The sequence below is a fragment of the Rhinopithecus roxellana genome, chromosome 13, assembly GCF_007565055.1.
Source record: "Rhinopithecus roxellana isolate Shanxi Qingling chromosome 13, ASM756505v1, whole genome shotgun sequence".
In the NCBI taxonomy this organism is placed as follows: Eukaryota; Metazoa; Chordata; class Mammalia; order Primates; family Cercopithecidae; genus Rhinopithecus; species Rhinopithecus roxellana.
Genome location: NC_044561.1, coordinates 105,595,928 through 105,655,531, shown reverse-complemented (window position 1 = coordinate 105,655,531; position 59,604 = coordinate 105,595,928). Strand labels below are relative to the sequence as shown.

Below are 59,604 nucleotides of genomic sequence, written 5' to 3'. Positions count from 1 at the left end.
GACAAATTCCCGGCTGGGCGTGGTGGCTCAAGCCTGTAATCCCAGCACTTTGGGAGGCCGAGACGGGCGGATCACAAGGTCAGGAGATCGAGACCATCCTGGCTAACACGGTGAAACCCCGTCTCTACTAAAAAAACACAAAAAACTAGCCGGGCGAGGTGGCAGGCGCCTATAGTCCCAGCTACTCCGGAGGCTGAGGCAGGAGAATGGCGTGAACCCGAAAGGCGGAGCTTGCAGTGAGCTGAGATCCGGCCACTGCACTCCAGTTTGGGCAACAGAGCGAGACTCCGTCTCAAAAAAAACAAACAAACAACAAAAACAAAAAAACAAAAAAACAAAAAACAAAAAACAGACAAATTCCCTTAGGCTATGTGTGGGAAACTGTTCTCAGGAGACAAGGTGACTGTTAGCAGGCTACTGTGATTGTTTCTAATGAGACAATGGTGGCCTGGGTAGTTGTAGCTACCGAGTAGACAGATTTGACATTTTGTAGTTAAAGTTGACAGGGCTTGCTGACAGGTAGAATGTGGGGATCAAGGGAGGTGAAGAAAATGACCATTCAGTTCTTCCTAGTGCACCTGGAAGGATGGCTGGGCCATTTACTGAGATGGGCCAGAAAGGCAGGTACAGGTTTTTGGTGAAGGTGCGTGTGTGGAAATGAAGAGTTCTGTGTAAGTTAGAGATGGTCATCAGACACCCAAGAAGTGTCAAGTAGGCAGCTGAGCTATGGTTCTGGAACTGCAGGGAGGGTCCAGCTGGAGATGTGAATCAGGAAGTCATTAACCTACAGGGCAGCACCCTCCAATAGAAATAGAGCGTGATCCTCTTAGGTGACTTAAAATTTCCCAGTAAGGACCCGGTACGGTGGCTCACACCTACAATCCCAGCACTTTGGGAGGCCAAGGTGGGAGGATGGCTTGCGCCTAGGTAGGAGTTTGAGACCTGCCTGGGCAACACGGGTAGATCCGTCTCTCCAAAAAAAAAAAAAAAAAAAAAAAAAAAAAATTAGCTGGGCGTGGTGGCGCCTGCCTGTAGTCCCAGCCACTTGGGAGGCTGAGGTGGGAGGACTGATTTAGCATGGGAGGCGGAAGCTGCAGTGAGCCATGACCACACCAATTTCCCCCCCCGCTAGCCACATTGAAAAAGTAAAAAGAAACAACAGGTGAAGTTAATTCAAATATTTCTGTCACCATAGCTACAAATAAAAAAAAATTCAAGGAATGTACCCAATATGTCCCAACAATTATTGCAGCACATAATCAATATAAACATTATATATATGAACTATTTGACACCATTTGACATTTCTTCTTCCACATCCGATGTATCTGACATTTAGCGCACATTTCATTTGCACTCACCCACTTTGAGGCGCTCAATTGCCTCTTAAGTCCGTGGTTAGTGGCTGCCCTAAAGTTCAGCGCCGCCACGGAGCTTTGGGTCCACCCGGACTGTAAAAAGGAAGCACTTCCGTTAGAATGACCCGGCCTGAAGTACCGGCGGAACGGAAGTCGCTTGTGTATCAGCCCAGCGGCGGACCGGTGAGTGGAGTCGATTTGCCGGCAGAACTTAGGCTGCGGGACCCCGGGCACTGTTGCTGCTGCGGGAGGTGAGCAGCGCGCCCGCCGGGGTGGGCTGCGCACCTGCTCTTGAGTGGCGCCTGGGGCAGGAGGGGCCGCGGATCCCGGGAAGCGCGCGGTGGTCAAGAGGGAGGATGGCACGGTGGTTACGGCGTGGGGCCTGGCGTCAGGCTGTCGGGGTTCGTACCCTAACCCCGCAGCCTAACCCCGTGTGACCTTGGACAGGTCACCTCCACTTCTTCCAAGGCTTCGCTTCGCCACCCATGAAGTGGGGTTAACAGTACAGCCTGCCTCACAGGGTTGCTGTGAGGGTTATAGGTAATAATTCGCGGAAAATGCTTTGCACCATGCCTAACGCATTGTAACCAGCCAATAAAGTGTTTGGGATGTTGTACACTATTGTTCCAGCCTCATTGCCGACTGTCAAAATTAATTTCGAGCCTCCAGAGAGGCTTCTACACTGTGTTATGCAAAGCATTTTGCTTGTATTATTGCATTTGATCCCACAGTAAGCTTATGGAGATAGGTGCTATTATCCCCATCTAGAGGCTCCCAGAGTTTAAGACAGGTGCCTAAGGTTTAGCTGGGTTGGCAGCAGTGGGGTCAGATTCAGACTCTAGGGTCTATACTTTTTTTTTGTTTTGTTTTGTTTTGTTTTGTTTTGAGACGGAGTCTTGCTCTGTCGCCCAGGCTGGAGTGCAGTGACGCGATCTCGGCTCACTGTAGCCCCTGCCTCCCGAGTTCCAGCGATTCTCCTGTTCTCCTGCCTCAGCTTCCTGGGTAGCTGGGATTACAGGCGCATGCCACCACACCCGGCTGATTTTTGTATTTTTAGTAGAGTCCATACTCTTAACCAGGATGCTCTAATACTCTCCATGAAGGGGGTTGTGGGCTGTGAATTGCAGTTAGTGAACACTTACTGTATCTCAAGTTGGGTTTTTAATATCTTATAACACTTCTTGTGGGGAGGGGGTAAGTGCTGCTTTTATCCTTATTTTACATAAGTGGAATTGGTGACTCAGAGACAGAAATTTGTCTTGCCAAAGGTCACACAGCAATTATGGAGTAGAAATGGGCTATTTTAAAGCTCACACTTTGAGGCTGTTCTTCTCTGACACTTGAAACTGGGTTGGCATTGCTCCTAAGTGCTAGTAGCAGATGTGGCAGGTGATCTCATTGGAAAGGTAATGGGCCACATCTGCTCTTTACACATGTATAGCAGGGTTCCCCTAACCCTAGGTGGCAGAATGGTACCTGTCCGTGGCCTGTGAGGAGCCAGGCCGCACAGCAGGAGGTGAGTAGCAAGCTGGTGTTACTGCCTGAGCTCTGTCTCCTGTCAGATCGGCCAGCATTAGATTCTCATAGGAACAAACCCTATTGTGAACTGTGTGTGTGCAAGGGATCTAGGTTGTGCATTCCATTTCCTTTTTTTTTTTTTTTTTGGAGACAGGGTTTCTCTCTGTTGCCCAGGCTGGAGTGTGGTGGCACAATCTCGGCTCACTGCAACCACTGCATCCCCGGCTCAAGTGGTCCTCCTACCTCGGCTTCTCCAGTTGCAGGGGCTACAGGCACACACCACAATGCCTGGCTAAGTTTTTATTTTTTAATTTGTTGTAGAGATGGGGTCTTGCCATGTTGGCCAGGCTGGTCTCGAACTCCTGAGCTCAAGCAATCCTGCTGCCTCGGCCTCCCAAAGTACTGGGATTATAGATGTGAGCCACCGCACTGGCTCAAGATTACATGCTTCTTATGAGAATCTAAATGCCTGAGGTGGAACAGTTTCAACACACCCCTGCTTCCCTGTCTGTGGAAAAATTGTCTTCCATGAAACCGATGCCTAGTACCAAAAAGGCTGGGAACCACTGATGTTTAGCACCTGCCATGAGGCAGCTACCACAATGGGAGATGGTGAAGGTGTAGAAATGAATGATGCTTGTTCCCTGCTTGCAGGAACCTGCCAGTTTACTAGGGCTGGCAGAAGTGTCAGTAATAATAGCAAAGTGTGATGAGTCTTGTGATGGAGAGGTAGAAGAGAGCTTTGGGAACCCAGAGAAGGACCCCACCTAGACTTCGGGGGTGATGGCCAGAGCAGTCTTCCCAGAGGAAGAAAGCTGAAAGTATCATAGGTGTCATACAGCCACTAGAGGGAAGATATGCCAGCCAGAGAACAGCATGTGTAAAATCCTATAAGCTAGTGAAGATTAATACAAAGAAGTGTGGCATGGCTGGAGTGTGGTAGGCCATAGTCAGGGGGTCCATTAAAAATATATGGTGATCCTGGCCCGGCGCGGTGGCTCAAGCCTGTAATCCCAGCACTTTGGGAGGCCGAGACGGGCGGATCATGAGGTCAGGAGATCGAGACCATCCTGGCTAACCTGGTGAAACCCCGTCTCTACTAAAAAATACGAAAAATTAGCCGGGCGAGGTGGCGGGCGCCTATAGTCCCAGCTAGTCGGGAGGCTGAGGCAGGAGAATGGCGTAAACCCGGGAGGCGGAGCTTGCAGTGAGCTGAGATCCGGTCACTGCACTCCAGCCTGGGCAACAGAGCGAGACTCCGTCTCAAAAAAAAAAAAAAAAAAAAATATATATATATATATATATGGTGATCCTAGAATTCTTCCTTAGTCAGAAAATTAAAAAAGAAAAAAAAAAAAAAGTAAATAGGGCCGGGTGTGTTGGCTCACGCCTGTAATCCCAGCACTTTAGGAGGCTGAGGCGGGTGGATCACAGGGTCAGGAGATCGAGACCACAGTGAAACCCTGTCTCTACTAAAAATACAAAAAATTAGCCAGGCGAGGTGGCAGACGCCTGTAGTCCCAGCTACTGGGGAGGGTGAGGCAGGAGAATGGCGTGAACCCGGGAGGCGGAGCTTGCAGTGAGCCAAGATCGCGCCATTGCACTCCAGCCTGGGCAACAGAGCGAGACTCCGTCTCAAAAAAAAAAAAAAAAAGTAAATAGTATGGCTTCATCTCCTGTACCTTAGTTACCTAAGTCTTCCTGGGAGGCAACTATTGTTTCTTATGCACTCTAGAGATATTGTACGTACCTGCAAATAGGTACCTCAATATTCCCACCCTCTTTCCCCACAGATTCATCAATAGTATAATGTAGGTAGCATGGAGCATTTTACTTCCTTGCCTTTGTCATGTATGGGTTCATCCTCACTTTTTTTTTTTTTTTTGAGATAGGGTCTCACTCCGTCACCCAAGCTGAAGTGCAGTGGTGCGATTATGGCTCACTGCAGCATTGACCTCCCAGGCTCAAACAATCCTTCCACTTCAGCCTCCTTAGTAGCTGGGACTACAGGTGTGCATCACTGTGCCCGGCTATTTTTTGTTATTTTTATAGAGATGAGGTCTCACTATGTTGCCCAGGCTGGTTTCAAATTCCTGGCTCAAGTGATGTTTCTGTCTCAGCTTCCCAAAATGCTGGGATTACAAGCATGAGCCACTGCACCTGGCCACCAGCCTTGGTTTCTAACAGTTGTATCTTGTTCCATTGTATGGATGTACCAGAACTTACTTAACTAGTCCTTTATTGATGACATTTAGATCTTTCCCTTTCTTTTGCTATCAGAAACACTGTTGCATTGAATATCTTTTATTTTTATTTTTTGAGACAATCTCACTCTGTTGTCCAGGCTAGAGTGCAGTGGCGTGATCTTGGCTCACTGCAACCTTCTCTTCCTGGGCTCAAGAGATTCTCATGCCTCAGCCTCCTGGGTAGCTCAGAATACAGGTGTGTGCCACCACATCCAGCTAATTTTTTGAATTTTTAGTAGAGATGAGGCTTCACTGTGTTGGCCAGGCTGGTCTCGAACTCCTGGCCTCAAGTGATCCACCAGCCTCAGCGTCCCAAAGTGCTGGGATTACAGGCATGAGCTACCATGCCTAGACTGAATGTCTTTATACATAGGTCATTTTGTATGTGCATAGATTTATCTGCAGGATAAATATGAGTGGAAATGCTTTGTCAGATGGTTTGCACACTTGTAATTTTGATGGAAAGTGGCAAATTGTTCTCTATAAAGGTTGTGTTATTTGCTAAACCAAGTGTGAGAGGGTCTGGGTGGAAAGTTTGAAGGTAGTAGTTTGAAACTTGTTTTTTTTTTGAGACAGAGTTTCGCTCTGTTGTCCAGACTGTAGTGTGACCTCAGTACATAGCAACTTCTGCTTCCTGGGTTCAAGCGATTCTCCTACCTCAGCCTCTTGAGTAGTTGGGACTATAGGCATGTGCCACCACATCTGGCTAACTTTTGCATTTTTAGTAGAAACGGAGTTTTGCCATGTTGGCCAGGCTGGTCTTGAACTCCTGACCTCAAGTGATCCTCCTGCCTCGGCCTCCCAAAGTCCTGGGATTAGAGGCATGAGCGGCTGCGCCCAGCCAAGACTCTTAAAGGGTAGGAGTCACTGATCAGGCGTACAGTGCCCTCACATTAAATGCTTTCCTTCTGAAGGAACTCAAAGGAAGATGCCCTCAGACAGTGAGTGGTTTTCACAGTATTAAGAGGCAGTGTAGCAAGATGGGTATTGGCACGGGCTTTGCATCCATACGGATTTTTACCTGAGTTCTTGTTTGACTGCTTACTGGCTGTAGGAGCTTAGGTGAGTTCCTCAACCTGTGTCTTTCGAAATAGGAACAATAATAGTGTCTGTTTCCTAGGATTGCTCTAAAGATTTAATGAGTTAATACACTTAAAGCCTTGGGAACTGGTCTTGGCACAAGGTGCTATTTTGTCATTTTGTCAGGGCTTTCCATCTCATCTCTACCACCCCTTGTTTTGAAAACACTGGATTTGCATCTCATCTCTGGCATTCCTCTGTGTGGTCTTTGGCAAGTTGCCTCCATTTTTTCAACTGTAAAACAAAGGTCATATTATTAGGAGTACCTTCATCATGGGCTTTTGTGAGGGGTAAATGGATGTATACACTTGAAGTGCTCAGAGCAGTGTCCTGTGCATAGTGTTCAATAAATGCTGGTGATGTCTGTCATTCTTTTGCAGACCGTGGGCTGTTTAGTGCCATGCACCCTTTACAGTGTGTCCTCCAAGTGCAGAGGTCTCTAGGGTGGGGGCCATTGGCCTCTGTGTCTTGGCTGTCGCTGAGGATGTGCAGGGCACACAGCAGTCTCTCTAGTACCACGTGTCCCAGTCCAGAGAGGCAGGAGGATGGAGCTCGGAAGGATTTCAGCTCCAGGCTGGCCACTGGACCGACTTTTCAACATTTTTTAAAAAGTGCCTCAGCTCCTCAGGAGAAGCTGTCTTCAGAAGTGGAAGACCCACCTCCCTATCTCATGATGGATGAACTTCTTGGAAGGGAGAGAAAAGGTTGGTTTTACTTCTCTTATCCCTTTGGGCTTCCTGCCTTGCTCCTTTCTGTCATTCCTGGTGTGATTCTTTTATTACAGACCTGGCTTGGAAGGTTAAAAGTGTGGGAAGGCTGTGGGAATCATCAGACTCCACCCAATAATATTAATAGAAAGAAACTTGGCCGGGCATGGTGGCTCATGCCTGTAATCCCAGCACCTTGGGAGGCCGAGATGGGTGGATTGCTTGAGCCCAGGAGTTCAAGAACAGCCTGGGTAACATGGTGAAACACTGTCTCTACAAAAAATAAGAAATTAGCCAGGTGTGGTAACCTGCACCTGTAGTCCTAGCTACTCAGGAGGCTGAGGTGGGAGAATCATTTGAGCAAAAGCTTATTATCATTCAGCTCTTAACTTTTAGTTGGAATTTATTGGAGTCTGGGAATAAGACCTGCTGGTGGGGACAGCTGCCAGAATGTGAAATTCATATTCTTACAACTGTGTGCAAAATTTGTTTTACTTCATAATATAGCCTTGCTTTCATTTAAGATGAAGTTACTGTAAGAAGAGGCCTCATTTTAATTTTGTGACTCTATGTACCCTCTGGCCACTGCTGCTACTTCCAGAGGCTGGAAAACCTCTTTATTTTGAGGAGGAGTGTAACATGTGGATTTAAACTTATTTTCCCTTCAGGCTGATAAACACTATCAGCTAGTCCTTCCTTTTCTTTTCTTTTCATTTTTTTTTTTTTTTTTTTTGAGACTCGCTCTGTTACCTAGGCTGGAGTGCAATGGTGCGATCTCAGCTCACTGCAACCTCTGCCTCCTGAGTTCAAGTGATTCTCCTGCCTCAGCCTCCTGAGTAGCTGGGATTATAGGTGCACACCACCACACCTGGCTAATTTTTTGTGTTTTTAGTGGAGACGTGGATTTCACCATGTTGGCCAGGCTGGTCTCGAACTCCTGACCTCAAGTGATCCGCCTGCCTTGGCCTCCCAAAGTGCTGGGATTACAGGCGTGAGCCACCATGCCCGGCCTAGTCCTTCCTTTTCTAATTGGTTTTAAAACTATATTTCCTTGATTCTCAGGTACGTGTTTTCCCCATTTAAAAGATAACATGCCTTGTAATTGGTGTGGATATATAATGTGGTATATTTTTATGTTTGTTTGAGACAGGGTCTCACTCTGTTGCCCAGGCTGAGTGCATTGGTGTGATCATGGCTCACTGCTGCCTCAGACTCCTGGGCTCAAGCAGTTCTTCCTCAGCTTCATGAGTAGCTGGGACCACAGGCATGTATCACTTGGCTAATTTTTAAATTTTTTGTAGAGACAGGGTCTCCCTATGTCGCCCCGGCTGGTCTCAAACTCCTGGGCTCAAGTAATCCTCCTGTCTCAGCCTCCCAAAGTACTGGGATTATAGGCATGAACCACTGAGCCCAGCCTAATATGGTATTTCTTTTGTGCTGAAGGTCTATCATTAATTTGGGGGTACATCTGGCAATTTATGTTATCTTAGGATTGAGGCAATAGGGGACTCAGTGGATAACCAGGTGCCTCAGATATTTCTAGAGCATTTGGGAAGGAGACCTTTTGAGACGCGAGGCCCCTTCTTGTCTGTCTACCATGAATTCCCCCCAACCTCTCACTGCAGTCTACCTTGAGACCTATGGCTGCCAGATGAATGTGAATGACACAGAGATAGCCTGGTCCATCTTACAGAAGAGTGGCTACCTGCGGACCAGTAACCTCCAAGAGGTACATGCATTTCCTATTTCCTTTGTTTCCTGGACCTGGGCGAGATTCTGCATTTGTGCCCATTCTTAGGTGCAGTTTCAGGAGCAGGGTGCCCCCTGGTGAGAGAGAGTTCCCTTGGGTGAAGTGTTCACCATGGGACTGAGTTGTACTGGGTTGTTCCAGCTATTTTTGAAACTTTTATGGTGATGTGCATCTTCAGGCAAGGAGCTAAGTTAAGAATTGGCTGTGGGGAGGGAAGTTGGAGAGTTACTGTTTAATGAGTACAGAGTTTTAGTTGCAGATGATGAAAAAGTTATGGAAAATGCATAGTTATGAAATTGCAGATGTTCTTAATGCCACAGGACTGTACACTTAAAAATGGTTAAAATGTCCAGGTGTGGGTTACCATGCCTGTGATCCCAGCACTTCGGGAGGCCAAGGCAGGATTGCTTGAAGACAGGAGTTTGAGGCTGCAGTGAGCTATGGTTATGCTATTGCTCTTCAGCCTGGGCAAGTGAGTGAGACTCTCTTCTCTATTTAAAAAAAAAAAAAAAAAAAAAAAAAAGGAAAAAAATAGTTAAAGAAAAATAATAGCCTGAGTGCAGTGGCTCACACCTGTAATCCTAGCACTTTGGGAGGCCAAGGCAGGTGGATCACTTGAGGTCAGGAGTTCGAGACCAGCCTGGCCAACATGGTAAAACCCCATCTGTACTAAAAATACAAAAATCAGCTGGGTGTGGTAGTGGGCGCCTGTAATCCGAGGCTGAGGAAGGAGAATTGCTTGAACCGCTTGGGAGGTGGAGGTTGCAGTGAGCGGAGATTGCCCCACTGCATTCCAGACTCTTGTCTCAAAAAAAAAAAAAGCAAAAAAAAAAAAATAAAGAGCTGTAGGGCAGGAACTGTATAAGGCTAATATCCAAGATTCCAAGATTGTAATTTTTCTTGTTTTCCTTTCTCTCCATTCAGGCAGATGTAATTCTCCTTGTCACGTGCTCTATCAGGTGCGAATTTGTTCTTTTCCTAGGAGTGAATGTATCTTATGTAATAATGCCACAGCTAACAGTGCCTGGCCTGGCTGTCTATGGAGATGAGCCAGTGGCCCCGCGGCAGCACGACTTGCAGTTTTCCCACAGTGGAGATAGTCTTTATACAACTGGCTGACATCGGCTGAGCATGTACCGTGGTGTCAGGTTCTGAGTGAGTAACATAATGCATGAACAAATTTAATGATCACGGGCCGGGCGCGGTGGCTCACGCCTGTAATCCCAGCACTTTGGGAGGCCGAGGTGGGCGGATCACGAGGTCAGGAGATCGAGACCATCCTGGCCAACGTGGTGAAACCTCGTCTCTACTAAAAACACAAAAAATTAGCTGGACGTGGTGGCGGGCACCTGTAGTCCCAGCTATTCGGGAGGCTGAGGCAGGAGAATCGCTGGAACCTGGGAGGCGGAGTTTGCAGTGAGCCGAGATCGCGCCACTGCACTCCAGCCTGGGTGACAGAGCGAGACTCCATCTCAAAAAAAAAAAAAAAATTTAATGAACACAACAACGCTGTGTGTTTGGTGCTGTTATAGATGAGGAAACCAAGAATGTGCTGAACCACTCAGCTCTTCCTAAGCTTTGTTTTATAACTAATGGCATGTATTTATAATATAGCTGCCTGGGGTAGGATGCAGTCATAGGCTCAGGGAGAGAGTTTTGAATAGAGATGGGTGACATCCATCAGAGGTGAACATACCTTCTTTCTCACTTTGGTTCTGTGTTCAAGACATGCTAGTGTTAATGTTTCCATATCCGGCTATACCCTCAATTAATTCATCTGACATTTTTCTTCTGTAGACCTCTGCTGCTTGACACTGAGCTATGTGCTTTGGGTGATTCAGAAATGAACCCTTCTTCCATGGCCTGGCTTTGAGGAGCTTAGTCTGATGTGGGAACTAAGATAGATGAACAAATAGCTCCAACATCTAGCAGAAAATGCTAGTTCAAAAAAAATCAAACAATGAGGCTGGGTGCAGTGTGTCACACCTATAATCCCAACACTCTTAGAGGTCAAGGTGGGAAGGATCACTTGAGTCCAGGAGTTCAAAGCTGCAGGGAACTATTCAAGACCAGCCTAGGCAACAAAGTAAGACCCTGTATCTACAAAGAAAAATAAAAGATAAATTGCTGGCCAGGTGCGGTGGATCACATCTGTAATCCCAGCACTTTGGGAGGCCAAGGTGGGCAAATAATGAGGTCAGGAGTTTGAGACCAGTCTGGCCAACATAGTGAAACCCCGTCTTTACTAAAAACACAAAAATTAGCCAGGCCTGGTGGTGCATGCCTGTCATCCCAGCTACTCAGGAGACTGAGGCAGGATAATTGCTTGAACCAGGGAGTTGGAGGTTGCAGTGAGCCGAGATTACACCATTGCATTCCAGCCTGGTGACAAAGTGAGACTCCATCTCCAAAAAAAAAAAAAGGGACATTGCTAAGTACAAGGAAAAATCTAGTTAAAGTAGAAGGGCATTAGGATCTGGAATCATAAAAAAAAAGTTGAAGGGCAGTTAAAGGAAGGACAAACTCCAACAGAGGAGAATTGGGGAAGGCCTTGTGAAGTAGATTGTTTCTGAGTTTGGCTTAAAGGCTTGTCAGGATTTGAAGATGTGTAGGAAGGGTGTCATTCTAGGAAAGGTAAATCATAGCAAGTGTTACTTCTTCAGGTGGCCCCCTGTCTACCTTCCCCAAGTGTAAATGGTAGATACGCATTTAAGGCAGGGCTGTCCAATCTTTTGGCTTCCCTGGGCCACATTGGAAGAAGAAGAATTGTCTTGGGCCACACATAAGATACACTAACACAAATAATAGCTGATGAGCTAAAAAAAAAAAAAAAAAAAAAAAAATCGCAAAAAAAAATCTCATAATGATTTACGAAAGTTTATGAATTTGTGTTGGACTGCATTCAAAGCCATCCTGGCTGTAAGCGACCCGTGGACTGTAGGTTGGAAAAGCTTGGTTTAAAGGGTTGAAGGTGGTTTTTATTTTCTTCCCACTGTCCTACTCTCTTAGATTCCTCTGTGGTTTATTTTTGGTTCAGTTTTGCCTCCTTTGATCTCTGTAGGGAGAAGGCTGAGCAGACCATCTGGAACCGTTTACATCAGCTTAAAGCCTTGAAGACAAGGCGGCCCCGCTCCCGGGTTCCTCTGAGGATTGGGATTCTAGGTAACTGGTAGTTTACGCATTTTGTCAGTTTTGAAACTTGGACTCTATGTGACTTTATTTGCTAGTGTTTCCTTTAGAGGCTGGTTTCCCAGTGTCTGAAGAAATCTTATATACCCCATGCAATTCTTGTACTTACTGACAGAGGCTACAGGATTAAATGAGATAAAGTTTATGAAAGGGCTTTCCATAGTTCCTTGAGGTAATAGGTGCTCAGAAAGTGGTATATCCTGCCTAGAGTCTAATGCGGCTCATGGTAGCACAGAGTTATGGATAGAATTGGAGTCTGAAGGGACAACATGAATTTCCTTTTTTTCCTTTGAGGTGGAGTTTTGCTCTTGTTGCCCAGGCTGGAGTGCAATGGCGAGATCTTGGCTCACCACAACTTCTGCCTCCTGGGTTCAAGCGATTCTCCTGCCTCAGCTTCCTGAGTAGTTGGGATTACAGGCATGTGCCACCACACCCGGGTAATTTTGTATTTTTAGTAGAGACGGGGTTTCTCTATGTTGGTCAGGCTGGTCTTGAACTCTCCATTTCAGGTGATTCATCTGCCTCGGCCTCCCAAAGTGCGGGAATTATAGGTGTGAGCCACTGCACCTGGCCGGTGGTTTAATTTTTTTTTTCTGGGCATTTAATTGAATTGCTCTGGAACCCTTTTGTGTGATTTTCTTATATAGGAAGCTACAGGCTCCAGTGGTATGGGAGTGTTGGTTAAATTTGAAGGATGATACTCAATTCTTAGACAATCACCTAATTTTAACAATTGTTTTTTGTGCCGTGGTCTCTAATCCCAGCTAGAGATAAAGTGGAATAAGAAGCCATTGAACACCCGGTGAATTTGGGGAAAGGTGTTTGTTTCTTTTTCCCTTCCAGGCTGCATGGCTGAGAGGTTGAAGGAGGAGATCCTCAACAGGGAGAAAATGGTAGATGTTTTGGCTGGTCCTGATGCCTACCGGGACCTTCCCCGGCTGCTGGCTGTTGCTGAGTCAGGCCAGCAAGCTGCCAATGTGCTGCTCTCTCTGGACGAGACCTATGCTGATGTCATGCCAGTCCAGACAAGCCCCAGTGCCACGTCTGCCTTTGTGTGAGTCACTGCCTAAGAGACGGGGAATAAGCCTCTTCTTTCTTTCACACTTTTTTTTTTTTTTTTTTGAGACACAGTCTCACTCTTGTCACCCAGGCTGGAGTGCAGTGGCATGATCAGGGCTCACTGCAGCCTTGACCTCCTGGGCTCTTGCTTTAGTCCCCTGAGTTGCTGGGACTAAAGGTGTGCACCACCACACCCGGCTAATTTTTTAAAAATTTTTACAGAGATAGGGTCTCACTATATTGCCCAGGCTGGTCTCAAACTCCTGAGCTCTGGTGATCCTCCCACCTCAGCCTTCCAAAATCCTGGGATTATAAGGGTGAACCACTGTGCCTGGCCATGGCATTAAATTTTCTTTTTCTTTTCTTTTTTTTTTTTTTTGAGACTGAGTCTCGCTCTGTTGCCCAAGCTGGAGTGCAGTGGTGCGATCTCGGCTCACTGCAACCTCTGCTTCCTGGGTTCAAGTGATTCTCCTGTCTCGCCCTCCCAAGTAGCTGGGACTACAGGTGCGTGCCACCACACCTGGCTGACTTTTTTTGTATTTTTGGTAGAGACGGGGTTTCACCGTGTTAGCCAGAATGGTCTCGATCTCCTGACCTCATGATCTGCCCGCCTCACCCTCCCAAAGTGCTGGGATTACAGGTGTGAGCCACCGTGCCCGGCAAGGCATTAAATTTTCTATAACAGAGGTTGCCAAATAGCTTACCACCTCTTTTTGTAAATAAGGTTTTATTGGAATACAAGCTTGCCCATTTATTCACATATTGTCTCTGGCTGCTTTTGCCACTAAAGCAAGGTTAAATAGTTGGGACAGAGACAAAACAAAACAAAACAGAAAAACAGTAGAAAGTCCAGGTGTGGTAAGTGTGTACTCGAGCCTCTCACCACTGTGCTTCCTCAAGGCTAGCCACTGTCCCACTGGTTATAGTTTGGTTTGTATTCTGTGATTAGATACCAATTTTTAAAGATAAAAAAGGTCTACTTTAGTGCTTAGATCTCAGATTGGTCCAGTGTGAGCACTGTGGCAAGAGGATTCAGAGCCAAAGAATAATGCCATTAGAGCTGAGACCTGCTCTTTGGGTCACACCAGCACACCCTGCTACTGTTACTAAGTTCTGGTACTTTCTTCTCCAGGTCAATCATGCGAGGCTGTGACAACATGTGTAGCTACTGCATTGTTCCTTTCACCCGGGGAAGGGAGAGGAGTCGGCCTGTTGCCTCTATTCTAGAGGAAGTGAAGAAGCTTTCTGAGCAGGTGAAGAGTTCTCCAGGCTTTCTTGCTGTGAGCATGTTTGGGGGAGGATGAGGATAACCTTTGTAGTTTTGGAGCCTATGCCGTCTCTGACTTATTAAAGTTTAGGACCATGCTTGGCCAGAAAGAACTACTTGGGTGTACATCATTGGTTTATTGCCCACAAATTACAGAGCTCCACTGTGGAGGCAGCACGGTGGATGGAGAGGGCATGGGTTTACAGTCAGGTGATGGAGTGTGAATTCTGGCTTGGTTTCTAGGCATGTCAGTTTAACTGTTGTTGTAATGCATTTATCTCATCTATGAAAAGAAAATAAAAGAATACCTTGCTTGCAGGGTTATTAGAAGGATTGGAGGAAAAGTTTTTAATTACCTGGCACATAGCTAAGTTTTTGAGGAATTAGGTATTTGTCTCTTCCAGGAAAAACTCCCAGATTTATTGTTCATTTTATCATTGAGCCAGCTTAGAATAAACGAGGGGACTAAGGCGGATCAGAAGCCACAGGGGGGCCGGGCGCGGTGGCTCAAGCCTGTAATCCCAGCACTTTGGGAGGCCGAGACGGGCGGATCACGAGGTCAGGAGATCGAGACCATCCTGGCTAACACGGTGAAACCCCGTCTCTACTAAAAAATACAAAAAACTAGCCGGGCGAGGTGGCGGGCGCCTGTAGTCTCAGCTACTCGGGAGGCTGAGCCAGGAGAATGGCGTAAACCTGGGAGGCGGAGCTTGCAGTGAGCTGAGATCCGGCCACTGCACTCCAGCCTGGGCGACAGAGCGAGACTCTGTCTCAAAAAAAAAAAAAAAAAAAAAGAAGCCACAGGGGATATCTGTTCCTTTTCCTCCCACTGGGAACTGGTCCTCAACTTCTGAGGAGGTCTTTTCCTTAGCCCCAGGCCTGAATCTGCTACCCCTGCAGAAGAGGGCAATAGGTGGGAATATGGTGACTTTTCCTTCCAGTGGTGTCTCCCTGCTTCCTAACTTGTTTGGCGCAGGAATCATGGGAGAGGGCCAGGGTAGCCCCTGCTCCAGTTCTTTTCTTATTTTTTATTTTTGAGACGGGCTATCACTCTGTCACCTAAGCTGGAGTACAGTGGTGTGGTCAGAGCTCACTGCAGCATCAACTGCCTGGACTCAAGTGATTCTCCCACCTCAGCTTCCCAAGTAGGTGTGACCACAGGTAGGTGCCACTATGCCCAGCCAATTTTTAAATTATTTGTAGAGATTGGTCTCATTATGTTGCTCAGGCTGGTCTAGAACTCCTGGGATCAAGCAATCATCCTGTCTTGGCCTCCCAAAGTGCTGGGATTACAGTCATGAGCCACTGCGCCTGGCCTCCCTGCTTCAGTTCTAAGTCACCAGTTGGCTTTCATCCTCACATTCTGGCAGTGCTGTCTTCTCTTGCCCCACCCCCAGATTATCAGTTCCCTGATTTGGCCCCTAGCTGCTCCCCTGCTCTGTGAGGCATTCTCCATACCTCACGTCTCCAAGTGCTTCCTGGTCTAAAGTTGTCTCCTTCCTCTCCCCTTCCAGCTCTCCCTCGGTACCAAAACTCACTCCTTCAGGATAGAGACATTCTGTTGAAATAGACTGAGATGGTGACAAAACTAACCAGCCTTCCTAGGCCGTTTGCCTGTAAAAGAAGGAACTTAATAACATTAAAGTGAGTCTTAGTGAATTCAAGGCCATAGACTTATGGAAAATTAAGATTTTACTTGTATTTTGAAGTATCTGTTAGTCACTTAATAATTTTTTGTATAGTAAGTTTTAAGATTTTTTTTCTTTCATTTAGATTTTTAGACTACAGTTGCAAAGAGTGTAGAATATTGTACCTTTACCAGAATGTCCATTTATTCATTCAAACAATGGTTATCCATTGGAAGTCTTCTAAGTAAGCAGCTTTTATAAAAAGTATTTTTAATCTTTTTATATGAAAAATACTTAAATATACAGAAAAGAGAGAAAAGTACAATGACCCCTCTGCCCCAGCTAACAATCACCTAATTTTAACAATTGTTGCCTTTTGCCATATTTGTTTCATTTACTTTTATTTTTCTTTTTTTTTTTGAGATGGAGTCTCACTCTGTTGCCTAGGCTGGAGTGCAGTGGTGTGATCTCAGCTCACTGCAACCTCCACCTCCTGGGTTCAAGCGATTCTCCTGCCTTATCCTCCTGAGTAACTGGGATTATAGGTGCCTGGCACCACACCTGGCTAATTTTTGTATTTTTTTTTTTTTTTAAGACAGAGTTTCACTATTATTACTAACCAGGCTGGAGTGCAATGGTGTGATCTTGGCTTACCACAACCTCCACCTCCCAGGTTCAAATGATTCTCCTGCCTCAGCTTCCCAAGTAGCTGGGATTACAGGCATGCACCACCACACCTGGCTAATTTTGTATTTTTTTAGTAGAGACAGGATTTCTCCATGTTGGTCAGGCTGGTCTCGAACTCCCACCCTCAGGTGATCCGCCCGCCTCAGCCTCCCAAAGTGCTGGGATTACAAGCGTGAGCCACCGCACCTGGCCCATTTTTGTATTTTTAGTAGGGGTGGGGTTTCACCATGTTGGGCAGGCTGGTCTCGAACTCCTGACCTTAGGTGATCTACCCTCCTTGGCCTCCTAAAGTGCTGGGATTACAGGTGTGAGCCACTGCGCCCAGCCAAGAATATTTTTAATACCATTAGTTCTTCCAGTGACATTAACAAAAATTGCTAAATACCATCTCATTCCAGTTCATCCTTATTCAGACTTCCCCAATTGTTCCTTAAGTCATTCTGCATTTGGTTTGTATGTCTTTTTATATATGTATGTGTATTTTACTTAGTTTTATATCCTACTTTTTAATAAATAAACTTTTTGTTTTGGAATGACTTTACATTTACAGGAAAGTTGCAAAGAGAGTTTCCTTGAGTGTTACCATCTTTCTTTGGTACATTTTTTGGTGCTGTAATCCCAGCATTTTGGGAGGCCAAGGCAGGAGGGTGCCTTGAGCGTAGGAGTTCAAGACCAGCCTGGGCAACACAGGGAGATGCTGTCTCTATTATAAAACAAACAAAACAAAAACCAAGAGATTAATATTGGTGTGTTACTATCAACTCTCTTGAGACTTGGTTTGGATTTTGCCTGTTTCTCTACTAATGTCTTACTTCGTTTCCAGGATCCAATCCAGGATTCACATTACATTTAGTTATCCTGCTTTTTAGATAAGAGAATGACTTATACAAATAAATAGCCTTTATGGAGACTGGAGTTATGACAACTAAATGCATTGCATGGTCCTTGATTGGGATTCTGATCAGGGAAAAAAATGTTATAAAGAACATTATTTGGGCCGAGTGTGGTGGCTCACACCTGTAATCCTAGCATTTTGGGATGCTGAGGTGTGTGGATTACCTGAGCTCCGGAGTTTGAGACTAGCCAGGGCAACGTGATGAAACCTGTCTCTTCTAAAAAATACAAAAAATTAGCTGGGCGTGGTGACACACGCCTGTAGTCCCAGCTACTCAGGAGGCTGAAGCAGGAGAATCACTTGAACTTGGGAGATGGAGGTTGCAGTGAACCAAGATTGCGCTAGTGCACTCCAGCCTGGGTGACAGAGTGAGACTCTGTCTCAAAAAAAAAAAAAGGAACATTATTTGGACTATTGGTAGCATTTGATTTATGGAAAGTAGATTAGATAATAGTATTGTATCAATATTTCTGATTTTGATGATTGTCCTGAAATTATATAGGAGAATGCCTTGTTTTTAGGAAATATATACTAAAGTATTTGGGAGTAAAAGAATATGATATCTGCGACTTTTTCTCAGAAGGCTTAAAAAATGTAGTCGTATGTATGTTGAAAGAGAGTGTATATGAGTGTCTGAATGTGAGTGATAAACAAATGGGGAGCATTGTTAACATTTGATGAATTTAGGCAAAGAGTATGTGGGAATTCTTTTAATATTGCAGTTTGTAAATTGAAATTATGTCAAAATAAAGTTACAAAACAAGTCTTTTCTAGCAACCATTATTTATGAAACTTTGTAATATAACATTTCTATTTTTTGAGACGAAATCTTGCTCTGTTGCCCAGGCTGGAGGAGTGTAGTGGCATGGTCTCAGCTCACTGCAACCTCTGCCTCCTGGGTTCAAGTGATTCTCCTGCCTCAGCCTTCTGAGTAGCTGGGATTACAGGCACCTGCCACCACACCCAGCTAATTTTTTGCATTTTTAGTAGAGATGGGGTTTCACCATGTTGGCCAGGCTGGTCTCGACCTCCTGACCTTGTGATCTGCCCACCTCAGCCTCCCAAAATGCTGGGATTTCAGGAGTGAGCCACTGCACCCGGCCTATAATGTAAAATTTCAAACAGACAAATTGAAAGACTAGTATGATGGAAAAACGTGATTGTTAACATTTTGTCATACACCTATCTCCATGCACCCATAAATGTATTTTTTCTGAACCATTTGAAGTAATTTGTAGACCTCAGGACACTTGCCCCTAGATACTTCAGTATGCATCTCCTATGAGTAACAATTTTTCTCTTTATAACCATGATATCGTTATCATATATGAAGATCAATAGTTATCTAAGCCAGGCATTTTGTGAGGCTGAGGTGGGAGGATTGCTTGAGTTTAGGAGTTTAAAACCAGTCTGTGCAACATGGTGAAATCCCTTCTCTACAAAAGAAAAAAAAAAGTAGTCCCAGCTACTTGGGAGTTGGAGGCAGGAGGATTGCTTAAGGCTGGGAGGTCGAGGCTGCAGTGAGTTATGATCATGACACTGCACTCCAGCCTGGGCAACAGAGGGAGACCCTGTCTCAAGAAGAAGTAGAAAAAAAAAACTAAAACAGTTCTTTTATTTTTTTTGTTGTTGTTTGCTTTAAATGATGCATTAACTTTTTGAAGAGATCAGACATGAGTCTCCTTTGTCTGATTTTTTTCCTCATGTTGTCATTTAATATATCTCCCTGAATTCTGGTAACTGGAAGTTAGGTGTAAAAGCTTGATTCCTTTAGGTTAAATATTTTTGGTGAGAATATATAGTCATGGTGTATAACATTCAAATGACAGATCTATCATAAATTAACCATTATTGTTGATTATTGAGTTTGTTTCCAGTTTTTCTTCTCTTCTAAATAATGTTTTGAAGATTAATTTTTACGTAAGGCTTCATTATGAGTTTTAGCTCTTTAGGTAAGATGTCTAAGCTTGAAATTATCAGGTTATGGACACAGCACATTTATCGGTGACTCTTGGTAGGTTTGATTTTTCTTTTGTTTAAAACAAAAGATGTAGGCCGGGCGCGGTGGCTCAAGCCTGTAATCCCAGCACTTTGGGAGGCCGAGACGGGCGGATCACGAGGTCAGCAGATCGAGACCATCCTGGCTAACCCTGTGAAACCCCGTCTCTACTAAAAAAAATACAAAAAACTAGCCGGGTGAGGTGGCGGGCGCCTGTAGTCCCAGCTACTCGGGAGGCTGAGGCAGGAGAATGGCGTAAACCCGGGAGGCGGAGCTTGCAGTGAGCTGAGATCCGGCCACTGCACTCCAGCCTGGGCGACAGAGCGAGACTCCGTCTCAAAAAAAAAAAAAAAAAAAAAAAAAAAAATACAAAAAAACTAGCCGGGTGAGGTGGCAGGCGCCTGTAGTCCCAGCTACTCCAGAGGCTGAGGCAGGAGAATGGCGTAAACCTGGGAGGCGGAGCTTGCAGTGAGCTGAAATCCGGCCACTGCACTCCAGCCCGGGCGACAGAGCAAGACTCCGTCTCAAAAAAAAAAAAAAAAAGATGTGTTAATTTCAGCTAATTTTTAATTAGTGTTTTTTTATGAAGCTACCCAAAAGTTTTAAAATTCCAATATATTTTCCCATGTTTAGGGGCTGAAAGAAGTGACACTTCTTGGTCAGAATGTTAATAGTTTTCGGGACAATTCAGAGGTCCAGTTCAACAATGCAGTGTCTACCAATCTCAGCCGTGGCTTTGCCACCAACTATAAAGCCAAGCAAGGAGGACTTCGTTTTGCTCATCTTCTGGATCAGGTCTCCAGAGTAGATCCTGAAATGAGGATCCGTTTTACCTCTCCCCACCCCAAGGATTTTCCTGATGAGGTGAGCGTCAGGTTAGCTTTGACAAACTGATACTAGTATTCTTGAGCATGCCAAAGGCTGAACCTAGTAGGGAGGCAACAGAGACCTGGAGTCCTGCTCAGGGATCCTGTGGGGTATTGCTGCATCACCCTCTGGATCTGCTGGTCCTTTGAAGATTTATAGTCCACCAGTGGCTGGGCATGGGGCTCATACCAATAACCTCAGCACTTGGAGAGGTTGAGGCAGGTGGATTGCTTAGGCTCAGGAGTTGGAAACCAGCCTGGGCAACATGGCGAAACCTTGTCTCTACTGAAAATACAAAAAATTAGCTGGGTGAGGTGGCATACGACTGTTGTTCCAGCTACTTGGGAAACAGAGGTGGGAGAATCACTTCAGCCCAGGAAGTCAAGGCTGCAGTGAGCCAAGATTGCACCACTGCACTCTAGCCTGGGTGACACAGCAAGACCGTGTCTCAAAAAAAAAGTCTGCCAAGGTGGGAGTGGAGGTAGGACTGATATTCAGCAGAGGTTAAGACCACCTGTGGGACCGTGAGGGCTATACAGAGAGGGTTCGTTGCAAAGTGGGCAGCTGAGTGGTAATAATGGTGATGGGGCAGTAATGGTGGTATGGGGCGGACAGGAAGGAGGTGATGTGGTGCTCTGGGAAACAGCCCAGAGTTTTGCCTTAGACAGACCCAGGTTCAAATCTCAGCTCTTCCACTGCTTTACCAGCAAGCATGTGATGTTTTCAGTTTTTCATCTTTATCTGTAAAATGGGGTTAATAAGGGGTTAACAGTTACCTCCTGCTTTGGGTTGTTGTGAAATAGATACAAAGGCATACCTTGTTTTATTGCACTGTGCAGATATGATGGAGTTATTTTTAACAAATGGAAGGTTTGTGGCAACTCTTGAGTAAGTCTGTCAGCACCATTTTTCCAACAGCATGTGCTTACTTCACATCTCTGTGTCATATTTTGGTGATTTTCACAGTATTTCAAACTTCATTATTATGATGTCTGTTATGGTGATCTGTGATCAGTGCTATTTAATGTTACTCTTAAAATTGTTTCGTGACACCGTGAGCCACACCCACATAAGACAGCGACCTAAATTGATAAATGATGTGTGTGTTCTGACTGCTCCACTGACGGCCATTCCCCCATCTCTCTTCCTCTCCTCAGCCCTCCCTATTCCCCGAGACACAACAATATTGAAATTGGGCCATTTAATCACCCTACCACTGGCCTCTAAAGTGCTCAAGTGAAGGGAAGGGTCGCACAGCTCTCACTTGAAATCAAAAGCCAGAAATGTTTAAACTTACTGAGGAAATCATGTTGAAAGCCTAGCTAGGCTGAAAGGCCTCTTATGCCAACCAGCCAAGTTATAAATGCAAAGGAAAAGTTCATGAAGGAAATTAAAAGTACTACTCCACTGAACACATGAATGATAAGAAAACAAAACAGCCCTTTTGGCCGGGTGTGGTGGCTCACACCTTTAATCCCAGCACTTTGGGAGGCCAAGGTGGGCAGATCATCTGAGGTCAGGAGTTCTAGACTAGCCTGGCCAACATGGCAAAATGCTGTCTTTAGTAAAAATAGAAAAATTGGCTGGGTTTGATGGTACACACCTGTAATCCTAGCTGCTTGGGAGTCTGAGGCCGGAGAATTGCATGAACCCGGGAGGCAGAGGTTGCAGTGAGCCGAGATTGTGCCACTGCACTCCAGCCTGGGCAATAGAGTGAGTCTCCGTCTCAAAAAAAAAACCAAAAAAACAAAAAAAAAACCCACCAACTAAACCCAGCCTTTTTGCTGATATGGAGAAAGCTTCAGTGATCTGAAGAGAAGATCAAAGAAGCCACAGCACTGCCTTATGCCAAAACCTAATCCAGAGTAAAGCCTTAGCTCTCTTCAGTTCTCTGAAGGCCAAGAGATGTGAGGAAGCTGAAGAAGAAAAGTTTGAAGCTAGCAGAGGTTGACTTACAAGGTTTGAGGAAAGAAGCCACCTCTCTAACATCAAAGTGCAAGGGGAAGCCACAGTGCTGATGTAGAAGCTGCGCAAGTTATCCAGAAGATCTAGCTAAGATCAATGATGAAGGTGGTTCTACTAAACAACAGATTTTCTGTGTAAATGAGCAGTCTTCTATTGGAAGAAGATGTCATCTGGGACTTTCATAGCTAGAGAAGAGAAATCAGTGCCATTCTTCAAAACTTTAAAGGACAGGCTGACTTTCTTTTGTTTTCTTTTAAAAAAATTAGAGGTGGGGTCTTGCTGAGTTGCCCAGGCTGGTCTTGAGCACCTGACCTCAAGCAGTTCTCCCACCTAGGCCTCTCAAAGTGCTGGGATCACAGGCATGAGCCAGTGTGCCCATCCAGACTCTTGTTAGGGGCCAGGGCAGCTGGTGACTTTAAGTTGAAGCCAGTGCTCATGTGCCATTTTGAAAATCCTAGGGCCCTTAAGAATGATGTTACATCTCTGCCTGTACTCTATTTTTTTTTTTTTTTTTTTTTTGAGACGGAGTCTCGCTGTGTCGCCTAGGCTGGAGTGCAGTGGTGCGATCTCGGCTCACTGCAAGCTCCGCCTCCCGGGTTCCCGCCATTCTCCCGCCTCAGCCTCCGAGTAGCTGGGACTACAGGCGCCCGCCACCGCGCCCGGCTAGTTTTTTGTATTTTTAGTAGAGACGGGGTTTCACCGTGTTAGCCAGGAGGGTCTCGATCTCCTGACCTCGTGATCCACCCGCCTCGGCCTCCCAAAGTGCTGGGATTACAAGCTTGAGCCACGGCGCCCGGCCTCTGCCTGTACTCTATAAATAGAGGAACAAAGCCTGGATGATAGCACACCTGTTTATAGCATGATTTACTAAATATTTAATTTTTAATTTTTTGTAGAGTTGGTGTCTCCCTGTGTTGCCCAGGCTGGTCTCAAACTCTTGGACTCAAGTGCTCCTTCTACCTCATTCTCCCAAAGTGCTAGGATTACAGGCATAAGCCACTGTGCTTGTCTAGTTAACTGAGTATTTTAAGCTCACTGTCGAGACCTACTGCTTAGGAAAAAAGATTCCTTTCTAAATATGACTGTTCATTGACAATGCACCTAAGTCATCCCAGAGCTCTGATAGAGATATACAAAGATTATTAGTGTTATTTTCATGCCTGCTAACACAATATCCATTTTGCAGACCATGGATCAAGGAGTAATTTCAACTTTCAAGCCCTATTATTTTAATTTTTAGTTTATATAAGATCGATTCTTATTATTTAAGAAATATATTTCATAAAGCTATAGCTGTCATAGATAATGGCTTCTCTGATGGATCTGGGCAGATTAAATTGAAAACATTCTGGAAATAGTTCATCATTCTAGATGCCATTAAGAACATTAATGATTAATGGGAAGAGGTCAAAATGTCAACATTAATAGGAGTTTGGAAGACACTGATTTCAACACTCGTGGATGATTTTGAGGGGCTCACGACTTCAGTGGAGGAGATAACTGTAGATGTGGTGGAAATAGCAAGAGAACTAGAATTAGAAGTGGAGCCTGAAGATGTGACTGAATTGTTGCAATCTCATGGTCAAACTTCAATGAATGAGGAGTTGCTTCTTATGAATGAGCAGAGAAAATGGTTTCTTTTTTTTTTTTTTTTTTTTGAGACGGGGTCTCACTCTATCGCCCAGGCTGGAGTGCTGTGTTGCAATCTTGGCTCACTGCAACCTCTGCATCCAGGTTCAAGTAATTTTCCTGCTTCAGCCTCCCAAGTAGTTGGGATTATGGACACCTGCCACCACGCCCAGCTAATTTTTTTGTATTTTTAGTAGAGACAAGGTTATGCCATGTTGGCCTGGCTGGTCTTGAACTCCTGACCTCAAGTGATCCACCCACCTGGGCCTCCCAGAGTTCTGGGATTACAGGCGTGAGCCACCGTGCCTAGCCTGAAAATGGTTTCTTGATATAGAATCTACTCCTGGTGAAGATGCTATGGATATTATTGAAATGACAACAAAGTGTTTAGAATATTGCATAAACTTAGTTGATAAAACTGCAGGGTTTGAGAGAACTGCAGTTTTAAAAGATGTTCTATTGGGGTAAAATATTATTATAGAATAAATGTTCTATTATGGGTAAAATACTATCAAACAGCATCGCATGTTGTAGAGCAATCTTTCATGAGAGTCATTTGATATGGCCTACTTCATCGTTGTCTTGTTTTAACAAATTGTCACAGCCACCCCAACCTTCTGCAGCCACCACCCTGATCAATCAGCAGCCAGCACCATTGCTCACTTGAAGGCTCAGATGATCATTAGCATTTTTTTTTAGCAATAAAGTATTCTAAGGGTGGGTGTGGTGACTCATCCCTGTAATCCCAGCACTTTGGGAGGTTGAGGCAGGAGAATCACTTGAGCCTAGGAGTTGGATACCAGCCCAGGCAACATAACAACTTTATAATTTTTATTTTTATTTTTTTTCAAGACTGAGTCTTGCCCTGTCGCCCAGGCTGGAGTGCAGTGGCATGATCTTGGCTCACTGCAACCTCTGCCTCCCGGGTTCAAGCAATTCTCCTGCCTCGCCTCCCAAGAAGCTGGGACTACAGGCGCATGCCACCGCGCCTGGCTAATTTTTGTGTTCTTAGTAGAGACGGGGTTTCACCATGTTGGCCAGGCTGGTCTTGAACTCTTGACCTTGTGATCCACCCGCCTCAGCCTCCCAAAGTGCTGGGATTACAGGTGTGAGCCACTGTGCCTGACCCTATAATTTTTAAATAAAAAAATTAGCTGGGCATCGTAGCACATGCCTGTAGTCATAGTTACTTGGGAGGCTGCAGCAGGAGGATCGCTTGGTCTAGGAGTTCAAGGTTGGGGTGAGCTATGGTTTCACTGCACTCTAGTGAGGGCGATAGACTGAGAAATTTAAGTATAAAGAAATTAAGGTATGTACGTTGTTTTCACTTAATGGACTGCAGTATAGAGTAAATATAACTTTTATTTGCACTGGGGAACCAAAACATTTATGTCACTCACTTTATTGTAATATTCTTGTCATTGTGGTGATCTGGAACCAAACCTGTGATATCTCTGAGGTATGCCTGTATTGTGTCAAAGGTACTTAGCACAGGGCCTGGCATGGAGTAGGTAGCCTGCATCTGAAACCTTCTATTGGAGGTTTTTGGTTTCAATGAAATGTCTTTCTTTTGGCCCCCACTTCCATCTTTTTTCCTCTGGATTGTCTTCTTATTGAGTTGTAAAAGTTCTTTATATATCCTTTAATTTTTTGACCACTGCAAAATGGCCTTTCTTGTAATGGAGGAGAGAGACTGGGCTCCATTCTCTTTATGTTTTCTTTTCTTTTTGTCTTTCTTTCTTTCTTTCTTTCTTTCTTTCTGTCTGTCTGTCTGTCTGTCTTTCTTTCTTTCTTTCTCTTTCTTTCTTTCTTTCTTTCTTTCTTTCTTTCTTTCTTTCTTTCTTTCTTTCTTTCTGTCTTTCTTTCTTTCTTTCTTTCTTTTTTTTTTTTTTTTGATGGAGTCTCGCTCTGTCACCCAGGCTAGAGTGCAGTGGCGTGATCTGGCCTCACTGCAACCTCTGCCTCCAGGGTTCAAGTGATTCTCCTGCCTTAGCCTCCTGAGTAGCTAGGATTACAGGTGCACACCACCATGCCCAGCTAATTTTTGTATTTTTAGTAGAGACGGGGTTTTACCATGTTGACCAGGCTGGTCTCGAACTGCTGTCCTCAAATGATCTGCCCACCTCAGCCTCCCAAAGTGCTGGGATTACAAGGGTGAGCCACCATGCCCGGCCTCTATGTATTCTTGATTCAAATCCTTTGTCAATATGTTTTCATATATTTTCCCCTAGTATCAGTTTTTTGATGGCATCTTTTTTTTTTTCTTCCTTTTTTCTTCTTTTAAAAATAAAAAAAAAATAGACCCAAGGCCTTGCTGTGTTGTCCAGGCTGGTCTTGAACTCTTGGCCTCAAGCAATCCTGCCTTGGCCTCCCAAAGTGCTGGGATTACAGAGGTAAGCCATGACACCTGGCCTGATGGTATGTTTAAAAGTGACTAGTTTGGGCTGGGCATGGTGGCTTATGCCTGTAATCCCAGCACTTTGCGATGCTGAGGCAGGCAGATGACTTGAGGTCAGTATTTCTAGATCAGCCTGGGCAGCATCATCTCTGCTAAAAATACAAAAATTAGCCAGGCGTGGTGGTTCGCACCTGTAATCCTTGCTACTAGGGAGGCTGAGGCAGGAGAATCTCTTGAACCCAAGGGACAGGGGTTGCAGTGAGCTGAGATGGCACCACTGTACTCCAACCTGAGTGAGGGAGTAAAACTCTGTCTCAAAAAAAAAAAAGGAAGTGACTAGTTTGTTGTAAGCTAGATGAAAGAAGTACCATTTTTGCCTTCTTTGCTTGCTGACCCTAGTGTCAGCACTACCTGTATTCAGCTCCATGGCTTTAATCTGACCTCTGCTTGCTTGCTTCTCTCTACTCTTTGATTTTTTTTTTTTGAGACAGAGTCTCACTCTGTCACCCAGACTGGAGTGCGGTGGCGCGATCTCGGCTCACTGCAAGCTCTGCCTCCTGGGTTCACGCCATTCTCCTGCCTCAGCTTCCTAAGTAGCTGGGACTACAGGTGCCCGCCACTACGCCCGGCTGATTTTTTTTTGTATTTTTAGTAGAGACGGGGTTTCACCGTGTTAGCCAGGATGGTCTCGATCTCTTGACCTTGTGATCCGCCTGTCTCGGCCTCCCAAAGTGTTGGGATTACAGGCGTGAGCCACCGCGCCCGGCCTCTTCTCTCTACTCTTTGAAAGCAGAGATGCCATTAGGTGAAATGTCTGGGACAACAGAAGGGGGCTTGAACAAAAGTTAGGGAATAGGTGATTTGTGTGTTTGGTTTAATTAGCCTCTTAATTATGTGAAAATTAACCTTGGAGGATACATAGTAAGAGTGGTGTTGCTTTCTGTAAGGTTCTTTGGTGAGATTTTGATTACCTATAATGTGTTCTGTTTCATCAGGTTCTGCAGCTGATTCATGAGAGAGATAACATCTGTAAACAGATCCACCTACCAGCCCAGAGTGGAAGCAGCCGTGTGTTGGAGGCCATGCGGAGGGGGTCAGACTTGCTTGGAGAGGGGGCATCCCCCACTTTTCCATGTTTCCTTAATGACCAAACAGTGTCTTTGTTGCTAAGAACCTAGCGTAGTGTGTGGCACACAGTAGCTGCTCAGTAAATCTTTATTGTATGACTAAGCCACTGGGCACTGGAGTTTGCTTCTGCTCACTCCATAAGCAAAGGCTAAGGACTGGTCACCCATTTTCACTGTTTGGTTTAAAAAACGTACTTACTGAGCAGCTACTGTGTGCCAGTGAGTATTTATTGTATGACTAAGCTATGGAGCACTGGAGCTTGCTTCTGCTAATTCCATAAGCATAGGCTAAGGACTGGTCACCCATTTTCACTGTTTAGTATGTTTGTTTTAAATTAAGCATCTATGGTGTGGCACATTCTGAGATTTTAATTCTTTAATGTTAACATTAAGGTTTTGTTACATCTTAGAATTTAAATGTCACTCTATGTGTTCACTTTCTTTGAGAATAATAAGTATTACACAGATGACACTGAAGGGAGACTTCAAGCCAAGCTGTATGGAATTAGTGCTTTGTCTTTTTCCACAGGGCATAGTGTTCTAGAGGTCCTCTAAAAGGCTTAATCTGGAGGCCGAGGTGGGCAGATTGCCTGAGCTCAGTAGTTTGAGAATAGACCAGCCTGGGCAACATGGGGAAACCCAGTCTTTACACACACACACACACCCCTGCGCAACATGGCAAAATCCAGTCTCTACACACACACACAAAACCCCCTGGGCAACATGGCGAAACTCAGTCTCTACACACACACACACACACACCTGGGCAACATGGCGAAACCCAGTCTCTACACACACACACCTGAGCAACATGGCGAAACCCAGTCTCTACACACACACACCTGGGCAACATGGCGAAACCCAGTCTCTATACACACACACACACACACCTGGGCAACATGGCGAAACCCAGTCTCTACACACACACACACACACACAATACACACACACTAGCTGAGTGTAGGTGGTGCACATCTGTGGTCCCAGCTACTTGAGAGGCTGAGGTGGAAGAATCACTTGAGCCCGGAAGTTTGAGGTTTCAGTGAGCTGAGATTGTGCCACTGCACTCCAGCTTGGGAGACAGAGTGAGACTCTGTCTCAAAAAAAAAAACAAGTTTATGTCCTTGAAATAAAAATTCATAGGCTCTAGATTAGATTAGAAGATACAGCTTGGATCAAAAGGGCTCTTTTGGATACTTTAATCTACTCGTGTGCCCTGCCATGTGGATGAAAAGTGATTACACGTGGGAATTCATAGTGTTATCTTTTTGCAGCATTCATTTAAAAAGATTGGATTTATGTAGGCCTTTTCCTTTTGTTCTTTATTGCAGATATTCAAGAGAAGCTTATGTGGAGTTAGTTCACCATATCAAAGAATCTATTCCAGGTACATTTAAGAAACCCATTCTGCTGTGCATGTTACTCTACCAGTGACCAGCCTTGTTGTTAGATACAGGCAGCCGTCATCACCTTTGGCATTTCCTTGTGACACAATTTCATACTTCTTGTGCTCCTCTTCTTTCTCTTTCTCTCTCTTTGTATTCTTTCTTTTATGTCTTTCTGACTTTTTGTTGTCTTAGTCCTGCTGGAAATACTCAGGTATGGATGATCTTGTGGTCTCAAGGCTATAGAAACTCCTTTTCTATGGTCTTTGTATTTCTGGACGGAGAGGAAAGACCTTATCTCATCTTGTAAGGTGACAAAGTTATGTCTAAATTAGTTCTGATTTGAGAGCAATTGATATCTTTTAAAATGTGTACTTTTTCTAACTAGCTTTATGGCAACTTATTATTGTAAATTTTAAAGATAATTCCTTTCATATTATCTTATTCTATATTCTCCTCTGTCCTCTTCCTCCTAATAAAATAGTCTGTAGTCTTTTAGTTTAGATTTGGTTGTGGGTGTATACATTTTTCCCAAAACTTCTAATTATAACTGTTTTTGTTTTTGTTTTTTGTTTTTTTTGTTTGTTTCTTGTTTTTTTTGAGATAGAATCTTGCTCTATTGCCCAGGCTAGAGTGTGGTGGTGCAATCTCGGCTCACTGCAGCCTCTGCCTGCCAGGTTCAAGCGATTTTTGTACCTCAGCCTCCCAAGTAGCCAAGACTATAGGCTACCACGCCCAGCTAATTTTTGTATTTTTTTTGGTAGAGATGGGTTTTACCATGTTGCCCAGGCTGGTCCTGAACTCCTGACCTCAAGCGATCTGCCTGCCTCAGCCTGCCAAAGTATTGGGATTATAGGCATGAGCCGCTGCACCCGGCCTAATTATTGTAACTTTTATGCACAAAGACTTTCATTTTGATGGGGCAGGGTAATGCGGAGTCTAGGTATGTGACTATGGGTGAAGCTCCACTGTTACAGGCTGTGTGGTAGCAGATAAGTGACTTCATTTCTTTGGGCTGCAGCTTTCTCATGTGTAAAATGGAGTTAATAGTACTCACCTCATTGGGTCATTGGAATAATTTTTTTGGGGGGGATAGGCTCTCATTCTGTCGCCCAGGCTGGAGTGCAGTGGCACGAACACAGTTCACCACAGCCTTGACCTCCGTGGGCTCAGGTGATCCTCACACCTCAGCCTCCTGAGTAGCTGGGAGTACAGTTGAACACCACCATGCCTGGCTAATTTTTGTAATTTTTTGTAGAGATGGGGTTTTGCCAGGCTGGTCTCGATCTCCTGACCTCAAGTGATCCGCCCACCTCAGTCTCTCAAAGTGCTGGGATTACAGGGGTGAGCCACTGCACCCAGCCACTACTACTGTCTTAAATGACCATTGTATGAAACCAAATTCAGAAATATATTTTTGTATGAAACACCACAAGCTTTTCACTGGTAAGAGGACTGATATGAAAATGTGGACTCCTACTGTGTCCCTAAATGCAGCACTGGAAGTGAAAATAGCTTTTCTAGTGCTTAGGGGAAATGTAGGCCAAGAAGCTGGTCTCTGTCATGGAATGCTGTGGATGAAGAGGCCCATCTCGCCTTACTCTGTACTGACTATTTGTTTTACTTATGCATGGGCTGAATAGTCCTAGGGAGGGCCTTACAGTTGCTATCCCTCCCTTGTAATCCACATATGCCAAAGGCTTCCCTTGAAGGTAAACAGCAGTGACCTGTCGTCCTTTGCTGTGTGTCACAGGTGTGAGCCTCAGCAGCGACTTCATTGCTGGCTTTTGTGGTGAGACGGAGGAAGATCACGTCCAGACAGTCTCTTTGCTCCGGGAAGTTCAGTACAACATGGGCTTCCTCTTTGCCTACAGCATGAGACAGGTGAGCCATGGGGTTGGGGAGGACTGACATCATTCCTGACCAGTTTGGGGGTGATTGTAGAGAACTGGGCAGAAAAGAGAGTGGTGGCAAGGCAGTCCTTGAGAAACCACAGGCTCTTAGGATTCACTTCCTTTCATTTTTCTAGTCCACTGTGTCTACTCTTTGAAACAGTTCAGCAGTTTGGTGATACATGATTACTGTGTATCATGTAATTTAATGAAGAGGAATACTGATTCCTCTTCATTAAAATATTTTAAAATTATGTTTAGATTGTTTACAATTTGAATATGGAAGGAGAAAACCTTTTCTTTATAAGAAATCTAAGATTGTTTCTTAACATGCAGAACTCCTTTTTGGTCTGCAGGTGTGATTTATTTTACCGGGGCCTCTGGTCATCTTCGCAGCCATCCTCAGTGGTTCCTCATATCTGTTTTCCTAGGCAAGTGAACTCACTTGGAAGCTTCCCAAGAAACAAAGCGGATTCCCAGGAAAACAAAGCAGAAGGAGATTAGGAAAGAAGGAGAGATTAGTGCACTTTTCCTGCAGAGAAGGATAGTCCTGGTTGACTGTCATTTTCTTGATTGTAGGCATGGATTTGCATGGTTCACTCCTGATTCCCTCAGTCATCTTTGTGGCAGTGTGCTTGTGTTTGGGCAGGAGACTGAAGGCCTCTGTGGCCAGGGGGCTCAGAAAAGCTGGCTGACGAATGACTGAACCCATGACTTTATTGTCATTGTTACTGAGCTGCCATCAACCAAACTATTTTTTGTGTTTTTTTAAGAAGCAGTGTCTTGCTCAGGCAGTCCTTCCCCCTCGGTCTCCCAAAGTGCTGAGATTAAAGGTGTCAGTCATGACGCCTCGACTTTATTCATTTGTTTTAAAGCCACTGCATAGTGTTCTGTGGGCAGCGTAACTGTGCCGATGTATGTATCTATTCATGTCTCTTTTATTGTTCTGGAGAGATGAAGCTTCAGAGGAGCTGTTAGTTTCTATTTTGCTTTTTTTCCATGGACATCACAAATATGCAAGAGAAATTCTTTTTTTTTTTTTGAGACAGAGTCTCGCTCTGTTGCCAGGCTGGAGGGCAGAGGTGTGATCTTGAGTCACTGCAACCTCCACTTCCTGGGTTCGAGCGATCCTCCTGCCTCAACCTCCCGAGTAGCTGGGATTACTGGTGCATGCCACCATACCCGGCTAATTTTTGTATTTTTTAGTAGAGACAGGGTTTCACCATGTTGGCCAGGATGGTCTTGATCTCTTGACCTCATGATCCACCCACCTCAGCCTCCCAAGATAAATTCTTTTTTTTTATTTTTTGAGACAGAGTCTCGCTCTTGTTGCCCAGGCTGAAGTGCAATGGCATGACAGCTCACTGCAACCTCCGCCTCCTGGGTTCAAGCTATTCTCCTGCCTCAGTCTCCTGAGTAACTGGGATTACAGGCATGTGCCACCACGCGCGGCTAATTTTGTATTTTTAGTAGAGACAGGGTTTTTCCATATTGGTCAGGCTGGTCTCCAACTCCCAACCTCAGGTGATCTGCCCACCTTTGTTTCCCAAAGTGCTGAGATTACAGACATGAGCCACTGGGCCTGGCCTGAGAAATTCTTTTTAATACTAGGATTGGTAGAGGTGGGAGGATCACTTAAGCCCAGGAATTTCAGACCAACCTGGGTAACAGGGAGACCCTGTCTCTACAAAAAAAAAAAAAAAAAAAAAAAAAAGCCAAGCGTGGTGGCATATGCTTGTGTTCCCAGCTATTTGGGAGGCTGAAGTGGGAGGATCACTTGAGCCTGGGAGGTTGAAGCTGTGGTGAGCCAAGATTGTGTCACTGTACTCCAGTTTGGCAACAGAGTAAGACCCTATCTCAAAAAAGGAAAAAAAAAAAAAAAATCCTAGGGATGGGAAATGGGTTTTCAGCGTGTGGGAGAAGCATCCTGTGGTCACTGAATATGAATGTTCACTTTGGGACCGAATTCCTAAGTTAGGATTAAGGTTACAGGAACTTAATCAAGAACCTAGTGGATGAGAGCAAGCACTCAAATTGTGCCTCTGCCACTTAATAACTATGTGACATTGGCCGGGCGTGGTGGCTAATGCCTGTAATCCCAGCACTTTGAGAGGCCGAGGTGGGCAGATCACGAGGTCAGGAGATCAGGACCATCCTGGCTAACACGGTGAAACCGCGTCTCTACTGAAAATACAAAAAATTAGCCAGGCGTGGTGGTGGCGCCTGTAGTCCCAGCTACCGGGGAGGCTGAGGCAGGAGAATGGCGTGAACCTGGGAGGTGGAGCTTGCAGTGAGCCGAGATCGTGCCACTGCATTGCAGCCTGGGCTACAGAGCGAGACTGTGTCTCAAAAACAAAAACAAAAAACAAACAAAAACTATGTAACATTGGGCAAATGTCTTGGTTTCCTCATCTGTGAAATGGGGATAACATTAGTACCAACCTCATAGGGTTGTTCTGGGGATTAAGTAAGATAATATGTTTAAAGCAGTTATAATTGTGTTTCATGCATAATAAATGCACAACAGAGGTAAGTTATTGTTGTTAATAGACAGAACGGAGTAAACTCTGCAGTATTTTTAGGATTCTCCATTTTCCTCTGTGGATCTTCTCTTCAAGGCAGATTGGTTTGAATGTCCAGACTTTGGTATATAGATACTCCTTTTATTCCATACTTTTGTCTAGTTCAGTGGTTCTCCAGCTGTACTGAGCCATAAAGATATATATATACACACTGTGGTTTTGACTGATTTAAAGGCGTTTTAAGGATAAATTCCCTTTTTTCTTTTGGACTAGGTAATACATGCTTGTGGTATAAAATTCAAAAGTTTAAGTGGTGTACATGAGTAGTTCTTCCTTCTTCCTAGGTTGCCTAATGTTTTGGTTCCTTCCCTTAAGGCAACTACTCTTAGCAATTTCTTTTATAACTTTCTGAGGATATTTCATGTTTTCATAAGCATGCCTGTATGTATTCTGTCTACACCAAAGTTATATGTGTTGATCTGTACTTTGCTTATTTCAAGTAACAGTAGATTTTGGAGAACAATCCACATTAGTACATATAGAACTATCATTCTGTTTAATAGCTGCACAATATTCCATTGTATAGATAAACCATAATTTCTGTGACTACTTGCCTAATGAAACATTTAGGCTGCATTGCATCTTATGTCTTTATAAATAGTGCTGCTGAGTAACCTAATGTATATGAGCCATTTGGTATATGTGTAAGTGTAATGTTAGGATAAATATGAAGAGTAATTCTGAGTCTGTGATTTTCATGTGCTAAATTTAGAATTTAACCCTTGCAAAAATGTGACTCCACTACATTTCTATCTTGGAATGCTCCCAGAGCCAGAGAAAGCTCTTAGCTCTGGCTTGGGTTTCTGTACATGTGTCTGTAACTTGTAGGTAGAATGAACATGGTGCCCCTCTGTGCATTAAGAATAGATTCTACAAGTCCTGGGTGACCTCTGTTTCCTTTTTTTTTTAAATAGAAGACACGGGCATATCATAGGCTGAAGGATGATGTCCCGGAAGAGGTAAAATTAAGGCGTTTGGAGGAACTTATCACTGTCTTCCGAGAAGAAGCAACAAAAGCCAATCAGATGTCTGTGGGCTGTACCCAGTTGGTGCTAGTGGAAGGGGTGAGGCCATATGTGTTGGTGTTATTATGTTGTTTTTTATGTTTCAGAACATTAGATCTTTGATTTTTTTTTTTTTCCTTACTATGTTGCCTAGGCTGGACTCAAACTGCTGGGCTCAAGTGATCCTTCTGCCTCAGTCTCCCAAGTAGCTGGGACTACAGGCTGATGTTTTAAATCAAAGTTTTTGTAGTTTTCAGTGTACAGATTTTGTCCATGTTTTGTTAGATTTACACAAAAAAAATTTCTTTTTTTTTTTTTTTTTTTGAGGTGGAGTCTCGCTCTGTCGCCCAGGCTGGAGTGCAGTGACACAATCTCGGCTCACTGCAAGCTCCGCCTCCCGGGTTCACGCCATTCTCCTGCCTCAGCCTCCCGAGTAGCTGGGACTATAGGCAACCACCACCGCGCCCGGCTAATTTTTTGTATTTTTAATAGAGATGGGGTTTCACCGTGGTCTCGATCTCCTGACCTTGTGATTCGCCTGCCTCGGCCTCCCAAAGTGCTGGAATTACAGGCATGAGCCACCGCGCCCGGCCAAAAAAAGTATTTCTTTTTTTTTTTTTTTTTGAGACAGAGTCTCACTCTGTCACCCAGGCTGGAGTGCAGTGGCAAGATCTTGGCTCACTGCAAGCTCCGCCTCCTGGGTTCACGCCATTCTTCTGCCTCAGCCTCCTGAGTAGCTGGGACTACAGGCGCCCACCACCACGCCTGGCTAATTTTTTGTATTTTTAGTAGAGGTGGGTTTTCACCCTGTTAGCCAGGATGGTCTCGATCTCCTGACCTCGTGATCCACCCACCTCGGCCTCCCAAAGTGCTGGGATTACAGGTGTGAGCCACCAGGCCCGGCCTTTTTTTCTTTTCTTTCTTTTTTTTTTTTTTGAGGTGGAGTCTCGCTCTTTTGCCCAGGCTGGAGTACAGTGGCACAGTCTCAACCTCTGCAACCTCCGCTTCCTAGGTTAAAGCGATTCTCTTGCATCTGCCTCCTGAGTAGCTGGGATTACAGGTGTGTGTCACCATGCCTGGCTAATTTTTGTATTTTTTTAGTAGAGACAGGGTTTCATCATGTTGGCCGGGGTGGTCTCGAAGTTATCCACCCACCTCAGCCTTGCAAAGTGCTGGGATTACAGGCACGAGCCACCATGCCTGGCCTTTTTTTGTTTTTGTTTTTGTTTTTGAGACGGAGTCTTACTCTTTCGCTTAGGCTGGAGTGCAGTGGCACAATCTTGGCTTACTGCAACCTCTGCCTCCCAGGCTCAAGCAATTCTCCTGTCTCAGCCTCCAGAGTAGCTGGGATCGCAGGCACCCACTACCATGCCCAGCTAATTTTTGTATTTTTAGTAGAGACAGGATTTCACCATATTGGCCAGGCTGCTCTCAAACTCCTGACCTCAGGTGCTCCACCCACCTCGGCCTCCCAAAGAGTTGTGATTACTGGTGTGAGCCACTGCTCTCGACCACAAAGCTCTTTCTTAAACATCCAACATAGCCATTACTTACTTGGTGCTAGAGAATAAATGGGTTTTTCAAGGCTAGCAGTTGGAGTCATTGCTTTCTCTTAGAGGAGACTTTGTTTCCTCCAGACATGGCCAGTTTAAAACACCAAGTTGCTATGTCCAGAGTGGCAGAAAAGATGATAATGGCTTACATCACTCAACATTTACTGTCTGCCAGGAACTGTGCACTTTATGGCCATCAGCACAGAATGCCACCTCGGTCCTTGGAGAAAGGTGCTGTTATTAGCTCCCTTTTGTGCATGAGGGTACTGACCTCAGAGACAGAGCATAACTTCCCTAAGGTTACACAGCTAGTGTGTGACAGAGTCAGTATTTGATACAGCTCTATCTCCAGCATCTATAATCACGCCGCCTTTTTTTCTTTTTTTTTTACATTATGGAGAATTTTAAACATAAGTAGACATAGAGGCTGGATGTAGTGGCTTGCGCCTGTAATCCCAGCACTTTCAGGGGCTGAGGTGGGTGGATCAGTTGAGGTCAGGAGTTTGATACCATCCTGTCCAACATGGTGAAACCCCGTCTCTACTGAAAAAACAAAAATTAGCCAGGTATGGTGGTGCACACCTGTAGTCCTAGCTACTCAGGAGGCTGAGGTGGGAGAATTGCTTGAACCTGGGAGGCGGAGGTTGCAGTGAGCCAAGATCACACCATTGCACTCCAGCCTGGGTGACATAGCAAGACTCCATCTCAAAATAAAAAAGATATTTCTTCAGTAAATACTTCAGTATATATGCCTTTAAGATAAAGACTTTAAAAAAATTATAAACAAAATGCTATTGTATCTGACAATAATTGACCATAGTTTCTTAATATTCTTTTTAGATTTCCAAAGCACTTCCAACTTTCTTAACATTATCAAATATTTGCTCAGTGTTCTAATTTCCCTGTTTGTCTCATGAATGTTCTTTTACACTTGGTTTTTTTCAAATCATAGAACCTGAACTCTCAATTTAATTGATTTTATTATTTATTTTTTATATTTTTTGAGAGAAAGTCTCTCGCTCTGTCGCCCTGGCTGGAGTGTGGTGGTATAACGATAGCTCACTATAACCTTGAACTCCCTGGGCTCACATGACCCTCCTGCTTCAGCCTCCTGAGTAGCTGGTACTATATATGTGTACAACCACTCATGGCTAATTTTCCAAATTTTTTGTAGAGATGGGGTTTTGCTGTGTTGCCCAGGTTGGTCTCAAACTCCTTGCCTCATGCAATCCTCCTACCTCAGCCTCCCAAAGTTTTGGGATTACAGGCATGAGCCACTGCACTGGCCTGAACTCTCTTTTTTAAAAAAATTTATTGTAAAACAATAAATATGCAAACCCATAGAGAAGTTGCAGTATATTACAAAGAACTTTTTCCTCTTGAATCATTTCAGAGTAAGTTGCTGCCCTGATGTCCCTAAACCCCCAAATACTGTAATGTGTATCTTGTACAAACAGGGACATTCTCCTAGATAACTGTAGTACAACTGAAAATCAGGAAATTAACCTTGTTAGATTACTACCATCCAGTCCTGAGACCCCATGTAAGTTTCTCCAGTTGTCTTCGAACTGTCCTTTATAGGAAAAGGATTTGGTTTAGTATCACATGTTGCATTTAACTGTCATGTCTCTCTAGTCTCCTTTAATCTAGGATGGTTCCTCATTATTTCTTTGACTTCCATGACCTTGACACTTAAAGATTATAGGCCAGTTATTTTGTAGAATGTCCCTAATTTGATGTATTTTCATGATAAAATTCAGGTTATGTCTTCTTTGGCAGGAATACCAGAGAGAGGACGTTGTATTCTAATCATATCCTGTGAGGTGGCATACAATTTTGATTTGTCTCATTACTGATGATGTTAACTTTGAAAACATGGAAGATGCTATCTCTCAGCCTTCTTGACTGTAAAGTTACTCTTTTTCCTTTTGTAACTAGTAAGTATTTTGTAGGAAATAGTAGAGACTCTAAATCTCAGCTGAAGGTTGTTTCCCTAAAGCGATAATTCATTTAAAGACTGAACTCCTTCCTGCGTCTTTGATTACTTAAGATATAGCATGTAGTCAGAACTTGATTTTCTAATGGCAGATTATGTGCCCTTTGGATTCTTTTTGGCTCATTATTTTAACCCCAGATTGGGTATCACTCAGTGTGTTTAATGTAAGATTCTTATAATGATATACTTCTGTCCCTTCCTCCTTCTTTTGTGCTATTGTTACAGAGTTTTACTTTTGTATCCCTAAATCATGGTTATTTTTGCTTTAAACAATTATCTTTTTAAGGAACTTTAATAAATGAGAGAAAAAAGTCTGCATTTACCCACTCATTTACTATTTCTGGCATTCTTCATCCCTTGTGTACGTTCACGTTTCCACTGGGCATCGTTTTGTTTGTGCTTGAAAGGCTTCTTTTAACATCGCTTGTAATGCAGGTCTTTTGGCAGTGATGCCGCTCAGGTTTTGTTTGTCTGAAAATATCTTTATTTCACCTTCCTTTTAAAAATATATTTTCACCGAGTGTTGACTTTTAGGTTGACATTTTGAAGATATCATTCTGTTGACTTCTGACATACATGATTCTGACAGGTTTGTGGTCATTCTTCTTTACGCCATTTTCTTTGGCTGCTTTTAATATTTTGCTTTATCACTGTTTTTAGGAATTTGATGTGGCTGGGGGTGGTTTTCTTTGTGTTTACCCCTTTGTGTTTTCTTTGGGATTTTTTTGAGGCTTTTTAGTTTCTGGGGTTATAGTTTTCATCAAATCTGGAAAAATTTCACCTGTTACTCTTCAGATTTTTTTGCTCTGCTTTCTCTTCCACCCCCCTCCACCACTTCAGTACTTCAATTACACATATGTCCAAGCACTTGATATTGTCCCAGAGATCACAGAGATTGTTCCTTCCCTCCCTCCCTCCCTTCCTTTTTTTTTTTTTTTTTTTTTTTGAGACGGAGGCTCACTCTGTTGCCCACACTGGAGGGCAGTGGCGTGATCTCGGCTCACTGCAACCTCTGCTTCCCAGGTTCGAGCGATTCTCCTGCCTCAGCCTCCCGAGTAGCTGAGACTACAGATGTGCACCACCGTGCCTGGCTAATTTTTGTATTTTCAGTTTCGACGGGGTTTCACCATGTTGTCCAGGCTGATCTCAAACTCCTGACCTCAGGTGATTCACTCGCCTCAGCTTCCCAAAGTGCTGGAATTACAGGCATGGGCCACTGCGCCCAGCCAAAAAAACTTTTTTATTCTCTGGATAGTTTAGCCTCACTACTAAGATGTGGCCTTCTGTCAGGAGTTGCTAATAAATATATCCCAAGGAACTGATAAGCACAATTTCTACCCTCCAAGAACTTACGACTGTGACAAATCCATAAACTCTTCTATTTGGTGGTGGATTCCAAGCCACATGTGAGTTCTGGGAACTGTTCAGTGGACAGTTCCCAGGTTACTCTCTTTGCCTGACTTCATGGAGTTTTATGCTACATGTGCGAGTGTTAGTGTTCAGCAAAGACTCATAAGGACCCCCTGCGTATTTCTGAAATTCTTTTTCTGCTTCGCTCCCTCCTTTCTAGAATTTGCTTCACAGTTTCTAACTATTTCAGGCTCCCTGGACCCTGATCCCTCTCTCTTCAGTGCAGGGAGGACCACTGTGCTGTGCTTGAGCTCTCCCCTCCTGCTTCACAGGCTCCCGTCTGGCATGTACCTTCTGGCAGAAAGCAGGGGTGTTTGGGGGGCTCACTTTGTTTTCCTTCTCTCACAGTTCACAGTCTTGTGTGATCTTTTGTCCAGTATCCGAAAACAGTTGTTTCATATATTTTGCCCAATTTGCTGGTTATTGTTTATAAGGCTGAAGGGTAAACTTGTTTCTCTCTCTTTATCATGGCTGGAAGAGAAGGGTTTCTGTAGACTCTAGAAGTTAATCCCATCATAGTGATGTTAGTGTTTTCCTGGCTCTGTGTTCTGGGTGTTGTGATGGAGATTCTGCCTTTCAGTCTGTCTATTCAGTAACGGCAAGTAATTCAGGCCAAACAATCCCAGAACATTCATGAGTGATTAGTATGAGACTGGGTAAAGTGACAGTTGGTTTTCCAAATGCATCACTCATATGTCTCTGGCTTCAGGCCTGTTGGAGGTCCATTCTTGCAGAAGGCAGTTCTCTACAGACTCACTGATTAATTGATTCATTATAATATAGTTAGCAAAACTTCAGTGTTTCTATTGTGGGCCATACACTGCCCTTGCTGGTGAAGCAGCAGCAAACACTGAATCTTCAATGATTCCTTGGTTAAGGATTGCTCTGTGGGTCAGACTCTTGGGGATCCAAGACAGAGAAGGCACAAGTTCTACCCTTCAAGAACTTACGACTGTGACAAATCCATAAACTCTTCTGTCTTCTTTCTGCAGCTCAGTAAACGCTCTGCCACTGACCTGTGCGGCAGGAATGATGGAAACCTTAAGGTGATCTTCCCTGATGCAGACATGGAGGATGTCAATAACCCTGGGCTCAGGGTCAGAGCCCAGCCTGGGGACTATGTGCTGGTGAAGGTGAGGAGTCCTTTTGGGCCGTCGGCTTGTACTGTGAAATGAGTGTTGGTTTGGATAATTTGTGGTAATAAAGTTTTTTCCTAGAGACACATTTTAGTAAAATAAAAATCTCCTCTCAACCAGTACAATGTAAGGGCACTTTGGATTGTATTTTAGACTGCTCCTTACTAATGCCTTCTTATTCTTCTTACCTTTTCTCCTGCCCTGCCCTGGAAGGGTTCTTTGTGGGAATTCGGTGAGTTTGGAGTAAGCAGTGGCATGTAGTTTCTTGCTGCAGAGAGGCCAGGAGGTGTAAGTGATTTCGAGTGGGTAGAGAGTGTTCCCTGTCGGAGATCAACGTGTTCTTTGTGATCTCTGACGGCTCAGGCCTCTCTAACTTACATGTGCTCAAGTTTCTTGGGTCTCTTCCCTGGACTTGCAGATCAGCTATATGGCTGTGGGATTTTCCCTCTCTTTCTTTCTGCCTTTCACTGGCGATATGCTTTTATTCTCTCCTTCCATTTCTTCCTTTCTTCTGTCTTCTCTTCTCACACTGCCCAGTTCTGCTACTGCCACCTTCCCTGTCTTGTTCTCATGTCCACTTCGCCTCAGAACCAGAAGCTGGCAGGACACGGGCTAATGGGTTAGGCAGGACACAGACTGATGCCCTAGAGCGTCCACAGAAGTTCCTTTAAGGGCAGGGAAAATGCCTGTTTTGTTTCTGTTTGTTTATCTTTATTTTCTAGCACCTAGGGCAATTCCGGGTACAAAATATGTACTTAGTAAGTATTTACTAATGGACTGACTTGTTCTTATGGTAAGAAATGTGACCACAGATAACTTTGGGTCACATTCTTTCAGCTCTCAGTTGGAGGAGAGAGAACATTTCTCACCAATTGTTGGCTGTAAATATCCTAAGGAAGGATTTGACTGGCTCAGCCTTGGAGTTAGGAGGACAGGGTCTGTGATGGGCAGTTTCACCTGAATTTTATGGTTAGAGTTGAGGAGGAGCCATTTTCCAAGAGAGAAGGGAGACATGTCTGGGTCTGACCTGCTTTGACTTCTTAAATTATATACATTGCCATTCCATGAGGCCTCTCTTCCTGCCAGGATCGGGGGCACACAGGAGCCATGTGGTCTCTGCCAACCAGTCGCCTCCATCAGATTCCTTTTAGGGGCTTCTCCTCTAGAGGCTCCGTGTGAAGTCCCAGTGGTACAGTCCTAGTTACCTTGCCTTCTTCTGCCTGGTTTTCTTTCAGATCACCTCGGCCAGCTCTCAGACACTTAGGGGACATGTTCTCTGCAGGACCACTCTGAAGGACTCCTCTGCAAATTGCTGACCTGAGAGGATGGCCTCAGAGCTGACTTGGGCAGTCCTCCCCAACAGGAAGGAGAGACATTGCCGGCCGCTGAGGAAAGAGGTCATGAAGCTGTGGAGATAAGCTGCAAGGGGTGAAGCAACTTTATGTCAGTGGAAAACATGTCTCTTTAAAGCTGCTATGTGAACAGCTTTTACAGTCATTAAATTTACCTAAACTAAAGTTAACCCTTTGTCTCTCAATTTTACTTCATTTTTACCTTGGTTAGTGTTTCTGGAGTTTTCCCTGCAGTCTGTGTTAAGTGTTTGCCAACCCAGTTTCTCCTGTGGATACTGCTACCTCTCTGGCTTTCTCCCCTGGGCCTAGGAGGTGGAGACTGAAGGAGAGGAAGGTGGGGAGAACCATTTGCTTGGGAAAACTGCTCTCAACCCTCCTGACATTTGCATTGGATGCCACTAACTTAGCTGCCTATCGCTGCACTTTATTTTACGTGTTTTACCTGAGGATTTCCCTCATGGTCCTCTTTTTTTCTGACACCAAAGTTGACTTTTAAATTGTTCTAAAGCCACTGAAGCAAAAAATTTGATAAAACACTCTGCTTTCCTTTACAATCCCCACAACAAAAAAAATTATTTGTTGGAAAAAAATGGTTTTTTTTACATGAGATGAAACCATATCGTCTGGGCACGGTGGCTCACACCTATAATCCCAGCACTTTGGGAGGCTGGGATGGGCGGATCACTTGAGCTCAGGAGTTCAAGACCAGCCTGGCTAACATGGTGAAACCCTGACTCTGCTAAGAAAAACTCCAAAAGTTAGCTGGGCATGGTGACAGGCACCTGTAGTCCTGGCTACTCAGGAGGGTAAGGCAGGAGAACCACTGAACCTGGGAGGTGGAGGCTGCAGCGAGCCGAGATCATGCCACTGTCCTCCAGCCGAGTCCTTTCAAATGGATGAGGAAAAGACAAGGATAGAAGAAGCTTTTCAAACTTCATCTTCTTTCCTGTAGCTGTGGCCTCTTCTTCCTCCTCTGCCTCCTTGGAAGCCTCGTTGCCCTCCAAAGCCTCCCTGGCCTTTGCCACCAGCCTTTTTTAGCCTGTGAGGTCTGACAGCACTTGGAGTTTTAGAAAATGTCATTACCAGGTGGGGCACAGTGTCTCACGCCTATAATCCCAGCACTTTAGGAGGCTGAGGCAGGTGGATCACCTGAGGTCAGGAGTTCGAGACCGGCCTTGCCAACATGGCGAAACCCTGTCTCTACTAAAAATAACAAAAAAATTAGCTGGGCCTGGTGGCAGGCGCCTGTAATCCCAGCAATTAGGGAGGCTGAGGCAGGAGAATCGCTTGTACCCAGGGGGTGGCAGTGAGCTGAGATGGCACCATTGCACTCCAGCCTGGGCGACAAAAGCGAAACTCAAAAAAAAAAAAAAAAAAAGAAGAAAATGTCATTACTTATTAGGCTTTAAAAAAATTATGTATCTTTTCCCTTCGACCTATTAGTAGATTTCGAGTAGTGGTTCTCAGCTCCTTCACCACCAAGGTTATTTCATTCTGTGGGTATCAGAAAAAATCCGAGAGATGGTAGCATGGAATTTTTGGAGTTAGAGGACTTTGATTCACATCCCCACTTCATTGCTTGAGAGTTGTCTGAAATTGAGTAGTTAATTTATTCTTCTCTGTCTTGGTTTTTTTTTGAGGTTGGAGTGCAGTGGCACGATCTTGGTTCACTGTGACCTCTGCCTCCAGGGTTCAAGCAATTCTTCTGCCTCAGCCTCCCGAGTAGCTGGGATTACAAGTGCCTGCCACCACGCCCGGCTAATTTTTTGTTTTATTTTTAGTAGAGAAAGAGTTTCACCATGTTGGCCGGGCTGGTCTTAAACTTCTTCCTGACTTCAAGTGATCCGCCTGCCTCGGCCTCCCAAAGTGCTGGGATTACAGGTGTGAGCCACTGTGCCCGGCCTGGCTTGGTTTTTTAATGTGAAACATGAAGATAGTAACATGCATATCTCACGTGGAATTCAGTGACACAATCATCCTTCTAGAGAGTTTAGCACAGTCCGTGGAACATTATAAGCTCTTATCAAATGGGAGAGATCATCAAAAGATTTTGCTTCTCAAGCAGATTGTGTGTATTAGGATATGCTGGGGCTTTTACTGTGTGTCTGGCCATGATGTCCTTTAGACCTTCTCCATTTACCTGCACAATAGGAACCTCTTCCTCAGGTGCTGGTTTGGCCCTCAAGGATTGGTTTCTACTCTTAGGGTCCATCTTCTACTGAGAACATTTGTGATGGTTCTTTACCCTAGTCTTTTCTTCAAAAGGCCCTTAAAGCAGGTTTTGAAATTATTTCAGTTTTTTTTTTTTTTTTTTTTTTTGAGACGGAGTCTCGCTCTGTCGCCGGGGCTGGAGTGCAGTGGCCGGATCTCAGCTCACTGCAAGCTCTGCCTCCCGGGTTTACGCCATTCTCCTGCCTCAGGCTCCGGAGTAGCTGGGACTACGGGCGCCCACCACCTCGCCCGGCTAGTTTTTTGTATTTTTAGTAGAGACGGGGTTTCACAGTATTAGCCAGGATGGTCTCGATCTCCTGACCTCGTGATCCGCCCGTCTCGGCCTCCCAAAGTGCTGGGATTACAGGCTTGAGCCACCGCGCCCGGCCTTCAGTTTTTATAAAAAGGTAAAACAGGCCGGTGTGGCTCATACCTATAATCCCAGCACTTTGGGAGGTCAGGGTGGGTGGATCACTTGAGGTCAGGAGTTCGAGACCAGCCTGGCCAACACGGCGAAACCCCGTCTGTACTAAAAATACAAAAATTAGCCGGACGTGGTGGTGCATGCCTGTAATCCCAGCTATTCGGGAGGCTGAGGCAGGAGAATCACTTGAACCCAGAAGGTGGAGGCTTCAATGAGCCGAGATTGCATCACTGCACTCCAGTCTGGGTGACAGAGTGAGACCCTGTCTCAAAAACAACAAACAAACAAAAGGTAAAACATACATATGGTAAATAATCCGAACAATACAGTAGGTATCTGTAATCAATCAGTTTCACTCCTACTAATCCACTAGTTCTCTTTTACAAAATCCAGCACATTCATCATTTTCTAATGTATCTGTTCAGAGATAATCTCTGTGTATAAAATAATTTATATTTGTGATTGTTTTACACAAATTGTTGTATACCATACACACTATTAATAGCTTTATTGAGGTATGTGTAATTTACATACAATTGATGTGTACATTTTTTCTTTTCTTTTTTTTTGAGTTGGAGTTTTGCTTTTGTTGCTCAGGCTGGAGTGCAAAGGTGCAATTGATCTTGGCTCACTGCAACCTCTGCCTCCTGGGTTTAAGCGATTCTCCTGCGTCAGCCTCCCGAGTAGTTTGTATTACAGGCATGCGCCACCACACCCAGCTAATTTTGTATTTTTAGTAGAGATGGGATTTCTCCATGTTGGTCAGGGTGGTCTCGAACTCCCGACCTCAGGTGATCTGCCCACCTCAGCCTCCCAAAGTGCTGGGATTACAGGCATGAGCCACCGCACCCAGCTGATGTGTACATTTTTAAAGTGAACAATTTGGTAAGTTTGTTGTTTTTTTTTTGAGACAAAGTCTTGCTCTGTCTCCCAGGCTTGAGTGTGGTGGTGTGATCACCACCACACTGCAAGCTGGAACTCCTGGGCTCAAGGGATCCTCCCACCTTGGCCTCCCAAAGTGTTGTGATTACAGGCGTGGGCCACAGTGTCTGGCCTGATGAGTTTTGACACAGGTGGTTTGACAGATAAGTTTTCCACATACACCTGTAGAACCATCACCAAATCAAAATTTTCTTTGATTTCTTCTTTGACCAGTGGGTTATTTAGAACTAGGTTTTAAAATTTCCAAATATTTGGGGATTTTCCTGAGATCCTTATGTTAATGATTTCTAATTTAATTCCATTGTAGTCATAGAACATACTTTGTATAACTTTAATCATTTAAATATATTGAGACTTGTTTAATGTCTCAGATTACGATCTGTCTAGGTAAGTAGTGTATGCATATTTGAGAAGAGTATGTATTCTGTTGCTGGGGAGAGAGTTCTATAAATGAGTCAATTCGGGTTGTTTAAGTCTGTAATATCCTTGCCTATTATCTGCAAGTTGTTCTATTGACTATTGAGAGGGGGATATTGACATTTCTGAAAGTAATCGTGTATTTGTCTCTTTCCTCCTTGCAGTTCTATCATGTTTTGTGACGTTCTCTTCACATCATAATAAGGGTACATATTATTATTATGACTTATCACTGTTCATGTTAACGTCGATCACCTGTCTTAAGGTAGTGTTTGTCAGATTTCTTCATTTGCAAAGTTGTGGGTTTTTTTGTTCTTCTCCCTTTTCACACTACAGTCTTTGGAGGAAAGTCACTAGTGCAGTGGAAACTTAAGGAGTAGAAAGTTATGCTCTATTCTTTTTTTTTTTTTTTGAGACTGAGTCTCACTCTGTCACCCCAGGCTAGAGTGCAGTGGCACCATCTTGGCTTACTGCAGGTCTTCCAGGTTCAAGCGACTCTCCTGCCTCAGCCTCCTGAGTAGCTGGGTTTACAGGCACCTGCCACCATGCCCAGCTAGATTTTGTATTTTTAGTAGAGATGGGGTTTCACCATGTTGGCCAGGCTGGTCTTGAACTCCTGACCTCAGGTGATCTGCCTGTCTCGGCCTCCCAAAGTGCTAGGATTACAGGCGTGAGCCATTGTATTGGGTCACTTTACTCTTACATAAATCATTTGATATTCTTCACTGAGATTTGTCTGTTCTTCCCCATTTATTTATTAAATCATTTACATCAGTAGGGACTGTGGGATATTTATTTTATACTTTGGGTTATAATCCAACACTACTTAGTTATGTTGGTCAAATTGTTCCTGCTTTGGCCTTTGGAAGCTCTTTCAGTTGGCCCTGCATCCCTTTGGCATATCTCCATCAACTCTGGTTTTATTTCCTTATTAGAAGCACTTATTTTATTTTCAGGAACTATAAGATGCTCTAGGATTATCTTTTATATTTCCTCTCTAGTCCTAGAATGAGGTATTTCTCCAAGGAGCCCTGATTGATTGCTTTGATAAAAAATGGTATTAGAAACCAACATCTGGGTGCTAGGTGTACATGGAGCTACTGCTTAGGGATGTGAAAGTGAAGCAGGATAGTTCCCTGACCCCTTTGTGGGACTCGTGACAGGGATGCCCGTTTACCCAGCCTGCTACTTTCAACTCCTTGTGGGACAAGTGAAAGAGGTGGGAACTGGAGTACATGAGTGCTGGAACCAGCTGGCAGCTCTGGCGCCAGCAGGGGCAAACTCCACTCACTTGCGGAAGGGAGCGCACGGGTGAGTCGGTGCAGGAGGTGGGGTGGGTGCTTTTTAGTGCAGGCAGGAGCAAACTCTGTGTGGGGCCCAGCTTTGTGTGCTCATCTGGGGTGGAGTGGGGGGTGCCTGTGACTCCTGAAGCCCCAGTGGGCATGTTACAGTGCTCTTTTAGCTCTGCTATCTGCAGATGGCTTGAGTGTTAACAGCTCAGTGGGCCCTTTTGTATCTGCACTTGCTCCCAAGCTCTTGTTTGGCATCCAGGAAAAATGAGGTTGCACAAATGAATTGAAGGATGATAAATGCAGAGGATTTTATTGCCAGTGAAAGTGACTCTCAGCAGGAAGGGGAGCTGAAAAGGGGACAGGAAGTGGGGAGCAGGTAACCTCTTGAAGTCCAGATGTCTCCAGCAGGATTCTTCTCTGAAGAATCCATGGAGAGGACAGACGACACTGTCAAGCTGTCTCTTTGAAGTCAAGCCGTTTCTCTCTGATGTCCAGCTGCTTCCTCTCTGCTGGCTGAGTCTAGGGTCTTTATTGGCACAGGGTGGGGTAGGAAAAGGCAACATTTGAGCTAGAAAACAGGGATATAAGTTCTTTGGGCCGTGGTCTCAGGCTTTTTTTGGCTTGGGGATGGGGCTTCACCAGGGATCCCACACTTTTCTGCCTAGAATTTCTCTGCCTCTTGACCCTATCAAAAGGAAGATAAATCTCGGGGCCCCCGAATCACTAAGCTAAAGGGAAAAGTCAAGCTGGGAACTGCTTAGGGCAAACCTGCCTCCCATTCTATTCAAAGTCATCCCTCTGCTCTCTGGGATAAATGCATATCTGATTGCCTCCCTTGGAAAGGCTAATCAGAAACTCGAAAGAATGCAACCATTTGTCTCTCACCTACCTGTGACCTGGAAGCCCCCTCCCTGCTTGAGTTGTTCCGCCTTTCTGGATGGAACCAATGTACATCTTACATATATTGATTGATGTTTCATGTCTCCCTAAAATGCATAAAGTCAAACTGTGCCCTGAACACCTTGGACACATGTCAGAACCTCCTGAGGCTAGCATGTCACATGTGTATGTCCTCAACTTTGGCAAAATAAACTTTGTAAATTGACTGAGACCCATCTCAGGTATTCAGGGTTCACATTTTGGTAACTACAAAGGGATTCTGAGTGGAGATGCCCCTGACCTTTGACAAATCTCCTACTGATGTGTTATTGCAAACTAAATATGGCCTGAGAAGGACTCCATACTTCTACATTTGAGTCCTTGTGGACAAACTGTAACCTAGCTTAATAGGCAGATGAGATTGCAAAGCTAGCTCAGGAATAGGCGTCTGTAACACTCATAGACTGCTAAGTGTTCAAACTGTGTTCAAATAAGGCAAATGCCAACCTGTAACCAATCCAGCTATTTCTGTACCTCACTGCCAATTTCTGCACATCACTTCCCTTTTCTGGTTTATAAATTTGCTCTGACCATGAGGTATCCCTGGAGTCTCTCTGAATCTGCTGTGATTCTGGGGGCTGCCCAATTCATAAATCACTCATTGCTCAATTAAACTTTAAATTTAATACGGCTGAAGTTTTTCTTTCTTTCTTGAGATGGAGTCTCGCTCTGTTGCCCAGGCTGGAGTACAGTAGCTGTGATTTCAGCTCACTGCAAGCTCCGCCTACTGGGTTTACACCATTCTCCTGCCTCAGCCTCCCGAGTAGCTGGGACTACAGGCGCCCGCCACCACGCCCAGCTAATTTTTTGTATTTTTAGTGGAGACGGGGTTTCACCATGTTAGCCAGGATGGTCTCGATCTCCTGACCTTGTGATCTGCCCACCTCGGCCTCCCAAAGTGCTGGGATTACAGGCGTGAGCCACCACACCCGGCCAAAGTTTTTCTTTTAACAAGTGCTTGGTACCAGCTTGAGCTATCTTTATAGCCCAAACCAATAGGATAATTAGCTGAGGCCTGGAAGCACCCTCTCCAGAGAATCCTTGATCTCCAAAAATTTGGTTGGGATCTAAAATTTATTTTGCTGCACAGCTCCTTTTCTGGGGGCATTTTACTTGCTTCCAACACAAGGAAGGCAAGTTTTTCCTGCTTCCATGACAGTGGAAGGCAGGTAACTCCTTTATGGAGTTTAAGCTCACTTCCAACAGGGAAGACAAATTTGAGTTTTTTCCTGCCTCTAGTATGGTAGAGAGCAGTTTTCAGCCTGAGACTCACCCCTAGGTAAGTAACTGAATTGGGGTTTGTCTTGGCTAAAGTTAAGATTAACAACCAGGTGGTCTTAATCCCTCCTTACCGTTAGAGTGCGCAGTAATTGTGTAAGTTGCGGCATCGTTGGTTCTGCTTAACTGTTTGTTTCTGTTTTTGTTGTTGTTTTGGGCTTTTCCCCATTGGGTTTGATCAACTATCTGATGATCAAATCTGAAGGAAAATTCCAAATTATGGAGGTGGCTAAATTCTCTCTCTCTCTCTCACACACACACACACACACACACAAAATGTTGTGTGGTAGGGGGAGAAAAAACGGCCAGCAAAAGGAAAAAAAAAAAAAATAGAGAAAAGCCTGGCATCCAGCCCTGCCCAGTGGGAGCTCTGGAGCAGGCGTGTACTCACTGCTACAGAGTCTCAGTGCTCAGGTGTCCAGGTGGGCTGTGGTACTCCTCACTCCTCGAAAGCCACGTTGGTGTTATTCCCTGTCTGTTCCAGCCATACTCCAATGTGAATGTTCTTGATGACTTTGAGCTGCAGGATGCTGTAGGGGCAGTGTATTTGGGCAGATGAAAGTGCAGAGCCCAAAGTTGAGGCCAGAGGTCACAGGCTGATAGCCTGTGTCGCCTGAAGGGCTCAAATTAAAAACTAGAAGGATTCATTAAAAATATGGAAAACCTGGAAGATCTGACAACACTGGATCCCCTGGTCTCACAGAGTGGCAGACATCTGGGCTGAGGGTGACCTTGAGATGGGCCACATGCTCTCTAGCTTGCCATGGTCCCCACCAGGCCAGTGGTCAGGTTCCATTTTTACTGCACTGTCCCTACAAGGGGAATGATATGTTTATCATTTAGCAGATAAATATTTCTCTGTGTCCATGTGTCTATCAAATAAATTATTTCTTTGTACTCATATCTCTATTAAAAGGCGGAAGCTTGGCCAGGCATGGTGGCTCATGCCTATAATCCCAGCACTTTGGAAGGCTGAGGCGGGTGGATCACTTGAGGCCAGGAGTTCAAAACCAGCCTGGCCAACATGATGAAACCCTGTCTCTACTAAAAATACAGAAATTAGCCGGGTGTGGTGGTACATGCCTGTAATCCCAGCTACTTGGGAGCCTGAGACATGACAATTGCTTGAATCTGGGAGGCAGTGGTTGCGGCGAGCCCAGATTGCACCACTGCACTCCAGCCTGGGCAACAGAGCAAGATTCTGTCTGAAAAAAATAAAAAATAAGAAAAATTATACCCATATAGATGAGGACGCTGAAGCCCAGAGAATGGACACCCCTTGCCCAAGTTACCCAGCCCAGGAGTGCCAGACTCCAAGGTGTGCTTGAACCATAGCCTCCTCGGGTCATCCTGTTCATACACTGTCCTGCCCATTTGCTCAGGTAGGCTCATGTCCCCTGGCATGAAAGTCGGAAGGTTTTATCCAACCTGCACCACTGACTTACTGTGTGTTCCTGGGCAGGTTCCTCTCCCACTCTGTGCTTCAGTTTCCTTACCAGTAAAAATGGCTTTGAAACATGCCCAAGTGGAAAAGATCGTGTGGTGACATGAAGCACATGACTTTTGCTAGCCCTGCATGGCTGCCTCTTGATTCATGGCAGTGAGGGGTTGGTCTGGCTGGCACCCAAATGGGTGATGCAGAAGTGCCCATGTGTACTTATTCCTTGAGCGAGAGGTACAGTTTGCAGCACAACGTGACCTGCAACAGGCTATTGCTTAGGATTTGCAGGGTGATGTCAGGTCTTTTGGTGTCTTCTATGACCAACCTGTGAGAGGCATGGAGGATGTTGGTGTGGCCTGGCCAGACCTCTGTGACTCTGTGGGGTGTGGGTATCTGGATCTGCTGGAATAGGGGCAGAGCCCAGGAGGGGTGGGAGCAGCTTTGGGACAACCCCTTCCCTTGTCCCCAGCCCAGCTGTAGAACACTGAGCTCTAGTTCCAGTCTCCAAGGCTTGACGACCCAGACAAGTCCCTTCCCTTCTCTGGGCCTCAGTGTCAGCCTCTCTAAAATGGGGGAGGGAACAATAGAGGAACGTAAGCATCTGCGAAAGAGAAGCAGGCCAGCGAGAGTCAGGGAAGGCAAGGTGGCAGGTGAGCCCTCTGCCATCTGCTCAGGACCCATCTGCTGTGCTCCCTTCTGCACCCTCAGCTACCAGCATCTCCCTGAGCTGAGAGGAGCCGAGTTTTAGGTATTTTTTGAACATTAGGTACAAGCTGGTGACTCATCTGGTGCCCACTGGAAGAGGCAGCAACAAATTCAAATGCCGGAGGAAAGCTTGGCTGGGTCAGGCTCTCTGCTGTGTATCTGCCTTTAGCATGGATTTTTTTTTTTTTTGAGATGGTGTCTCGCTATGTTGTCCAGGCTGGAATGCAGTGGCTATTCATAGGTGCAATCACATTACAGCCTCAAATTCCTGGGCTCAAGCGATCCTCAGCCTCCTGAGAAGCTGGGACTACAGGTTTGTGTCACTGTGCCAGCTCCAGTGGGCTTTGTTTGTTTGCTTTTGACATGGAGTCTCACTCTGTTGCCCAGATTGGAGTACAGTGGTGAGATCTTGGCTTACTGCAACCTCTGCCTCCCAGGTTCAGGTGATTCTCCTGCCTCAGCCTCCCAATCAGCTGGAATTACAGGTGTGTGCCACCACGCCTGGCTAATTTTTGAATTTTTATTAGAGATGAGGTTTTACCATGTTGACCAGGCTGTTCTCGAACTCCTGATCTCAAGTCATCCACCCGCCTTGACTTCCCAAAGTGCTGGGATTACAGGTGTGAGCCCTCTCGCCTGACCTGGAGGTTTTTTTTTTGAGATAGAGTCTCACTCTGTTGCCCAGGCTGGAGTCGTAGTGGCACAATCATGGATTGCTGCAGCCTTGAACTCCTGGGCTCAGGTGATCCTCACACCTCAGATTCCAGGGTTGCTGGGACTACAAGCATGCGTCACCATGCCTGGCTAATTTTTGTAGTTTTTGTGGAGATGAGGTTTCGTCATGTTGCCCAGGCTGGTTTTGAACTCCTAGGCTCAAATGATCTGCCCATCTTGGCCTCCCAAAGTGCTGGGACTACAGGTTTCAGTCGCTGTGGCTGGTGACAATATGTTTTTGTTGTCCAGGCTGCTCAGTTTGTATTAATAGTACTTTGTTATGGCAGTCCTCACAATCTAATACAATTGGAAAATCCAGATATTGATTAAAACCTTCTAGATTTTTATATGTTGGCAATTCATTAAAAATACTTTTCAAAAACCTATGCATATTTGCAAAAAACCCAGTTGTAGGCTGAATGTAGAGGGCAGGAGGGCTGCGGGGCTGAGGTCCCGGATTGAGACCCTACTTTCTTCCTAGGAAGATTGCCTAGGAATTGGAGAGACATAAGGTCAAGTAAAGTAGACTCGCTTAGCACTTTCCAGGTTATAGAGAACCTCCAAAGACACCGTGCTGAGAACACAGCCACTCAGGGCACCAGGAAAGGCCAGAGGCAGTCCTGGCCCTCCACTTACCCACCTGCCCGGAGAAGCTCCCACAGCAGGGGGAGGCTCTTCCCTGAAAGCAGGTCCCCGACTGACCTGCGACAGGTCCAGCCCACTGCTCTTCTTGGAAAGGCATTTGCTTACAAAGGGCAGGTGGTCCAGGACAGGGACACCTTTGCTCCTGGCCCCTGTCACAGGCAGGCTGAGCATGCAGCCCAGGATGCAGTGCTCTGAGAACAGGTCTGAACTGTCTGAGGACTCAAGCCCTGCCTCAGTGTGGGGCTGTACCATTCATTCAACCCTTCACCAAATTCACCCAGTCATTCGGCAGCCAGCACTTACTGAACTCTTACTCTCTCCTGGGCTCAGGAGACAGGAGCAGTGTGGCTCCTGCCCTCACGGAGTTTACTTCCTGCTAGGGAGAGAGACAAAAGCTGAGCACTCAGATCAGCAAGCAAGGCAATATTCCAGAGTGATCTGTGCTGCAAAAAGAAAAAAAAACAGCAGAGTCGGAGCATGACCGGGGTGAAGATCTGTTTCTGATGGGGCGATAAGGGAGGGCCTCTCTGAGGAGGAGGCCTCTGAGCTGAGGCCTGAGTGAGGTGGAGGAATCCATCACTCAGGCTGATCTCGGGGAGAGCCATGGCGGCAGAGGGAACAGAGTGTGCAAAGGCCCTGAGGTGCTGGTGAGCCTGGCGCAGTAGGAAACAGAAAGTTAAGTGAGGCTGGAGTGTGGTGAGCGGGGATGGGGCTGGATGGATGACAAGCAGCTTAATCAGGAGTTAGGGACAGAGGCAACCAGCCCAACAGGCAGACGGGACAGCAGGCACAGCACACTTGAATAAGGATAAGGCCACAGAGGAGGCTTTACCAAAGGGCTGTGGGAACTCAGAGGAAGGAGAGATTCCTTCTGCCTGGGGAAATTGAGAGGAATTCCCAGAGGAGGTGGTTAGACCTTTGCCTTAAAGGATGGGCCCAGATGCACCAGGTTGAGCAGGAGGGAAAGACATTTCAGGCCAGAGAAACAGCCTAGCACAGGAGGGAGCTGTGAAATCTGTGGGGGTGGTCAGGGAAGGAGGCAGTGGAAGAGGCTGGAGATACAAGGCCTTGAATGCCAGCATAAGGGGCTCAGAGATTCTCCCGAGGGCACTGAGGAGCTATGGCAAGTGTTAGAGCAAGGGAGAGACAGGATCAGCTCTGGGCGAAGGAAGGTGAATTCTGTGGCAAGGGGGAGGCCTGTAGAGGAGAATCATAGAGCAGGGAGGTGGTACCGTCTCCCACCCCTGGCCTTTCTTGAGTTCCTGCCCCTGACACTCACCCCTTAACATTTACCTTTTCCTACTGATTCTTGTGGCTCCGCAGGCGGAGTAGGTGCTGGGAGCAGCAACATCCAGCAAGCAATGACATCCAGAGCAGCAGCATCCTCTTGGCTAGGACCTGCAGACTCAGAGGTGGGAATCTTGACATCCTCACTGGGGACCTGTCACCTTGTGTCTCCCAACTCTGCCTCTCCTAGGACCATCTCTCCAGCTTTCCCTTGCCTCTGCCCACGGCTCCAGATCCGCTAGTCCTCGAACACAGCCTGCACTTCCTGCACTTCCTGCCACTGTACATTTGTGCTTGCGGATCCCTCGGCCTGCAGTGCCCTTCTCCAGAGTGTGGGCACTGCCACTTCCTGAGGGTGGGACCTGAGCAAGTCACAGGACCTCTCCATGCCTCAGTTTTCTCATCTGTAAAATGGGGACAATTCTAGGTCGTTGTGAGGAATATGTTCCATAATATGTGCAAAGCACTTAGCAAGCAGTGAGTGTCCAACAGCTGTTCATATGACTGGATAACATTGTGAGAGGTTAAAGGATGTATCACTTCCCCCTTTTTTTGAGACAGGGTCTCGCCTTGTCAGCCAGGCTGAAGTGTAGTGGCACAATCTTGGCTCACTGCAGCCTTGACTTCCCAGACTCAAGGAATCCTCCTGCCTCAACCTCCCAAGTAGCTGAGACTACAGGAGTGTGCCACTATACACAGCTAATTTTTTTATTTTTAGCAGAGGCGACATTTCGCCATGTTGCCCAGTTTGGTCTCGAACTCTTAGACTCAAGAGATCCTCCTGCCTTGGCCTCCCAAAGCACCACGATTACAGGTTTGAGTCACTCCTCATAGCCTAGCACTCCTTTTTAACACTGGAGGCTTCTGGATTTTGAGGATGCTATGGGATAGGGGTCCTGGGGGAGGTGTCAGAGGGATGGTAGGGGTAGGCATCTGGGGGGCTTAAAGCTACAGATCTTTACCAGCTAGCAGGGAAATATTCCAGACACTGCATTTGTACCAGTTCTTACCAGCAGAACCTCAGCTCTGCCAAGTGTCCAAAAGGGCATAGCTGGGACCCCAGAATCGCAGGCAGGGGCTGTCTGGGTGGCTCTCTGGGTGGGCAGGAGCATTCCACTAGGAAACGAAGCCTCTGGAACTGCAAGGCAGGGACCTGCCGAGATGCAGACATCTCTAGGGCAGATGTCAGGGCCCGCAGAGGAACTACCATTGCCCCCCATGCCACGCCCATGAAGAAGCCTCCCAGAGGGTAGATGCTGCCCTTGAGCAAGGCGAGGAGACCCCCAAAGTGGCTAAGCCTACTCTGGAGTGCCTTAGAATATCCTGGCATTGCCTTCAATATCCAGTTTTTTGCTACTTGGTGGCACAGGAGTTCAAAACAGTGACCAAATTGGATAACAGAAAGAGAATGGTTTTGCGTTTGTTTGCATATACAAACTGTGCTTTGTATTGGCCTGTGAAATTTGTGCTTATGGCATTAGCTCTTCCATCCTCCAGGCTGATGTCAAATGCATCCACTGTTCATCCAACCAGCACTTAGTCAGTCTCCATGGCAGACACTTTTCTCTATCAGTTCACTCAAGTCAGGTCTCTCTCCCCCGTTACTCTCAGCCCAGCACTCTCATCTTTCCACCCTCTCCACCTCCTGGGTTGAGCCAGTCGTACCAGCCCTGACTTCTTCTGGAGTCCATACTGTGTGCCACGCACCATGCTGAGAGCTGTACAAGCCTCATCGCATCATTGAGTCCTCGCCCCAAAAGTCTGAGATCATTGATATGAGGCCTAAGATACAGATGATGAAACTGAGGCTCAGAATGGAGAAGTAACTTACCCAAGGTGACACAGGTAGTGAGCGGCAGAGCCAGCATTCCGGCCCAGGTTCGCCTGGTGCTAAACACCTATGTGCCACCTCACAAGATCATTATAGGTGCTCAAGAAATATTTGAGAAATGCCCCATTGATCTCCTTGGACTTACTCTCCAAGAATGGGACTATCTGGAGTCTCTCCCTGGCCTCTGTCTCCAGCTTCCCAGAAAGACAATTCTTTTAACCTGAGCTCGGAAGCCCAGGGAGGAAGTCCAGCCCCCTGGCCCGGCTTGCAGCTCAGAGGAGCTCTTCAGTGGAGGGAGAGGTCTTCTTGGCACTGAGTGGCAAGGGGCTTCTGGCCAAAATTGAGGCTTGAGGGGCAGGCCCTGAGCCCTGGACCAACAGGCTTTAGGGAGGAAGTGGGTGGGGTCTTGTGGCTTTGAGAATGGGTCATTTCCCTTTGGAACATCATTGGAGCTGTGGAGCCCTGGCAAGGTCCCTAGGTCTCAGGAGGGGTCCTGAGGGGGCTCCTAGTATAGGATATGGCAGTCATAGAGCCCAAGGGAGTGGTTGTGTGGGAGTGCGGCAGAGGGAGGAGAGCAGGTAGGTGGCAGGGGCCAGGCAGGGAGGCTCTGGGGTCTACCTTCTGGTGGCCATTCTCTATAGTCTTTTTAATTTTTTTTAAATTTTAAAATTACTTTCAAGCTCTGCCAAGTCTCAGGACCTATGCCTTTTCTATGTTGTCCATGCCGTCGGTTTTTGCTATAATGTGGTCACCGATGGCATGGCCTCTGCAGCCAGACAGGCCTGGGTTCAAACCGCCACCTTCAATCAGGAGCTGTGTGACTGTAGGCAAGTGGCTTTCTCTTCTTTTTTCTTTTTTCTTTTTTTTTGAGACGGAGTCTCGCTCTGTCACCCAGGCTGGAGCGCAGTGGCCAGATCTCAGCTCACTGCAAGCTCTGCCTCCCGGGTTTGTGCCATTCTCCTGCCTCAGCCTCCTGAGTAGCTGGGACTACAGGCGCCTGCCACCGCGCCCGGCTAGTTTTTTGTATTTTTTAGTAGAGACGGGGTTTCACCATGTTAGCCAGGATGGTCTCGATCTCCTGACCTCGTGATCCACCCGTCTCGGCCTCCCAAAGTTTCTCCCAGGATTACAGGCTTGAGCCACCGCGCTCGGCCTGGCTTTCTCTTCTGAGCCTCACTTCTCATGTCTGTAACATAGGAATGATAGATCCATTTATGTCTTTTGGGTATGGTGAAGGTTTGTTGAGGCAACTCATGTAGATGTCAGTACAGGGCCTAGCATATAGGAAGTGTTCAAAAAGTTACTTCTTTTAACTTGCATTTTATAGATGAGAAAACTGAGATTCAGAGAAGTTAAGTACCTTGCTCTGGGTCACACAGCATGTCCATGATAAAGACGGGATTTGAAATCAGGGCCCAGAGAGGGGTCCGACCACTCAGTGACAGAGAAATTTGGTATCACTATGCCACGCAGCTCCAAGACTCGGAGACCTCGCTCCCAACCAAACTGCTGTGCCAGGGTCTTTTGATGCGGGAATCCTGGCGTCCCCACTGTGAGTGTGCACAGCTGGCCGTGTCAGCATTGACAGCTTCATTCACTGCTGTCTAGTGTGGTCACCCCAATGGCAGGTGTGACTCATTTCTAGGTTGCTTTTAGATTTTTCATAGGGTTTCCTCCCAGGGTTAATGTCTTTCCCTTTCACAACTCAGAGGCATGGACAGAGCAGGTGTTAAACTCTGTTCTTTGGCTGGAGACCTGGGGCAGAGAGGCTGACAGTGGAAGGGTGAGTTCTTTTTTCTTTTTTCTTTTTTTTTGAGATGGAGTCTTGCTCTGTTGCTCAGGCTGGAGTGTCGTGGCATGATCTCGGCTCACTGTAACCTCTGCCTCCCGGGTTCAAGTGATTCTCTTGCCTCAGCCTCCCGAGTAGCTGGGACTACAGGCACATACTGCCATGTTCGGCTAAGTTTTGTATTTTTAATAGAGATGGGGTTTCAATATGTTGGCCAGGCTGGTCTCAATCTCTTGACTTCATGATCTGCCTGCCTCAGCCTCCCAAAGTCCTGGGATTACAGGCATGAGCTACCGCTCCCAGCCTGAAGGGCAGGTTCTAGAAGACAGCAGCTATGCAGAAAGCACAAAGTCAATGACAGCTCTGAAGTTCTCATTTTGGCTAACGTCAAAAGCAAATGACTAGTGTTAGTATTAGGTTGCTGCATCAACCTAATATGATTTGGCAGCATAGATTAGATGGGATATTCTCATTTGAGAATCTCAGATTTTTTGGGTTACAAGATGCTGTAAGAGTTGACAGGTCCCCTTCATTTCTGCAAACTTGGTCTCAACATTATTGTGAAGGGCTGTCTTCCTTCTGCTGAGGGCAGAGAAAGGCTCTGGGGTTAATTGCTCACCTAAGTCACCAGGAAGGAGGAGGATGTTAGTGGAGGCACTGAGGTCTTCTTTCCTTCCCAAATCCGGTCTTTAAATGTAAAAGGCTGGAGCCCCATGGCCTCCATATGCTTACCTCATTGACTAATTTCTGCAGAGATGTGAGATTTCGTGGGGGTGTCTTCCACAAAAGGGAAGCCCTAGGCAGGAGATGGAGATGGGCAAGACATTGTTACTGCCTCTTTCTGAGCCTCAGTTTATTGATCTATAAAAGGGGAATGTTCACCCCACAGGAAGTGGATAACACTGTGCTGGGAGCAGAGGCTGCTACTTGTTACCGTTATTTTGAGGAATAAGAAAACTGGGTACAGGTGCGGTGGCTCACGCCTGTAATCCCAGCACTTTGGGAGGCCGAGGCGGGCGGATCACTTGAGGTCAGGAGTTTGGGACCAGTCGGGCCCACACTGTAAAACTTCATCTCTACTAATAACACAAAAATCAGCTGGGCATGGTGGCACATGCCTGTAATCCCAGCTACTCGGGAGGCTGAAGCAGGAGAATTGCTTGAGCCCGGGAAGGCGGAGGTTGCAGTGAGCAGAGATTGCACCACTGTACTCTAGCCTGAGCAACAGAGTGAGACCCTGTCTAAAAAAAAAAAAGAAAGAAAGGAAAGAAGGAAAGAAGGAAGGAAGGAAAGAAGGAAGGAGAGAGAGAGAGAGAAAGAAAGAAAGAGAAAGAAAGAGGAAGGAAGGAAGGAAGGAAGGAAGGAAGGAAGGAAGGAAGGAAGGAAGGAAGGAAGGAAGGAAGGAAGGAAGGAAGGAAGGAAGGAAGGGCGCGGTGGCTCACGCCTGTAATCCCAGCAGTTTGGGAGGCCGAGGGGGCGTATCACAAGGTCAGGAGATCGAGACCACGGTGAAACCCCGTCTCTACTAAAAATACAAAAAATTAGCCGGGCACGGTGGCGGGTGCCTGTAGTCCCAGCTACTCAGGAGGCTGAGGCAGGAGAATGGCGTGAACCCGGGAGGCGGAGCTTGCAGTGAGCCGAGATCGCACCACTGCACTCCAGTCTGGGTGACAGAGAGAGACTCCGTCTCAAAAAAAAAAAAAAAAAAAAGAAAGAAAGAAAGAAAGAGAGAGAGAGAGAGAAAGAAAGAAAGCAAGAAAACAAACTGGATCTAAACGTGCTGTGGATTCAGGTGGGAGGCTCGGGGCAAAGTGGGTGAGGCCTGGGTTCTCGCCCCAGCCCCATCACGTCACCAGCTGTTTGCTACTACATCTCCCATCTGTAAGACAAACACAGTACTAATTCCTGCAAGGCACGATGATTGAATGAGATCTCTTGGTGTTTTTTCTTTGCTGCCGCTGGTAAGACAGCAGGAAATGGAGGGAGTTTTCTTCCCACAGCCCAGCAAGG

The 59,604-nt window shown here is 45.7% G+C and overlaps 1 protein-coding gene across 6 annotated transcripts; it reads left to right on the top strand.

Moving 5' to 3' along the window:
• Positions 1–1,467: 1,467 nt before the first annotated feature.
• CDK5RAP1 (CDK5 regulatory subunit associated protein 1) lies at positions 1,468–41,849 on the top strand. Of its 6 annotated transcripts, none has more exons than XM_010360592.2 (14): positions 1,479–1,609; positions 6,731–6,906; positions 8,535–8,638; positions 9,584–9,618; positions 11,721–11,821; positions 12,692–12,902; positions 14,040–14,160; positions 20,017–20,247; positions 27,238–27,335; positions 28,701–28,756; positions 30,508–30,638; positions 34,143–34,292; positions 40,184–40,324; positions 41,563–41,849. In XM_010360592.2, the coding sequence occupies exons 1-14, from the start codon at positions 1,479–1,481 to the stop codon at positions 41,641–41,643; spliced, it is 1,767 nt and encodes a 588-aa protein (XP_010358894.1). In that variant the 3' UTR covers positions 41,644–41,849. The 6 variants fall into 6 exon arrangements, with proteins under 6 accessions (XP_030770835.1, XP_010358894.1, XP_010358892.1 ...); XM_030914973.1 differs by having other exon boundaries at positions 1,524–1,541; positions 6,583–6,906; XM_030914972.1 differs by lacking the exon at positions 1,479–1,609 and adding an exon at positions 2,855–2,874 and having other exon boundaries at positions 6,583–6,906.
• The last annotated feature ends 17,755 nt before the right edge of the window (positions 41,850–59,604 follow it).

What these genes read in the sequence shown, in the direction of transcription:
- CDK5RAP1 (XM_010360592.2), top strand. Translation starts at nt 1,479, where the DNA reads ATGACCCGGCCTGAAGTACCGGCGGAACGGAAGTCGCTTGTGTATCAG. An exon ending in CACTGTTGCTGCTGCGGGAG is followed by an intron (nt 1,610 to 6,730) that starts GTGAGCAGCGCG and finishes CACGTGTCCCAG; the next exon opens with TCCAGAGAGGCAGGAGGATG. An exon ending in GGGACTATGTGCTGGTGAAG is followed by an intron (nt 40,325 to 41,562) that starts GTGAGGAGTCCT and finishes GTTTTCTTTCAG; the next exon opens with ATCACCTCGGCCAGCTCTCA.